At 45.0% G+C, this 59,837-nt stretch overlaps 12 protein-coding genes and 1 long non-coding RNA gene across 28 annotated transcripts in view; 7 read left to right on the top strand and 6 right to left on the bottom strand.

Moving 5' to 3' along the window:
• Nucleotides 1-456: 456 nt before the first annotated feature.
• LOC120657628 (heavy metal-associated isoprenylated plant protein 3-like) lies at nt 457-2,335 on the bottom strand. The gene is made up of 3 exons (XM_039936007.1): nt 1,894-2,335; nt 1,248-1,344; nt 457-1,119 (listed from the first exon to the last, which is right to left on the bottom strand). Exons 1-3 carry the CDS (start codon nt 2,323-2,325, stop codon nt 812-814), a joined length of 837 nt encoding a protein of 278 aa, XP_039791941.1. The 5' UTR covers nt 2,326-2,335; the 3' UTR covers nt 457-811.
• LOC120653778 (heavy metal-associated isoprenylated plant protein 7-like) lies at nt 2,335-3,561 on the bottom strand. The gene is made up of 2 exons (XM_039931449.1): nt 3,549-3,561; nt 2,335-2,691 (listed from the first exon to the last, which is right to left on the bottom strand). Exons 1-2 carry the CDS (start codon nt 3,559-3,561, stop codon nt 2,336-2,338), a joined length of 369 nt encoding a protein of 122 aa, XP_039787383.1. The 3' UTR covers nt 2,335.
• A 5,868-nt stretch (nt 3,562-9,429) lies between these two features.
• On the bottom strand, nt 9,430-10,640 carry LOC120657629. The gene is made up of 2 exons (XM_039936008.1): nt 10,541-10,640; nt 9,430-10,474 (listed from the first exon to the last, which is right to left on the bottom strand). Exon 2 carries the CDS (start codon nt 10,464-10,466, stop codon nt 9,837-9,839), a length of 630 nt encoding a protein of 209 aa, XP_039791942.1. The 5' UTR covers nt 10,467-10,474; nt 10,541-10,640; the 3' UTR covers nt 9,430-9,836.
• Nucleotides 10,641-13,381: 2,741 nt separating this feature from the next.
• LOC120657622 (pentatricopeptide repeat-containing protein At2g29760, chloroplastic-like) lies at nt 13,382-17,435 on the bottom strand. Of its 4 annotated transcripts, XM_039935997.1 has the most exons (6): nt 15,621-17,435; nt 15,427-15,508; nt 14,851-14,978; nt 14,644-14,764; nt 14,232-14,416; nt 13,382-13,821 (listed from the first exon to the last, which is right to left on the bottom strand). In XM_039935997.1, the coding sequence occupies exon 1, from the start codon at nt 17,349-17,351 to the stop codon at nt 15,636-15,638; it is 1,716 nt and encodes a 571-aa protein (XP_039791931.1). In that variant the 5' UTR covers nt 17,352-17,435; the 3' UTR covers nt 13,382-13,821; nt 14,232-14,416; nt 14,644-14,764; nt 14,851-14,978; nt 15,427-15,508; nt 15,621-15,635. The 4 variants fall into 4 exon arrangements, with proteins under 4 accessions (XP_039791931.1, XP_039791930.1, XP_039791932.1 ...); XM_039935996.1 differs by having other exon boundaries at nt 15,427-17,435; XM_039935998.1 differs by having other exon boundaries at nt 14,644-14,761; nt 15,427-17,435.
• Nucleotides 17,436-17,531: 96 nt separating this feature from the next.
• On the top strand, nt 17,532-20,268 carry LOC120657624 (protein N-lysine methyltransferase METTL21A). Of its 3 annotated transcripts, none has more exons than XM_039936003.1 (9): nt 17,532-17,684; nt 17,855-17,921; nt 18,123-18,188; nt 18,458-18,551; nt 18,641-18,757; nt 18,905-18,984; nt 19,442-19,516; nt 19,597-19,689; nt 19,787-20,219. In XM_039936003.1, exons 1-9 carry the CDS (start codon nt 17,671-17,673, stop codon nt 20,036-20,038), a joined length of 858 nt encoding a protein of 285 aa, XP_039791937.1. In that variant the 5' UTR covers nt 17,532-17,670; the 3' UTR covers nt 20,039-20,219. The 3 variants fall into 3 exon arrangements, with proteins under 3 accessions (XP_039791937.1, XP_039791934.1, XP_039791938.1); XM_039936000.1 differs by having other exon boundaries at nt 17,533-17,684; nt 18,884-18,984; XM_039936004.1 differs by lacking the exons at nt 17,532-17,684; nt 17,855-17,921 and adding an exon at nt 17,978-18,047 and having other exon boundaries at nt 18,884-18,984; nt 19,787-20,268.
• A 1,119-nt stretch (nt 20,269-21,387) lies between these two features.
• LOC120657621 (protein LUTEIN DEFICIENT 5, chloroplastic) lies at nt 21,388-27,226 on the top strand. 3 transcript variants are annotated; one of them, XR_005668248.1, is made up of 17 exons: nt 21,388-21,703; nt 22,301-22,862; nt 22,948-23,173; nt 23,262-23,333; nt 23,457-23,567; nt 23,642-23,833; nt 23,930-24,091; nt 24,184-24,279; nt 24,352-24,453; nt 24,596-24,628; nt 24,714-24,794; nt 24,873-24,955; nt 25,443-25,574; nt 26,098-26,158; nt 26,293-26,377; nt 26,448-26,684; nt 26,868-27,226. XR_005668248.1 is itself a non-coding variant. In XM_039935995.1 (17 exons), exons 2-16 carry the CDS (start codon nt 22,426-22,428, stop codon nt 26,646-26,648), a joined length of 2,055 nt encoding a protein of 684 aa, XP_039791929.1. In that variant the 5' UTR covers nt 21,390-21,703; nt 22,301-22,425; the 3' UTR covers nt 26,649-26,684; nt 26,887-27,226. The 3 variants fall into 3 exon arrangements, 2 of the variants coding, with proteins under 2 accessions (XP_039791929.1, XP_039791928.1); XM_039935995.1 differs by having other exon boundaries at nt 21,390-21,703; nt 26,312-26,377; nt 26,887-27,226; XM_039935994.1 differs by having other exon boundaries at nt 21,398-21,703; nt 26,312-26,377.
• LOC120657626 lies at nt 26,806-28,548 on the bottom strand. 2 transcript variants are annotated; one of them, XM_039936005.1, is made up of 5 exons: nt 27,951-28,548; nt 27,677-27,853; nt 27,409-27,478; nt 27,250-27,321; nt 26,806-27,129 (listed from the first exon to the last, which is right to left on the bottom strand). In XM_039936005.1, the coding sequence occupies exons 1-5, from the start codon at nt 28,332-28,334 to the stop codon at nt 27,074-27,076; spliced, it is 759 nt and encodes a 252-aa protein (XP_039791939.1). In that variant the 5' UTR covers nt 28,335-28,548; the 3' UTR covers nt 26,806-27,073. The 2 variants fall into 2 exon arrangements, with proteins under 2 accessions (XP_039791939.1, XP_039791940.1); XM_039936006.1 differs by having other exon boundaries at nt 27,677-27,850; nt 27,951-28,501.
• LOC120657627 lies at nt 28,264-29,035 on the top strand. Its single transcript, XR_005668249.1, has 2 exons — nt 28,264-28,373; nt 28,471-29,035. It is a non-coding gene; the product is annotated as an uncharacterized LOC120657627 (long non-coding RNA).
• Nucleotides 29,036-32,513: 3,478 nt separating this feature from the next.
• LOC120657619 (3-ketoacyl-CoA thiolase 2, peroxisomal-like) lies at nt 32,514-36,528 on the top strand. The gene is made up of 14 exons (XM_039935992.1): nt 32,514-32,786; nt 32,863-32,939; nt 33,387-33,471; nt 33,635-33,761; nt 33,857-33,955; nt 34,047-34,114; nt 34,188-34,295; nt 34,381-34,458; nt 35,000-35,132; nt 35,235-35,331; nt 35,467-35,590; nt 35,668-35,776; nt 35,892-35,975; nt 36,095-36,528. The coding sequence occupies exons 1-14, from the start codon at nt 32,706-32,708 to the stop codon at nt 36,202-36,204; spliced, it is 1,380 nt and encodes a 459-aa protein (XP_039791926.1). The 5' UTR covers nt 32,514-32,705; the 3' UTR covers nt 36,205-36,528.
• A 687-nt stretch (nt 36,529-37,215) lies between these two features.
• On the top strand, nt 37,216-41,777 carry LOC120657620 (GTPase-activating protein gyp1-like). The gene is made up of 10 exons (XM_039935993.1): nt 37,216-37,874; nt 38,251-38,383; nt 38,460-38,643; nt 39,224-39,294; nt 39,381-39,518; nt 39,608-39,699; nt 40,401-40,672; nt 40,955-41,040; nt 41,124-41,225; nt 41,315-41,777. Exons 1-10 carry the CDS (start codon nt 37,780-37,782, stop codon nt 41,474-41,476), a joined length of 1,335 nt encoding a protein of 444 aa, XP_039791927.1. The 5' UTR covers nt 37,216-37,779; the 3' UTR covers nt 41,477-41,777.
• A 4,582-nt stretch (nt 41,778-46,359) lies between these two features.
• Nucleotides 46,360-49,026, top strand: LOC120657618 (auxin-responsive protein IAA10-like). Of its 7 annotated transcripts, none has more exons than XM_039935987.1 (5): nt 46,360-46,816; nt 47,344-47,642; nt 48,122-48,224; nt 48,348-48,403; nt 48,583-49,026. In XM_039935987.1, exons 1-5 carry the CDS (start codon nt 46,482-46,484, stop codon nt 48,636-48,638), a joined length of 849 nt encoding a protein of 282 aa, XP_039791921.1. In that variant the 5' UTR covers nt 46,360-46,481; the 3' UTR covers nt 48,639-49,026. The 7 variants fall into 7 exon arrangements, with proteins under 7 accessions (XP_039791921.1, XP_039791924.1, XP_039791923.1 ...); XM_039935990.1 differs by having other exon boundaries at nt 48,348-48,442; XM_039935989.1 differs by having other exon boundaries at nt 48,348-48,462.
• A 318-nt stretch (nt 49,027-49,344) lies between these two features.
• Nucleotides 49,345-54,098, bottom strand: LOC120657616 (probable voltage-gated potassium channel subunit beta). The gene is made up of 4 exons (XM_039935984.1): nt 53,411-54,098; nt 51,016-51,159; nt 49,881-50,045; nt 49,345-49,784 (listed from the first exon to the last, which is right to left on the bottom strand). Exons 1-4 carry the CDS (start codon nt 53,972-53,974, stop codon nt 49,671-49,673), a joined length of 987 nt encoding a protein of 328 aa, XP_039791918.1. The 5' UTR covers nt 53,975-54,098; the 3' UTR covers nt 49,345-49,670.
• A 1,638-nt stretch (nt 54,099-55,736) lies between these two features.
• The window catches only part of LOC120657615 (actin-related protein 2/3 complex subunit 1B-like), a 5,819-nt gene continuing 1,718 nt past the window's right edge, over nt 55,737-59,837 (top strand). The window contains exons 1-11 of one of the 2 annotated variants that reach the window (XM_039935983.1): nt 55,737-55,906; nt 56,765-56,850; nt 56,950-57,026; nt 57,127-57,221; nt 57,655-57,724; nt 57,936-58,005; nt 58,211-58,284; nt 58,372-58,414; nt 59,213-59,294; nt 59,430-59,518; nt 59,609-59,694. In XM_039935983.1, coding sequence (XP_039791917.1) covers nt 55,828-55,906; nt 56,765-56,850; nt 56,950-57,026; nt 57,127-57,221; nt 57,655-57,724; nt 57,936-58,005; nt 58,211-58,284; nt 58,372-58,414; nt 59,213-59,294; nt 59,430-59,518; nt 59,609-59,694 — 851 coding nt within the window. In that variant the 5' untranslated portion in view covers nt 55,737-55,827. Of the gene's footprint in view, nt 55,907-56,764; nt 56,851-56,949; nt 57,222-57,654; nt 57,725-57,935; nt 58,006-58,210; nt 58,285-58,371; nt 58,415-59,212; nt 59,295-59,429; nt 59,523-59,608; nt 59,695-59,837 lie in introns of both variants that reach the window. The other variant, XR_005668247.1, reaches the window with a different exon arrangement.

The raw sequence follows: 59,837 nt of genomic DNA, 5'->3' as shown, positions 1-59,837 counted from the left end.
GCGGCAGCCTTCGTCTCTCTCTATCTCGTCTGGGCTGCTGCTGGTACGCCTGCAGGATTCTAATTTTCCAGCAGCGGCAGCAGCTCTGGCCTCTGGCCTCTCTCTTTTTCAGCTTGGCTGCTTCTCCCTTTGATGTGTTGTGAAGGACAGACCAAACCAAACAGTGCCCTGACCAAAAGAGCTGCTGCTTTTCTACTCTTCTTTCTCTGGCCCAATTGCAACACCACACTGTGCAAACTCATGTGCACCAAACAGTGCCCTGACCAAAAGAACACAACTGGAGCTTGCTGCAGACTAGCAGCTGCTGCACCTCACCTTTGTCACAACCCACAGCTGCAACCTCCTTTGCAGAAGCAACACCACCTCATCTTACACTTTCAATGCAGCATTGGTGTGCACAATACAGATACGCAAACTAAAATGTTTCGAGATCATCATATCAAAACCCAGATTTTTTTTCAGGCTACAAAGTTTTCTTCCCCTCGTCCATAACAAATCACTACCAGATCCCCCACAAAAGGATAAGCAGAAGATACTACAGTATCTTCCAAGACCACTCACTACACTATATGCATCAGCATCAGTCCCCAAAAGAGCAGTGATCAGCTCCAACTTCAGCTGAAATAGTCTACAAGTTTGCAACTTGCACTCTGCAATTCTGCATCTGTCTGTCTATGTAACTATCTATCACTAGTTTCTCAGCATCACTACTGTGATTATTTCACCAGCCCGTGACTGTGACCGTCAGTCCGGCTCAGTTCTCCGAATCCTAGCTACCTACAGAATCCATCGGATCAATCGAACAGAGCAATCACATGACCGCGCAGGCATTTGGGTTCTCGTCGCTGAGCATGAACTCGGCGTTGGTCAGGGACTGCTGGTCGTAGAAGGCGGCCTTCCACGCCTCCAGCTCCGCCGTCAGCTTCTTGGTCGCCGCGTCCTTGTCCTTGCCGCCGCCGTCCTGCTGCTTTCCGTCCTTGTCCTTGACCTCCTTGGCCGGCACCACGTCCACGGGGCGCCGCAGCTTCTTGTGGAGCTTCTCCGGCAGGGCCTTGGCGTCCATGGTCCCCGTCACCGTCACCTGGTTCTTGGCCACGTCCATCTTCACCTGCTCCACGCCTACACACCATCGTCGAGTGCAAACGGTTAATGCACATCGCATACGGCCGGTTCGCGATTGTCTCAATGCAGCAGTGATCCACCCTGATTTCAAGATGCATCAGACTTGGATAGATAAACTAATGTACCTTTGATCTTGAAGAGCTTGCTGCGGATGCGGTTCATGCAGCCTTCGCAGTGAAGCCCCGTGGAGCCGATCTTGAGAACCACCGTCCCGACCACCGGCTGCATCGTCATCATGCACTCAAATCAAACCCCAACTCGACCAGCACAACACTTCAGTCTGGAAAAAAATAGAGAAAAGAAATGCTGCTTGTACTGCTAACACTGAACAAGTTTGCTAGTATGGCATCTGCATTCTCATGCATGGCAGCAGTTGGAGGAGTAAAATAATCGAAGAACCCTGCAGGCCAGAAGTAAAACACACAAAATCATTCCCCAGAACATGATATGATCATGATTCTTTTTTTGGAGAATCGATATGATCATATACGATTCATGAGGAGGCACAACACAACACCCATTTCATTTTGTGTCTCTGTCAAACACAAGTGCTAGCTGCAGCACAGTACTAGTGCGCGTACGTCAAAGAAGGAACCTGATCACAACAGAAAATTCACTGATTTGATCGGTAGCATGCTACCAACATGGCTAATCATGCAAATTGTACTAGCTAGTCCGCCACGTTCAATTTCATGAGAAAACCGTGTGCTTCGGTTCATCCCAATCACAGAATTCAGAGAAGGAAAACAGACAAGTCGTATTAGTACGCACCACCGCGGGCTTCTTGTTGTCCTTGCCGCCGCCCTTTCCCTTCCCTCCTTCACCATTGCCGCCGCCGCCGCCGCCCTTGTTGTCCTTCCCCTTGTCCTCCTCCTTGTGATCACCCTTGCCCTTCCACTTGTCTTCCTTGTCGCCGTCGTGATCTTTCTCCGGCTTGCCGTCCTCTTCGCTGGCGGCGCCCTTCTGGTGGTTGCCGCCGCCGCCTCCTCCTCCCTTGTTGTTATTGCCGCCTCCTCCTCCCCCGCCCTTGTTGCCGGCATTGTTGTTGCCGACGAGGTCGACCTTCTTCCTGGTCTTGTTGGCGACGCGGTCCCGCAGCTTCTTGGTGTCGAAGCGGCCGACCACCGTCATGGTGCCCTTGTCCACCTCCATCGCCACGCCCTCCACACCTGGCAGGCGGCACCGATAGATGATGAGCAGCATATCACCTGGTTCAGAGGGAGGGAGGGAGGGAGGGAGAGGAAAGGGCGTGGCTTTGGGTGTTGCCTGGGTAGCGGTGGACGGAGCTGCGGATGCGCTTGGCGCAGCCGTCGCAGTGCATGTCGACCTTGAGCACGGCCGTCACCACGGGGAGCGGCGGCGGCGGCTTCTTCCCCTTATCCTTGTTGTCCTTGTTGTCGTGGTCCTGCTTCCCCTTGTCCTTGTCGTTGTCCTTTTTCTTGTTGTCCTCCGCCGCCGCCTCGTCGGACGCGTCGTTGTTGGCCGTGACGACAGCCTGCTCCTCGCCCTCCTCCGCAGTGGCCGCCGAGGCCTCCGCCGGCGGCTTCTGCTGCTGGCCGCCGCCGCCACCTCCGCCGCCTTCGCCGCCGCCACTGCGCTTCTTCTTCTGCAATCGACACCGATACAATACACAGGGCCGGGGGTTAATAACAAATAATTCACGAGACTATAAATTATTAGCAGGAACGCCGATCGCGGATAGATGGATCGGCGGCTGAGCTACCTTGGCCATGGCGGCGGCTGGGTCCTGGACGAGGGCTCGCTGGCTCAAGGGATCGCCTCGATCGCTTCCGGTGGGGTGGGTTGTGGCTGCCTGCTGCGTGTGCTCGAGTGATCTACTTGGTTTGGTTTGGTGATCCGTCTGAGTGGGCGGACTACCAGGGAGAGGGTTTTAGCTTTAGGAGCGCGAGCGAGCAGAGCACATGGGCCCGCTGGGCCGGGGTGGGTTTTTCTTTCTTTCGGGCCCACGGGTAGGGGTTAAGCTTGCGTGGGCTTATATTAGCGACCTGCGCACACATGTACAGGGAAGCAGGAGATCTTAGCCGTCCGTCCTGATGGCTGAGTTGAGAAGGTGGACGTGTCAGGTCATGCATGTTAGGATTTGTTGGAGCCCAACCTGATGATTTGCGGCGAGCTGAAAATCGCAGTTTGAGCCCATAACGAAACCAGGATTTGTCGGGTCCATCCTCTACTTCCATGAGGGAAGGATTACCTTTTGTTTTTTTGTTTTTTTTTGCGAAAGAGAGAGCTTTATTAATCATGAATAGAGGGGTTTACATCCTGAGCAACAACATGCTCAACACACACGGGAACACGCTCTCTCCGAACAGCGCTATGCCTAAGGCGCTTGGCCATCTGCGCTAACTCATGGGCCACTTGATTTTGCATTCTACTTGCATGGCGAAATTCAACACGGGGTAGTTTACCAGCTTCCTCCATCGCATCCTCAATGATGAAAGTGGACGACGAACGTTGGACAATTCAGGTATTTGATCACCACCGAGCAATCGGACTCAACGATGGCCGGGAGCGGTGCCCAGTCCGCAGCCAGTGCCAGGCCCTCGCGGCAAGCTAGCGCCTCCACCTGTTCTGCCGATCCCGCGCCATCAATAAATTTCCAACCAGATAGAATCACCTGGCCCCTGTGATTCCTGATGATTACTCCGATGCCGGCTTCTCCTGTTTCCTCTGAGAAGGCACCATCAGTGTCAACTTTGATCCAGTCGCTGCACGGGGGCTGCCAGGAGGTACTCGTGTTGGTTCTGTACTTCTTTCTATCGGCGCCTTGCCCTTTTCATCAGCCTCAACGTTAAGATGTAGAGAAGTCAAAGTGATTGACTTCTGTATGGGCGACCACCTTCCTTCATGTGTCAGTTCATTTCGTATAAACCAGGCTCTCCAGAAGATAAGTACCAGTTGTGCAGCTGCCTGTGTATCCAACCTATCTATGAGGAGCAATAGCCACTCTGGGCCATTGAAGGCCAGCATGCTCTCCGGTGGTAAATTCCAACTTTCCCTGATCATCGCCTCTCTCCGTGTTGCTGCCTGAGTGCATCTGACAACTGCATGGTGCTCAGTCTCTTCTGCCTGCCCGCATAAATCACAGATAGCATCATGAATAATTCTTCTTTTCTTCTTGTTGCATTTAGTGGCCAAACCCTCTTGTATCAACTTCCAGGCAAAAATCCTTCCACATTGGCCTGGCGCCGTCAGGGTTGGAGCTGCTCGAGATCGAACCCCCATCCACCTCTGTCACGCTCACACCAAGGCCGTGTTTAGTTACAAAAATCAAAATTCCAAATTTTTTTTCCGGCACCTGCATGGAGACTTAAATCTAGACGAAATAAAAAACGTATTACGACTGCTGCCTGTAAATCGCGAGACGAATCTAATGAACCTAATTAGGCCGTAATCAGAAGCTAAATTGCTACAGTAATGCTACAGTAAACAATCTCTAATGACGGATTAATTAGACTCATTAGATTCGTCTCGCGATTTACAGACGAGTTCTATAATTTATTTTGTGATTAGTTTATGTTTAGTACTTCAAATGTTGAAAGATGCTTTTTCAAAAATTTTACGGAGCGCAACTAAACGGGGCCCAAGGCGATACGCGCTCCGGACTGAGAACACTCCTGATTTCTCATAGTGCCATGCGATCAAGTCCTCGGAGCCTCGCTTATGGGTTGGGATTTTCAAAATTTCCTCCACATCAAACTGGTAGAAAAAACGCTGTAGGACATCTTCTTTCCAGCTGTGCGATTCCTCATCAATCAACTGGTGCACCCATTTTAATCTGCATGGATGTATACTCCTTGCCGGTTTAAGAGTTAGGGGTTTAGCTATCCATGTATGTCTCCAGATCTTGATTTTCCGACCATTGCCCACACGCCAGATGGTACCTTTTTTCAATAAATCCAACCCGAACATTATTGCCCTCCAGGTAGGAGAAACGACAGAAGGGAACGCAGTATCTAGTAAATCACCATTCGGGTAAATATTTTGCCTTTAGGAGCCGAGCACATAAACTCTCTGGGAAAGCCAGTAGCCTCCAAGCTTGTCTTGCTAGCAAAGCTTGGTTAAAGATTTTCAGATCTCTAAAGCCTAGACCACCCCTATGTTTAGACCGAGTGAATTTCTCCCAAGCTATCCAATGTGTTTTACGCCGGCCTTGTGCTGCACCCCACCAGAAGTTCCTGATGCCCCGTTCCAGCTCCTCGCATACCGCAGCTGAGAGCTGGAAGACGCTCATAATATATGTCGGGATCGCTTGTGCTACTGATTTGATCTGAACCTCCTTCCCTGCAGAGGATAATTGTTTCTCCGTCCAAGCATTCATCCGTTTCGCAAATCTTTCCTTTAGCGGCTGGAATCTTTCTTTTTTCTGGCGCCCATCCGGTGTAGGTAAGCCCAAGTATTTGGCTTCAAACTGGACTCTCTCTACACCAAGAATATTGCAGATCTCCTTTTTCTCCTCCATCGGCACATTCTCACGTGTTAGCGGAGAACACTTGGTAGGGCTTAACAACTGTCCCGTACCAATCTCAAAATTTCTAATTACCTCTTTAACACGCCTGGCTTGACTGACATCCGCTTTGAAAAATAACAGGGCATCATCCGCAAAAGAAGATGGGAGATGCCGGGTGCAGCACGGGTTATCTTCAGTTCCTCTAGATTACTTGAGTCTATTTCCTTCTGCAAAGTCATCGAGAGAGCATCAGCCACAAACAAAAATAAGTACGGAGAAAGAGGATCACCCTGGCGTAGACCACGTGTTGAAGCAATGGAGTCGCTGAGGACCCCATTGAAGCGAATAGAAAAACGTACAGAGGAGACACAAGACATGATTCACCGTACCCAGATGCTATGAAATCCAAGCTTCATCAGAGCTTTTTCCAGAAAAGCCCAATCCACACGATCATATGCTTTAGATAGATCCAATTTATAGGCACAAAAGTTTGTTCGAGCTGAGGAGGATTTTTGGATGGCATGCAGACATTCAAAAGCGATGATGGCATTATCAGTTATCATTCTACCCGGAACAAAGGCATTTTGGCTTGGTGAAATAATATCCTACAGTAGGGGTCGGAGACGATTTGCACTTGGTGAAAAACAAAAGCTTAAAGTTGCAAAGTATGCGGTGAGGTGCTTCATTGCTTCAGTTCATCTATAACCGCCCCTCGACTCCCAACTAACCTAGTGTAATCATATAACAATGCTGCTCAACGAATGTATTCATTTTAAACTATTCCTTTAGCACACGGTGATATTTCTACATATTATTTTACCTACCATCACATGTTCGATTGCCTTCAGAAGTACAGGCGCGCATTCAAGCAGTGATGTATGTTTATATCCTTTTTGGTAATGAAATCATGACAATACTGTGCAATGATGCTTTGCTTGCTAAACATAATTTTGTGTAAGAATCCTGTCTGAAGAAAAATGACTTACAGCTTGGACCATAACTTCTGACTGTTGTTCAGTGCTCCAATCATCCCGTCTTGTGTGTACACGTATTGCTCAAGTTGGTTATGAATTTGGATCAGATTTTAACAATCATTACCCAAGATTCACAAACTACGGAGTCAGCATATGGGGGCACGACATATCTCTTGTTGAAAAGAGCAAGGTAATCTTCTAGAATATTCTCTACCATGCAAGAAGGGGATATTTTTTGTAAAGCACTCTATAATTAGTAATAAGAAAAATTAGAGAATATTAGGATATTTACAAATTCTTTAGAAAAGGGACACTTGTCTTAATATTACGGTCCCCCTTGGCATATAAATAGAGACCCCCTCCCTTCTATGGCATTCATATATGAGCATTAGAGATGAAAGGTGGTAGTGATAGATAGAAAAAAGGAAGAGAGAAGGGTGAGTACTAGGCTACCACTAAAGAAAAGAGTGTTGTGTGCTCTTAAGTGTTTCAATAAAATTTTATTTTTGTAAATGTTAGTCTTCCAGTTAAGCCATGTATGTACATAGGTTGTATCTTCTTCTAAAGCAAACCCCTAAAAGAAAAAGTGTTGTATATATATTCAATGGCATCAAATGGTCAAACATTTAGGTATAGATGCTATCATGTCATTCTTCATTGACTTTCGCAAGTAATGGTAGCTCACCCCTCAAACAACATGTGCGGGAAATGCCAAAATCTAATGGCTGCAGCTTGCATTTCAAACAATAACCGTGATAATGTAGATCTGACAATCAATTGACAAGCGCAAATAACCGTGATAATGTAGATCTGACAACCATTTGACAAAAGCTGCATACTTGTGAGCTTCATTTGCTGATTTTTCATATATCATTCCGTCATGACCTAGGACATCCACAGTACTCACAAGTATCAGAGAGTTTGCATACTCGACCATGGACTCACGCCTTTCAATTGAAGGATGGAAGAAGAATATAACTCGAACGTCAGCCTATAATCACCAACCGTAGGAGAGGGGAACTATTAAGAATAGAACTCGAACGTCGGCCTACAATCACCGGAGAGGGGGACTATTACGAACAAAAAATACTTACAAGCAATTAAGCCGCCACAGGGATGTACTTGCGGAGGAATCAGGCAAGTCAAGCGCCAATAGCGCTGACCCTGCAGTTCTCAGCGAGCATTCTGGCTGCTGCTGCACTTTTTCTTGGGCGAATTTTGCAAGCCTATCTTGCCCTTGAGTAGATGTGAATAGGTTACTTTTATATTTTTGAAGGAAGATCCGTTTCATACATGGTCACTTGAGGTTAGTGTTAGTGGAGTTTCATGAGAGTTTTATGGATATTAAATTTTGCTGATGTGACAGGATATTTATGAAGAAAAAAAAGAGATAGTTTCATATAATATGAGAGGAGTTTCATCCATATTTTTCCAATTCGGTTAGTAATTTTTTATAACTGTGCAATAAAACTATCCATTAAGAATTTAAGATTGACATCAGAGGATAAGAAAAACAAATTAAAGGGGAACTGGAAAACGATCTGTCTAGTAGCAGCAGCCCAGTGCAATGCAAGGTGAGGAAGATCGCACCAGCCTTTCAGCCTTTGGGTGTGCAGTATGCAAAGAGAGGGAGGACGGCTGGACGGGAGATGGAGAGGAAGAAAAAAAGTGGAGAGCTGCGGTGCTGGTGGCCAGGGCACTGCTCTTGTGTTGTGCATGCCTCCTCCGGCCCTCGAGCCCTCTCCTGCTGTCTGCTGCTGCAGGATAGGAGGGTCAGCTGTGTCTGTGCCTGTTGTGCAGCGCGTACTACTAGTGTACTCCTCCGAATGCGAACAAGGAAGATGCATGCAACGCAGAGTGGACGTACTACTAGTGTACTCCTCCGAATGCGAACAAGGAAGATGCATGCAGCGCAGAGTGGACGAGCCAAGGCTTCCCAGGAGCCAGAGGCCCGCCGGCCCGGGCTGGCCGTGGCCGGGGCAACCAAATGCAAATTGCAGCTTAGGAGGTGTTTAGTTGATGAAAAAAATTTGAATTTGGCTACTGTAACACATTTTGTTGTTATTTGATAATTAATGTTTAATCATGGATTAATTAGCATCATTAGATTCATCTCGTAGGAATCGGTTAGACTATGTAATTAGTTATTTTTTCAACTATATTTAATATTCCATGCATATGTTCGAAAATTTCACGTGACGGATACTACGCAAACTTTTTTTTGGAACTAAACGCAGCCTTAGGAGGATCGTCGTGCCGGAGAGACGAGGAAAATCCTCGGCCGCCCAACCCCAAGACCGGTCAATCGCACATGGACGGGGAGGAGGGGGCTATCCCAGACTGGAAACCGGAGGAGAGCCCCGTTCTGAGCTACTAGTACGATTTTGATTGTGCGACAGCAAGGGCAAGGCACATGCGTGGGAGGAGAGCTCAAGCAAAAACGACCACAACAAAAGCGAAGCTAGTACTGCATTGTCCATTTGCCCTGGCAGGTTGCTGCCTGCCCGTGCCCGCCCTCTGCAGCACTGCGCCCTCATCCACAGCACAGGTTTGAACGACCAGACCAGACCAGACCCAACTAGCAGGAGCAGGGCCGGGTTCTGAATTCTGATGCTCATTTTCTTCGTCCGTCGTGATCGACCTCGTTTCCACTGAAAATGAAAGCAGAGCTCGACTGTTTCCACTTGCTATCAATTCTACTTGCTTCTACTCCAGCAGATAGATACGAGTACTCCTAATTAAACTGCCTGCACATCGAGGCTGGTCGCACAACGCAGCCGAGGGAAACAATAACACATTTGATCGAACTTAACCTGCTGCTGGTTAGTGGTTACCGGTCGACTTTGTTCTTTAAACAATAACACATTTGATCGAACAGTTTCTTGTCATATATTGCTGCAATAATATACTAATGTGGACATGCATGCTCAAACAAACTCCTAATACTTTTAACTTCACCACTCAAAGTGCAAAATATTACCGAGCAGCATGACATGACACCCCAGCGTACACTACTGATCACCCAACAAAAACACGCACCCACATCAAGCACAAGCAGTAGCAGACCTCTACTGCTCTTACGGATCCAGCACAAACTACCGCCGACAAACTCCATGACAACTGGTAGGTCTTCTAATCTAAGCTATTAGTAAAACCGCATTACAAACACACAAAGTACTAGCTAGTGTACTGCTGCAGCTAGCAGGATCGATAGCCGGTTCATCTCGATCAGCACTCTCTCTGCGTACGCGGGCTCAGTTGCTCTGCCTCCATCAGTAGGCGCCATGGCCGAGCCATCCGCCGCCGCCGTAGGCTCCCTGTGCCGCCACAGAGGGGTACGCGTACGCGCCCCAGGCGCCGGCCGCCGGGTAGTGGTAGGACGACGGGTAGGCCTCCGGCTGCGGCACCTGCATGCCCCACGGGTACGCCGCCGCGGCACCGTAGCCGTAGCCGTTGCCCCCTGGCTGCTGGAGCGCGCCCCAGGCGGCGGCGCCGCCGGGCAGGGGCAGCACCTGCTGCTGCTGCTGCAGGAGGCTGCGGCGGAGCAGCTCCTCCATGGCGGCCGCCTCCTTCTCTGCAGCGGCCTGCTTCTTGTCGGCGGCGGCCTGCTGCTTGGGGATGGCGATGAGGTCGACCTTCTTGCCGGTGGCCTTTTGCAGGCGGCGGAGGAGCTTCTCGGGGTCCGCCGCGGACAGCAGCCGCAGCTCGCCCTTGGTCCACAGCGCCGACTGGTCCAGCGCCTCGATGCCGTGGTGGAGGGTGAGGTCCTTGACGCCGGCGCGGATCTTGTCGTCGCAGCCTTTGCAGCGGCAGTGCATGGGCACCCTGAGCACGAAGGCCGTCGCCGCCGGCTTGCCGCCGTCGTCCTTGTCCCCGCCGTTGCGGCCACTCTTCTTGCCCATGATCGAAGTGGGTAGTGGTGGTGGCTACTAGTTACAGCGAGAAGGGACGGATAGGAGGGGAGATGGAGCTAAGGAGGCGAGCTTGCGTTCGTGTGTGTGAGCTGCTGCGCTTAAGCTTCGGTGGTGAGGTGACACAGGGATAGCGATGGGGATGGAGTGATTTTTATAGAGCGAGCGGAAGAGGAAGCGGAAGCGGCGCAGCAGGAGGAGCGGGCGGGGCGATGGATGCCGCGAGTGGGCCACGTGGCCGGCTTCCGGGAAGATTCGTTGGCGCATGCCGGAGCAGCCGCGTCGGAGTCGTTGCCTCTTTGGTCTTGGTCAGTCAACGCCAACACACACGGGATTGGGATGGCCCGTCCCGTTCCCGTATCGACGCCCGGCCAGGGACACGGGCAGCAGAAGAGAAGGATGAGGACGGCGACGCCGACTCGTTTTCACTCGGAAGATTTGATGGACGCGATGGCCATGGACTTGAACGATCAGGGTATCTTGCCTTACAAGGAAGAGCCCACGCTACTACGGGCCCGTTTAGTTATCAAAAATTTTCGCCTCCCATTTGAACACATGTACGAAGCACTAAATGTAATTAAATAATAAAATTAATTACACAGTTTGAATGTACACGACGAGACGAATCTTTTGAGCATAATTAGTACATGATTAGCCATAAGTGCTACAGTAACCCACATGTGCTAATGATGCGGTCAAAGGCCTCAAAAAATTCGTCTCGCGATTTCCAAGTGAGTTCTGAAATTAGTTTTTTAATTAGTGTTCGAAAAGACCTTCCGACATCTGGTCAAACATTGACGTGACACCCAAAATTTTTTGTGTTTGGGAACTAAACGCTGCCGTATACAATACCGTCTGTGCACCGCCGTACGCTGCTCGGTAGAGCGCTTCTGCTTCTGGGTGTGTTTAGATCCCAAAAACCCCCACAAAATCTAAACTTTCCATCACATCAAAATCATATCGAAACATTAAATATAGCAAATGACCCATGCATGGAGTACTAAATGTAGGTAAATAAAAAACTAATTGCATTATTTTGATGTACGTTGCGAGACGAATCTTTTGAGCCTAGTTAGGTCATGGTAGGACAATATTTACCACAAACAAACGAAAAGTGCTACAGTGTCTGATGTGACTTTTTCTCCCACCTTTTCGAGATCTAAACACACCCTCTGCTGGCTACGCTCACGGCTCACTCGAGTCCGTCGCGGACGGCCGTGTTTACCAAGGCCATGTTTAGTTTTTTACATGTAAAAATTTTGTGTTGGAATCTTGCTAATTTGAAGTACTAAATGAAGTCTATTTATAAATTTTTTTACATAGATTGGTTGTAAATCGCGAGACGAATCTAATGATGCTAATTAACCTATGATTAATCCATAATTATCAGATAGTTACTGTAGCATCACTGTTGCAAACCATAGATTAAGTAGGCTTATTAGATTCGTCTCGCGATTTACAGACCATCCATGCAAAAAATTTTGTAAATAGACTTTATTTAGTACTCCATGCATGTGTTCTAATATTCGATGTGATGTTTTTTTGCGTTTACAGATTTACGGGTAAAGATCTAATCAGGGCCCAAGACAAAAAAAAAAAATTCTCTCTTGTTCGTCTTGAGCATGCATGATCCATCATCCATCATCCAAGGGAAGTTCGCCTTCCCTTCTCCGGCTGTGTTTAGTTCCCAAAAACTTCCCCCCAAACTCCAAACTTTCCATCACATCTCCATCACATCAAAACATTAAATATAACAAATGACTCATGCATGGAGTACTAAATGTAGTTAAATAAAAAAACTAATTACATAGTTTTGATGTACGTTGCGAGACGAATCTTTTGAGCCTAGTTAGGTCATGTTAGGACAATATTTGCCACAAACAAACGAAACGTGCTACAGTGCGCTACAGTGACTGATGTGACTTTTCGCATCCACTTTTTACACTCTTTTTACACATCTAAACACACCCTCGGTTGCAAGGGAAATAAAGGAAGAGCGAGGGCCATGTTTGGTTTAGGTGTGTAAAAGTTTTGATGAGAGAGAAATGATGTTTTGACCACTAATTAGGGGTATTAAATAAAGTCTAATTACAAAATTACTTCCACAACTATGGTACTGTAGCAGTTGCTCTAGCTAATGAGGCCTTTGACCGCACGATTAGAAGATGATTGAGTGCAATTACTGTAGCATCACTGTAGCCAATTATGATGAAACTTGGCTCATTAGATTCGTCTCGAAAAGTTACGCCCATTCCTAAAAAGGTTTTGCAAATAAACTTCGTTTAGTACTTCATGCATGCATTTGTCTTTTTGTGAAAAAGTTTTGATGCATTCATCCAAACATGGCCGAGAATTCACAGATGCCTGCCTGGCAGCGCCCTTGCAACGAGGGAGGAGGGCACATCACATGGCGTTCCGTCTGGTCCGGAAGTCCAACCGCCCGCCTACATTTCATACTGCCATTGGCCATGGCACCGCGTGGGGAAATTACACGGACCTTGCAGGCACAAGTAACCCAGAGCAAACCACAACTGCCATTGGCCATGGCACCGCGTGGTCCATCGTCGCAAACATACTACTAGTACTAGTACATTACAGTACAGTATTGTTTTTTTTTGCGACTTGGGTACAGTATAGTATTGTTGGGGCGGCCAATGGGGGCGCGAGGTGCAGATCCATCCCATTCCAGCTGCACGTTCCGAGTTCCAACCTACCACTGTTTTAAAACAGCTTCAGCGTGTCCAGCCAACCACAGGCCAAGAGGACGGGACTGGACCAGCACCAGCACCAGCACCGCAATGCCATCAGATCATCGCCAGTCTACTGTCCAGGGAAGACTACAAATTGCCTTTGCGTGGTCGACGCGCCAGACCCGGCGGGCTTCCATGTCATTTCACACCACTTGATTCGTAGCGTCGCCCAGTGACATCACATCTCAATCCAAGGCAAAAGGGAGGCTTGTTGCTCAGCGATTAGACTACTACTAAGCCTCACTCATCCTTAAAAGAAAGAAAATTTAGATTCTAGTGCAGTTACAAATGCTGCGATGAAGCAAACAGAGCCATCCCGCATTCCCACATCTTTCAAAATTACAAACCCATCATCTACGGCTGATAGTCTAGGAGCAAGCAAGCAACTGGGGCATCTGCGGGTGCGGATATGCAGCTCAGAGCTCGTACATGGCCAGCATCGCTGTCATGTCCGATGCAGCCCACACGCCGTACGAGCTCGAGGGCGCCGACCAGCGGTACCAGCACCGTTCTGAAGCCACCGTCTCGCTCAATGCACCCTCCGGCAACGGCGGGGCTCTCGGGGTTACGGGGAAGGCCAACCATTCAGGAGCCGCCTGAAAGATTCATTCATCACTTCAGTTGGCAAATTCATTCACCTAATGCTTCTGAGATGGATACAACAAGTAGCAGGTGGTCGATCTACTAACCTACCACTTCTCTTGCAGGCAATGAGACAAAATTATCAAAGTAACCTGGATATGTCGTTTTACCACAACATTCATTCAACAAACCAGAGCCATTGGCAGCTTGTATCTAACTAATCCAGTGTTTTTAGAAGCATGAATGACCTATTCAATTTTCTTGTGAACAACAATCAAATAAAAGATAAAATGAAGGAACAAGTGCAATGCAACAGTACAAGCACTTTATTCACATCAGATATATCTATAGTATCTACTGTCACTACTAATTAGTTGCATCGTATGATATATATGCCATTTTTGCCAACAGAAAACCTTCATACCTGACCACATACGTTCTTGCTTTGCTGAAATGGTGCAGTGTGTCCTTCAGACAGGGTGCTTTGAGTAACTATTTCCACACACTTCTTTGTCACCGCATGCAACAGAGAACGTAGCTTCTCCGGGTCCATTCTCCCAGACACTTTCACCTCTCCTGTCTCTATTAAAAGATCAGCCCTCTCCACCCCTACAGCACAGGGTTAAATGAAGGGATAAATTCATGTAACTTAACATTCAGTCCTAAAAAAAGACATGCACCATGTTGTTGTTGTTGTTGTTGTTTTCATTTTGATGAAACTACATCAGATTTTATGTTCAGCCTGAACTACATATTAAGTAAGGAATCAAAAGGGAAAACATTTTTTGGCAGCCAAATATGTCACGCTAAAAAAAATGAAAGAAGAATTTGTGTACCTTCTGAAAGGTTAATTTCCTTTACCCCATCATTGATCCTCTTGATACAACCATGGCATTGGCAGTGCATGTCAAACTTCAAAACATAAGTCTTGGAACCATCAACCTTGCACTGTTCCTGCTACGGAATAAGAAGAACAAGTCAGCAAATATATGAAGAAATAATTGCACTGCACAAAAAAAATCAGATGCTTGAAGAGAGCATACCTTTCCCATGATCACTTATGCCCTATCTTGAGTTGGCCGTGATAGTTCACGTCTCCAGGAAGGTTGTGATCATAAGTAATACTGAGAGCAAGCTTTCCCTGTGGTTGGCTATCACCTTCTTTGAAAGCCTGTACGGATGGATGGAAAGCTTTCAATTAAAAATCAGACCAAATCATGTGTAATCTTACTTAGATGGCCAACAGTACCCAAAAAAGCTTTATGCATATAGGAACAAAGAAGTATGACAACTATTGCACCCAATTAGGTTTGAGTTTTTGTAGCTACTTTGATCACATGGGTTTGTTTCTTATGTATTATTTATAAATGCAATCAATAAAGAAAAGGAAGGAGTTTGCCAATGCAACTACCAACTTTAAGTTTGTTTCTGCTTTTATTTTTCTGCATGTTGTTCAACAGAACGTTGACTCCATACTGTTCAGATATTACTCTGAGTTTCTGAAAGGAGTTAGGTTTTCTGTCAGTATCACTCAACAGCATGCTACAAGTTTTGATTAACTAACTTTGGCAAGGTCAACATGAAGAACAATTTTTTCAATGTGTCCTCTGATCTCATACCTACTCAAGTTACTGCCTGAGAACAGTTATGCCTTCTTACTGGGGAACACCGACCTTAGGGTCCTGGGTCTTCAAACCTAACCTATAACCACACATACAAAGGGATTGGTAATGGCAAGGATTACAATAATGAATCACCTTTGCCTGAGATTGGATCTGGGAAGTATCAATAACTGCAATCAGATGAACATTACCATTCCACGCCACCTTTAGCGGGTTTGCCTGTGCTCAGATTTGCGCCTTATAACCTTTCTCACCCTTGCAGCTGCCTTCCTCTTCTCATCAGAAAATAAACCAGATAAAGATAGCTTTTCAGGCTTGTAGGTAGTATCTAACTTGAGAATTTGCTTCTCTGCAAGCTTTCTAATCTTGTTATTTCCATGGATCTTGCAAGCTGTCAGAAGAGATGACCATATTACATGATTTGCTTCACAAGGCATATTTTGGATAAAGCTGTAAGCATCGTCAAGCAGTCCAGCTCTTCCAAGGAGATCAACCATGCAAGCATAATGCTTGGCATCTGGTTTGACACCGTACTTGTCCAACATTGAATTGAACATCTCACGCCCTTGCATGACCAAGCAACTGCGACTGCATGCACACAAGACACCCACAAATGTGGTCGCATCAGGATGGAGCCCCAGTGGTTCTATTTCATCAAAAAGTGAAATAACTTTCTCCCCATAACCATGGTGAGCAAGTCCATGTATCATAGCATTAAACAACTCGACAGTCTTGAATTCATCAACAACTCCACGAAACACATCCATAGCTGTCTGTATGCACCCATGCTTTGCATATATGTGCACGAAACTGGTGGCTACTCTTGCATTTCTGCTAATCAATCCATTCTGGTTCATATGATGATGAAGCCTTTTTGCCAAACCAATTGCACCATGCTGGACACAAGCTGAAAGCACTGTGACAACTGTCACCTCATCAGCCTCAAGTCCTGTCGCTTCCATCTCCTCAAACAACCGAAGTGCCTCATTGTATCTACCTGCCTGCACATATCCACCAATCAAAACTGTCCATGCAACCAAATCCTTATTGGGCATCTCATCAAATAACCTTTGAGCCACGTCGATCTCCCCAGCCCTCGCATACCCTGACAACATTACACTCCAAATCCTCACACCCTTTGCTTTCTCCTCCGACAAATCAAACACCTTCCTGGCAAGCTGCACTGCCCCACACTTCACATACATGTTCACTAACCCAATCACTACCTGTTCAGAGTTGAACAATTTCAGCCTCAGTGCTCTCCTGGCAACCCCATGCACAGCTTTTGCCACCATCAAATCGCGTAACTCAGCACATGCGCCCAGCAACGCTGTGATGGTCCATCCATCCAGCCGGAACCCTCCCTGCACCATATTCCTGAACACCCCAAAAGCGCCATCAATACTTCCAGACTGCACGTACGAATCGATTAGAGTGTTGAACGACACGGTGTCCTTCGCCGGCATTTCGTCAAACAGCTTGCACGCTAGGGAGTGGAGACCGAACGAGGCGTAGAAATGGAGGAGCGAGTTCGTGGCGAAGATGTCGGAGGCGAATCCCGATTTGAGGAGGAAGGCGTGGATGCAGAAGCCGGGGGAAGGGGACTCGTGGCGGGAGCAGGCCGCGAGTGCTGCCGAGAGGGAGTGGGAGTTGGGGACGGTCTCCTGCTCCTGGGAGGCGGTGGCGCCGGTTGCGGAACGCTGATGGTCGCGGAGCATGCGGAGGAATAGGCGGAGGGAGGCGAGCGGGTGGCCGGCGCGGAGGTGCGGGCGGAGGAGGCGGGAGGCGGCGGCGGGCGGGAGCGGGAGGCCGAGGAGGAGGAGCTGCCCGTGCGCCTGGAGAGAAGGGCGGCGGCGGAGGGAGGCGAGGAGGGAAAGGTGGAGGAAGCCACCGGGCGCGGCGGCGATGGTGCGGCGGCGCATGGCAGGTGACGGGAGGCCTTGCGATGACGGTGGGCAGACGCGCGGTGGCGGGTTGGAGTTGGAGAGGACGGCATCGAAGTTGCCTTTCCGGCGTTTGAATCGGAGTCGTGAACGTGAGGAGAAGGCGTAATGGAGGAGTACGTATCTGTTCGCTTTTTTTTTTTTTGATCGAGAAGATGGGACAAGGCCCGGCCCATCGAGCAGTAGATGGGCTCCGCCGCCGACACCACAACACCACCACGACTCGTCGTCGCGCTCCTCCCAGAACCCTCGCCGCCGCCGCCCGCCGGAGCTCCGGTGACGCAGTTCTTCAGAGGCCATGGACCACGACAGGTGAGGGCGGGGACGCGGTTTCCTCCAGGATCACCTCTCCACCTCCTATTCTTCCGGCATAGTTTAAGCTGAAAGAGTTACCGCCAAAGAGCGAACGGCATGGTGAATTTGTGATTTGCAACTTTTTCTTGTTTATTTTAGTTTCAATGTACTGTTGCTGCTGATTACAGGTTGAATTCACCGAGCACATCGGCTATTTCGCTGGAAGTGATGGGCCACCGGCTACATATTTCACAGGTGAGGAGAACTGGAGAAGCACCAGATGGATCCGGCTTTATGATGTGATTAAAGATACTTGAAAAAAAACGTTGGGCATGGCACCAGAAGGGGGTTCATGTTCATCTTCTGTTCAAAGCTGTAGTGGTGAACTGCTGATACTGAATGGTATGCAATCTGAATTTTTCTTTTGCATCTGGACTCTTATTATATTATTGACAGGATCCAAACTCCAAGCACCTTGGAACCACAGTCTGGGATGCATCGATGGTGTTTGTCAAGTTCTTGGTAATTTCTTTGAGTTCTAGGCCCTCCTTTCATAAGTTGGTGTAGGAAAACATAATCAAGTGAACAAAAACAGTTTTCTTTTCTTTTCTTTTCTTTTTTTGACAAAGTACATCCACTGCACACATTCTTTGGGCTTTCTGCACCCCTTTTCAAAGATTATTTTCTGCACCAGATGTTAATACTAGGATTTGCTTCTCAAAAAAATATCAGCTAAATTTTTTGACCGTCATAATGTTTGCCATTTATGGGCCGTCTACCACTCTATACAGGAAAAGAATAGCAGAAAAGGTCGGTTTTGTCCATCCAAGATGAAAGGAAAAAGGGTGATTGAATTAGGAGCTGGCTGTGGTCTAGCTGGCTTTGGTAAGCTGAATTCAACTGCCCATCAGATGTATTATCTAGATGCTAGTCCTAGTGGTTCTCTCTTTTAAAATTGTTTGCTTCTCCTTTAGGAATGGCCTTGTTGGGTTGTGATGTTACAACAACTGACCAAGTCGAGGTGCTCCCACTGCTTATGAGAAATGTTGAACGTAACAGATCTTGGATTTCACAATCGAACTCTGACTCAGGTTTTGTTAAGAGAACCATTACTGTGCTACTCATAATTAGAGTTTTGGATATAGTCAGAGTAAATGTCTAGAGGTCATGTTTGGTAAATTTTTCTTCAATTCTGACAAAGATAGAATGGCAAACAGGTTCCATTGGCTCAATTACAGTTGCAGAATTGGACTGGGGGAACAAAGAACATATTAAGGCTGTGGAACCTCCATTTGACTACATCATTGGAACTGACGTTGTAAGTTTATGCAATGTCTTTGAATCTTCTGAACTTTGCCTCTCAAACAGCAGATCCGACTTTCTAGTAATGCAAACTTTCATGCGACGCGCCACCTCCTTTTTCTGTGATTCTTGGATACATGGTTCAGTGAGAGTTTACTTTCACTGCAAATACATAATTACAAGTGCAAACCTTGCTCTCAAACATTTCGTTTTATTTCAAATTTAATTTTATTATTGCCATTTTTTACACTCTTCAGATTCAATTATAATCTTGTCATCTTTATTACACAGCAGACAAAGCAGCAAACCATATCGTTTTCAAGATTTCATAAGTTAGATGTATGCCAAACAATTTGAAATGTAAATCCAGGGAGCAGATGTTTAGTAGAATAGCTTGTGGTTGATTCTAGCAGGATTGATGATCGAGTGATGACGAAGTGACTTACTTGATCCTTCATTTCTGCATATTCAAGGTTTATTCAGAGCATCTGCTGCAACCTCTAATGGAGACAATTACTGCATTATCTGGTCCTAAAACAAAAATATTGGTAGCTCCTGCCCTCCTTTTCAGAAGTTCTTTTTGTAAAACAGTGGCTTGAGAAGTACTGAAGTTTTGCTTGCTATCCAGTTAGGATACGAGATCCGTTCGACCACCGTCCATGAAAAGATGATGGAAATGTGGAAAAGCAATTTTGTTGTGAAAACCGTCTCTAAGTCAAAGGTATGGATCACTGAACCTAGCCAATGAGCTAACCTTATATCTTCTATTCATGATTGCACCAGTTGTAGAGATGCTTATCGTGTGTATTCTGAGACAGATGGATGCAAAATATCAACATCCTAGCATATATCTCTACATGATGGACCCCAAAGCCCCATTGTTGACTGAGGCTGGCGCTAGCGATAATGGCAACGAGGAGGAAGAGGATGTTTTGAATCCAGGGGAAGATGAAGATCCTGGAGTGAAGAGTGAACCTTGTTGTGGCTCACAAGAAGCTAGTCTTGATGACTGGGAAATCAGAAGATGCGGGGCTATGGCTGCAAGGCTTCTCAAGGATGTGAAATTGTAATGTGAATCTCGGATCTGAATTCTTGCGCAGATGATGTTGTTTCTTTACCTTGTATTAATAGGACAGCGGGTGTTGTACACTTGTACTTTCTCCTTGGAGCATGTTGATTTGTTTTTCCTTTATGTTTTTCATTTCAAATGAGGAGAAGAATTCTGCAGCTCCCTGATATTGTCCTTGATCATCTAGCTTTGACATTGACATATTATAGGTACCGGGCATGGCACACTATAGATTGTTAGTCCTTGTTCCGTCATCAGTAGGTATTGATACATCCTCTTGGAAAACAGTTGATTAAATCTTACTGGCATGGATAGAATTTCTGGTGTTTCTTCCTTACATGTGGGCCGACCATAGGCCCAAGCCTGATCCTCTCTTTTCCCTCCCCTCTCACAAGCCTCGCGACTCTTCTTCTTCAGTTCACGTTCGGCCGTTCTTCCCGCTCGCTCCATTCCAAATCGAAACCTCCCCCAAATTTCAAATCCGCGAGCGCAAGGGCTCGTCCATCCCATGGCGATCGCCGCCGGTGAAGCCCTAACCCCACCTGGAGGACGCCGCGGCAGAGAAATGGGGGCGCTCTTGCACGCACGACGCCCACATCGACCGACCACCGATCGATCGATCGATCGATCTCCATCTCCTCCTCCGACTCCTCAAGTTGGAGGTATACTTCCGTCTCCCTCGTCGCATCTGTTTAGCATCTGTTGCGATCGTTTCAATGGTATGGCAAATGCCCGCTGATTTCACCGCGTGCGTTAGTTGCGAGCTCGATCTGGCTGCGTTGTAAATCCTGCTTGTTTTGAGCGTGCCTCCCTATTGAGTTGCGTGGTAGGCGATCAGGTGAGCTTGCCTGCATTTTTTTTTTTGTGATGTACAACAAGCAAAGGTTGCTGAATGTGTAGTTGGGCGCGTCGTGCTCTGCAGATTTTGCTGCCCTTGACACCTGACCCTGTGTTGTCACTCGCTTCAGTGTCCTGTGATATCTTCCCATCATCTACCCTGTGGGATGCTTTGTTTTTGCCTGGCCTGTAGGCGCTTCAGTGTCTGTGGTTCCTGTAAATGCATAGGGGTCAAAGATCAAAGTTAAACAAAATTCATATTATTCGGTCAGACAAAGGATACAGTGGCAAACAGGTTCCATCGGCTCAATCGCTGTTGCGGAATTGGTCATGCATGGGGAACAAAGAGCATATCAAGGCCGTTGAGCCTCCATTTGGTTTGATCACAGGAACTGATTGATGCTGTAAGTTTTCTTAATGCAGCATCTTGATTTTTTTCCCTTCTATTCTGAAAAAAAAACTTCGCCTCTTTTCTGACCATGCAAGCTTTCATGTGACGATGTGTAATTTTAGCTATGCAAAAGAGGCAGGCATCTATATCTTATCCTATGCCTCTTGCACCGGTGGGAAGAAGTCGTCTTATCTACTATTACCATGTACGAAAAAACAAGGTAGCAAGTGAAAACCCAAGGTAAGACAGAAGGCTTTGTTTTGTCCGTGACAGTTGGCCCTCTGCGCTTCGTTTTTTCAGGAACAATGCAAAACGGGATTGAACGACATGGACATTTCAGCGGTTGCCGAGTTGAAATGTACAGGAAACTGATGAGGATTGGCTGCCAAATCAAGAGTAACATGACGATGCCTTCGGTATCTTCATAGTAGCACACAGGTATTCCATCTTGGTTTGCCACCCGTCAGCAGTGGTTCAGCTATAAACTAGTATACTGCTAGTGCCGGAGCCTCCCTCGCTCCACACGTTTAGAAAGTACTCAGCACGTATCCATACGCGTGTAGAGAAACGCATCGTTTCCTCCACAAAAGGTTGAATAGGACGGTCACCGTAATAGGTCAAGGCTATCTGGAATTCTGGCCACCACTCACACGTGCACCAATAGCAATTGCATTTAAACTTGGAAAAAAAATGCCAAATGAAACACCCCCAATATCATCATGTTACAATGAAAATTTGTAGCAAAACACGATAATGTAGCGGATCATTTTGCATTGGTGGAATGCCAAAAAAAAAAGTATCTCGATAAATACAGGCTCGGAATTAATAAAAGATCTTGCTGAACCAACAAAAGCAAGAGTTCTTTTTTTTTTGCCAACAAAATCAAAAGTTCTTTTTTTTAGCATCAACAAAATCAAGAGTTTGGACTGGGAGGTTTGCAATAAAAAGAAGGGAAATCTCCAAATGAGATATAAGGTTGTTTTTTCCTCGCGAAAAAAAAGATATAAGGTTGTTTTTACTATGGATTTTCGTTAGACTTTGGACAGGAGGCTTGGGGTCTGACGCCATAAGATACCGTTGCCTGGAGCCAACAGATTCCGTCAGACAAGCCAAATGCACGCTGGACATCCCCCCTCTCCGGCTCTCCCGCCGCCCGGAAGATGCCAGTGGCCGTCCTGCTCGCTCGGAAGGCAGCAACGCAACAACAAAGGGTCGGAGCACCCAACCCCACGTCCTCCCCCGCCTCCTCCACCCTCATCCCCCCACTTCCTTTCCTCCTCCCTCCTCCGCTTGTTCCCGCACTTTCCATGTCACTGCACCACTGCTCCGCCGCCACCACGACGCCCGCCATGGCCGCCGCCCCGGCCAGCGCCGGCCTCTCGTCCGCTCCCCCGTTCCGCCTCCTCGGCTCCGGCCCGTCCCAGCTCCGACTCCCTCAAGCTGCTGCCTGCCGCCGTCGTTCGCTACTCCGCTGCGCCGCCTCTGGCGGCGGTGATGGCGGCGCCGGTTCCGATCCGACCCTTGAGGAGCAGAGGCGGCGTCAGGCCGAGCTGGCCGCGCGCATTGCGTCCGGCGAGTTCACCGTCCAAGGCCCTGGGTCAGCACCCCCTGTTCCACATCATTTTTCCCTCGTTTATTTGTTTTTCTCCAGGAGTAATTTGGTTTCAAATTTGGGGTTTCAGATGGATTGCTCCTCTCGTGGGGAGGCTGTCCAAGCTGGGGCCGCCGGGGGAGCTCGCCGCCGCGCTGCTCACGAGGCTGGCCGGCGCTGGTGCCGCGCGCGGCGGCCCGGAGATTCCGCAGGCGGTGGGATCGATCAACGCGGTCGTGGGCCAGGCGTTCTTCGTCCCCCTGTACGATCTCTTCCTCACCTACGGCGGCATCTTCCGCCTCAACTTTGGGCCTAAGGTGACGCGCAATTTACTAGAATTTGCTTCAGAAACCCAGTTGGGGGCGTTACCGCGTTGCTGATGATTTCAGGCTTGTGTTCTTCCAGTCATTTCTTATAGTATCTGATCCGGCTATAGCTAAGCACATTCTGAGAGAGAACTCCAAAGCTTATTCCAAGGTTTGGCTATCAATCCGGATGCATACAGCTCGACTGTTGCTACCAAAGCTTCTTTCCATCACTCGGGAAGATGTTCTGTTCATTCCCTGCGTTGAGCATGCTATTTGATTGTGGCTGATGCAGGGAATTCTTGCGGAAATATTGGAGTTTGTCATGGGTACAGGTTTGATCCCAGCTGATGGGGAGATTTGGCGTGTTCGGAGGCGTGCTATTGTTCCCGCATTGCATCAGAAGGTACTAGCTATCTAGCTATTCGTAAGGTTTAGTGTATCAACTTCTTTGTTACTCACCTGAATGTTGCTCTGCAGTTTGTCACTGCAATGATAGGTCTCTTTGGAGAAGCTTCAGATCGGCTCTGCCAGAAATTGGACAAGGCAGCATCCGATGGGGAGGATGTGGAGATGGAATCTTTGTTCTCTCGACTAACGTTAGATGTCATTGGGAAGGCAGTATTCAATTATGACTTTGACTCACTATCTTATGACAATGGGATTGTCGAGGTTATTATTCGGATTTTGCTCTATTTTTATTTCCATTTCTCTATGCTTCTTATCTGAAACATTTACCCTTTTTCTTTATTCTGGGATGGTGATCAGGCAGTGTATGTAACACTAAGGGAAGCGGAAATGCGTAGCACTTCTCCTATACCAACTTGGGAAATACCCATATGGAAGGACATCTCCCCAAGGCAGAAGAAGGTCAATGAAGCTCTCAAGTTGATAAATACTACTCTCGATGAACTAATTGCCGTATGCAAGGTACATCTTTTTGGTACTTGGATCTTACTGTCTTACGTATTTAAAAAATCATGAGTTCATGACAGCAATATTGCCTATTGTTGCTAATGCAGAGACTGGTGGAGCAAGAAGATCTTCAGTTTCACGAAGAATACATGAATGAGCAAGATCCTAGTATTCTTCACTTTCTCTTGGCATCTGGAGATGATGTACGATGCAAAATGTGAATTTTTCTATATCATCTTCCTCATCTTCACATAGCTGCAATCCATCTATCGTAGGTCTCCAGTAAGCAACTCCGTGATGATCTAATGACAATGCTCATAGCTGGTCATGAGACCTCTGCAGCGGTCTTGACATGGACATTTTATCTTCTGTCTAAGGTACACTGCTGAAAACTCAATGCTTTATTGACATAGATATATCAAATGCATTGGTGTTTTTTTTATTGTCTTCATATCTCATTTGTATTAATAAACCAATATTAAGCTACTTACCTTTTTTTATCTGATTGCTACACTGCAGTATCCAAAAGTAATGGCCAAGCTCCAAGATGAGGTAGGCCTTTGTTTTTTTTTTTTTACTTTTAAGATGTTTTCCACTCCTTCCAAAATTTCACGATTAGTATTACTCAATGCTGCAGGTTGATAGTGTTCTAGGTGATGGTTTGCCAACAATTGAGGATGTGAAGAAACTAAAGTACACTACTCGAGTGATTAATGAAGTAAGAAACTAACAATTCTATCTCAGAGAATATGATTGATCATTGAATAAGAATGTCACCAAATCATTTTTGCTGCAGTCGTTGAGATTATATCCGCAGCCACCGGTTTTAATTCGTCGGTCGCTTGAGGATGATATGCTGGGAGGGTACCCAATAGGCCGGTAATCTTTTTCTAGCAGAATTTTAAAAACATTTAAACCACCAATGCCAGCAAATATTCAGTTAGCTCTAGTAGTTAACCTTAAGTTTAGGGAATTCCTTCTGTTGTTGGAGTTATATAAAGAAGGTAGTTTTAGTTTTAAGACAATTGTGAGGACTAATCAGCACTATAGAAGTAAATTAATAACACTAGATTTCTTCTATTTTGGGGGGGTTTATTTACTATATATTTCGAATTCCATTGATTGTATAAGAGATACACACTTGGTAGTAATATTAATTTAAACATGTAAAAAGATGCAAGCCTACAATCCGTCCCAATGTTGTGCCGTCTGTTTATGGCACAATATTTTATTTTTTCTGCTTTCAAAATACTATTGCTGTCAAAGTAACTTGATTTGATAGCTGCTCGAGGATATTTGGATATATGATACCGTTCATTCCTTTGGTGTTACTGTCTGAAATGTTTTTGTTTCTTTTTTGTTTAAGTGGAGAAGACATTTTTATTTCTGTCTGGAATCTTCACCACTGCCCAAAGCACTGGGATGATGCAGAAGTTTTCAACCCAGAAAGATGGCCTTTGGAAGGACCAAATCCAAATGAGATAAACCAAAATTTCAGGTTCCCTCTCTATCACTGTACTGAAATGCACTTATAGTATAGAGTTGGCTTCTGGTACGCTGTTTTTTTCAGTCTAGTTATCCATATTTGAATGTGCTTATCCTCTGCTTGTTCTCTGAATAAATTTTGATTCTTTTGGATACTGAGTTACATAGTGATTTGGTCATCAGCTCACAACTAAGTACTATTTTCAATTTTTTTTGCATGCATTGAACTTTTCATAAGCGATTTTGTGGTACTAGTTCAGTAGTTCTGAGTTATTACATAGTACGTAGGGTTTTTAATGATGCAGCAGATTGTATGGGCTTAACTGATTCCAGTGACTGAGATTCTATGTCTCACTATTTTATTAGCTTAGGGGAACAAGGTGGGAATACTTAAATTTCCTTTTAAGAGCATATATTTCAAATAAACAACAAAAATAAAGGTTGGCTTATTATACTTGTTGCCTACAACCATGTTGATTAATTCCTGAAGAATTGTTTAGTCACAGTGGGATTCACACAATCTCTTGGATTTTCAGTTACTTACCATTTGGTGGTGGACCAAGGAAATGTGTTGGTGACATGTTTGCCACTTTTGAGGTAACTTTTTTAGAATTTTATACCTGTTTTTTTAAAAAAATCAAGCTTTTACAAGCCCAATATCCCATTTTACTACACTAGCAACAAAACGATCACAACAGAGCATGCACATTTTGAACTCAAAATAAACATAGGCATACTGGGTCAATGCAGACTGTGGTCGCAACAGCAATGCTTGTCAAGCGATTTGACTTTCAGATGGCTCCAGGAGCACCTCCGGTATGCTTCTACCAGTTTCTGGTTTGTTATAGTTAATAACCGTACCCATTATTTATGAGCAATATGATAGGTTGATATGACAACTGGAGCAACAATTCACACAACTGAGGGGTTGAAAATGACTGTTACTCGGAGGACAAAGCCACCAGTAATTCCAAACCTGGAGATGAAAGTTGTTTCTGATTCACAAGAACCCAGACTTTCTACTCCAACAATGGTTGTTAGTGCTGCTACTGTTGCTTCGGGAGAAGATCAAAGGGAACTCTCCTGATTTAGCTGTTTCAAGTTGCAATGACATACAGAATGAGTATGTTTTTTGCATTCTCCTCGGAGTTATAATTCATTCACTTATTTCTCTAAATTATTTTGATTCGGCATGTGCATTTGCTCACATTTTCTCATGTTTCTTCCATTCTTTGGCATATTTCTTCTGAAAGATTATTTAGGCACGTCTATTTATATTGCTCTGGAAATATTTGACTTGTTACAGCATTTGGTTGTGCGAGCAGTACAATACAGAGAAGAAGTTTCCTGGTGTGCTACTTTTACGAGGACAAGATCTCAAACTCTTCCTGGCTTATTTTCACCGATTCTACAGCGCACTCCTACAGATTATAGATCTGCTTGCTACCACTCAAAAACACCATGGACATATTTACAACAAGTTCTGACTTCCGAGCATGGAATGCTGCCCTTCTAAATCTTCAGCAGTCCTTCCAACTCGCGAAGAACATCAGCACGGGTAACTATACCTGTTGATAGTGTTTAGAACCTCATTAAGCTTGCAAACTCATCAATGTTAAATAATACAAATCAAGTATATATACATTCAGTCCTTTTGTCTCTTAACTGTTTGCCATTCTGATACTCACCTATCACTTGTTTATCCTGATTTACAATTGGTAGTCTGTGAATTTTCTTCTTGAGCATCAGAACTGCAGCATCTGTAGACATTACACATGTACTCTTAGATTTAACTCACTAAAAGCATACATAAAAAGAAAAGGAGGTGAGATGGAAACAACGATTACCCATCACTGTTTTATCTGATGATATTGTGATGGCTGGAGAGGTCATTACTTCTTCAATCTTTGTTTTTGGCTGTTACAAGCAGCAGTAGATCAGTAAACAAAATTGATGTTCTCCTTTACCCTTGAAAGAAACTAGCCACTTGTTATGTGCAAGCTTGCGTACAAGTTGTGTGTGTGCGTGCGGGTGCGTGTGTGTGACAGGGAGGGAGGGAGGGAGGGAGGGAGGGAGGGTGTGTGTGTGTAACAGGGAGGGAGGGAGGGAGATGACCCCGTGCGAAGCTTTGTTCCGGTCATTCTTGACGACCACCCCAACACATCTGAGGCTGCTGTCTACAACTGGAAGCCCTGAGACAGCCTCAAAGTGGCATTCCACCTCCTCCAGCGTCTGCTCTGCTGTGGCCACTAGCACAGGTGTTGACATGGTCTCACTCAAGAGAGCTACCTGCTGTATTCACCAAAAAAAAAACGTTCAGAGTTCAGCTAGAGCTGAAGGAGATCAGGAGAGCTAACACTAAAAATATCAAGAATTCCAGTTCAAGTACCTGATTGCCTTCTTGGACGGTCTCCTGTGACTGAAGGTAGGCACGGAGATCATCGTAGCTGAGAAGGGAGAAGTTCTCAGGCCACTCGCCTGAGATGATTGCCTCAGGGTTCTCGTCGAGCCCAAGCCGTAGGCTGGCGTCAACGAAAGTGGACGCCCTGCACTGAAAGGTTGGTGATCCCTTTCCAGCACTGCCCCTAGCTCTTGTGTTGATCTTTGCCCCTCTGGCAATGGAGCAACTCTGGAAGGTGTTGATGCATGCCATGGATGGAAGGAAACTATTGGTGGGTGGCTCACTGGTTTCTGTATGTTCTTCTGCAGATTCTTGCAGGGGAGTGGGGTTTATAAAAAGACTGTCAGGGAGCTGAGGTGGATAGGAATTCATGGAAGGCCTGGTCCAACAATGACTGGTACTGCTGACAAGGTACTAGTGATGGACTTTGACTTGATGGCCCTGCATCTCATTATCATGTAGGATTACCATCTGTTGAGAAGGTTAAGAGTTGGACTGCTCACTGCAGGTTGATACTTGATACATGGAGTAACCAACGGTGACTGTTCTCTGAGTAGCTGTGGTTGCAGTGAGCTAAATCGACGAAGAATTACTCGAGGTGCCTGTGTGATGATAGTGCATTTTTATTTAATTTACCCTGGGACAAGTAAGTGTTGGATCTGGATATGTGCCCAACTCTGAAGGCGACACCATATGCTGCATTCAGCGAAGGAGGCTGGATTCAGTCTGTTGTCGCTCTGAATCTGGCCCCGTTTCGGATATGGATGGATTGACGTGGAATTTGGACGGGCCGCCTGCTGGAAGTTGGGCTTCCCGTGCAATGATGGGTTCTTGTACAGGGACGGGACGGCCGACGTGGCGCGCGGTGACTGGTGGCCGAGATTCCCGTGGGCCCCTATCGCGTGGCAGAGGATAAGGTGACTGATGAGTGAGCGCCTGTGGAAGTGTGGGTTGATGCCTTGATGGATCTGAATGGAGTTGCAATTTTTCCTCTAGTTTCGTGGTCGATGGCCTGTGAATTTGTCCAGTATGGTTGGCCTCTGTTTTGGGTACTAGTGCTGACACTTGCTCTAGTTGCTCCGGCGAGCTCACGGTATCGACTGAACCCCCACGCGGGCACGGTATCTATCCTCTGGTTTTGGTGCGCACAATGGAACGCCAGTGATAGCTGCTTCCTGTCCTAGCGTTTCGCAGTGTGCTTTTGCAGTTTTGTTGTCCGTGCAAAGATATTTTCTAAAAGCGCGTCAGGATCGAATGGATTTCATGCGAATTTTCTGCAAAAATCTCCACATGCTTTTGCTGCATGCGTAGAGCTTCGGTGGAGCTTCCTAGTGGTGCAAATGGGTGCTTTTATGGTATCCATTGCCCTCTTTAATTCAAAAATTCGTACTAGTTTCATTTTGAAAAATTAGTACAAACTTAAGTTAAAAAAGGGGCGGTAGATACCTTTTTTTTGTGACTTGGGGCGGTAGATACCTTTAGGTGCGCCTATTTGCACCCTATACCTTCTCCTTGGCTGGTTGCGATCGAGGTTTTTTCTTTTTCTTTTTCTTTTTTTTGGAAAACGCGATCGATCTACTCCTACTTGCTACAGCCTAGGCCGTTGAAAGGCCGTTACGCAGCCCAACGTGATGCTGAAGCTCCCGAAGCATCATGTTGGGATCGGGCGGTAGTGGGCCCCTATGGAGCCCTACGTGCATTACTGTTAGAAGCAAACAAGATAGGCAGACCGTTATCATGAAATCAAAGCTAAAAGTACTTTATTTCAGGAAGTTTTATTTAAGCACGAGGTTGGAGACACTAATAACGAGGTTTATGTTCTCGCTAAAAGTATCTGTAAGCTGGCACGGCACGTGGGAGATATGTGTGGCTCCTTGGTTGTCCAGAAATATTGCATACCTCAAAACATTGTGAATCATTGAGAGCAAAGGTGCACGTGAGTATCTAATAGTGTTTTTTTGAACCATCTAATTAATTATGATAGAATGTTGCTCTAGTTTATTTTTTCTTCCAAATTATTTATGCATGTCGGTACTCTGTAGCAGGGGTACCCACTCTTACCGCAGCAAGACAGGACCCTCGTAGTTATCCGTAATTACGCGTAAGGACGGAGTAGCCAGGCCCCACCGGTCAGGCTCTTCCCTCACCAGGCCAACGGCCCGGACCCGTTCCCCGCCTGGGGATGGGTCCGGAGACGCCACGTGTCTCTAAGGGATGGAAGCTCCGAGCTGACAGCCAGGCCTCGGACCCCCCATAGGGGTCCGGGACCTCCTGCGCCGTCCGGACCCCCTACCGTGCGGGGGTCCGGAGACGCCACGTGTCCCGGGGGCACGGGCGCGGGCTCGTGCGCGAGTCCTCCGCAAGGGGGACTCGCCCACCCACCACATTTAATGCGGATGGTTGACGCATGCTCTGCCGCCGCAGCACGCGGGACAGCCTTTGACAGGCCCCGCTGTGCACCGCGTATTACCAAGGTGCACAGTGCAGCCGCCTGTGCCGCGCCCGCGCAGAGCTCGTCAGCCGCATTAAATGGATACGACGGCACGGCACTTTTCCATCATGCCGCCTACGCCGCTCCCTACACAGCCGTTCAGCTACGTGGCAGGCGACGCCACTGGCTACGACGGGCGCCGTTCCGACAAGACAGCGCCTAGACACGCTGAACGGGAGACTCCAAGAGCAGGCAAAGATATCCAGAGAAAGATCTCCTTTGCCTGCAGCACCATAATGATGAACAGTACTATATTTTATACCGCATCACTGGGCCCACTTGTCGGGGTCCCGGCAGCCATGTATGCGCCTCCCTTGGGATATAAAAGGGAGGCACTCGCTGTGCACAGGACAGTTTTTTCAGACGGACACAAGCTCTCGCAGCTCTCACGCTCTCGTGGGGGTGGGAATACAATACACAGTGGACGTAGGGTATTACGCTCCGGCGGCCCGAACCACTCTAAATCTTGCTGTGTTCATCGTGTTCTGGAGGGAGATCGTTCTGAGACTAGCTAACCCCCGAGTACACACCCTCTGAGCTAGGGCGGGTGTCTTCCGCCACCCGGCCGTGGTTGCAGCTCCACGACAATGCATAATGCTACTCTAGTTTATTTTATCCATTTGTGTCGATTCAATAACGAAAAATATATTTAACTTGCATCCCTAATTGAGAGCCTATTTTTTATAGACAGGCCGTTACGGGCCCCTGTCCTAACTAACCAAAGCCAGCCAAGCCCCTTCTGCGTCAGCGGTGACGCCAGCCGCGTGGAGTTGGAGCCCGACAAATTCACGAGTCATGGCACGTTCCGTTCCATGCGGAGATGAGTATATCCTCCGCAAACCAACCAGGGCTAGGGATATAACCTCTGACCATATTTCATGGGGCATACGGCTATTTCCATGTGGACAACTAGAGATAGATACTCTTTATTACTATTTCTCTGTTCCAAATTATAGATGATTTTAGCAAATTTAAATATATATATATATATTAGTCGTTCATTGATTTTACTATGCACCTAGACATGATGATATATATCTAGATGCATAGCGAAAATTATATATCTAGAAAAATCAAAACGACTAATAATTTGAAACGGAGGGAGAAGTTTTGTTGGTACCTAGATATGAGTGTATATCTAGATACATAACAAAAATTATGTATCTAGAATTCTAGATTTGCTAAAATGATATATAATTTGGAACGGAGGGAGTAGTATAGAATTAAAAGATGTTGGCTTATGCCATGGTGCTGCCTATTTTTCTTCTTCTAATAATGTTTCAAGTAGACCCAAAAGAACTCGGCAGGAGCCATTTAGAACAAGATGAAAACAAACGAAGACTAAAGGATATGAAATGGTACCGGATAGTAATTTGTATTTTTTTTATAAAAAAAGTTAGCACGAGCGCTTCCATATTATTTAAGAAGGAGAAGCAGGTTCAATTCTTACAAAGCGGATATTACATATATAACCTGTAACTTTTTTCATAACTGTACACTATATTTCCTCCATTTCACAATATGTGTATGTTCCGCTTACGTAGACCTTATGGTAGTTTTTTTTACTATGTGTGTAATGTTTAAAAATGACTATTTAGCTTTTGAGCCTCTAATCTAAGTATACGGACCAGGTTAGCACAGTAGCACTGTGAGATAGAGGCAGCAGAAACACAAAAAATATGGATAGAGGTACTCTAACTAAATGCGCTTAGGATGTTGCAAATTGGTGACCGGAAAAAAAAAGAGCAGATAGATCAATAGAAACCAGGCTTAAGGACAAAATGCAATTTGTTTTCCTTAAGAGGCAACGATCAGTCACAGGAACCGGATACAAAATCGGCGTTCAGGAAATGCAATTTTTTTGGCACAAAATACATGCAGTTGACCAGAAACAAAAAAAAAAACAAGGGCTAGAAATATTTCAACTTAAACGTGCAAGCAAAAGCTTCTAGAGGTGGCAACGCAAGTATGTTCTGGTCGGCATGGCCCGGTGCGATCCTGATTTCCTGATCCCAATCCGTGCCATGCCGATGCCGATGCCCATGCCCATGCCGTACGCCGGATAAACACCGGTCGCTTGCTTGCTTGCTTGCCGCCTGCTTTTTCCTGCCGCTACGTGCCGGCGCCGCGCCATAATAACAGAGCAACAGCGAGCAACCAGCAATTCAATTCTCCTCCGCAACCTCCCACCTCCCCTCCGCCTCCTTCCCCTTGGACGACAACCCCAACGCAAGCGAGCGAGCCAGCCAGCCATGGAGAAGGCGATCGACCGGCAGCGGGTCCTCCTCGCCCACCTCGTCCCCTCCTCCTCGTCCTCGCGGCCGCAGCTGGAGGTGAGCTCCTTCCCTCATCTGCTGCTTGCTTTTCGTTTGGTTTGGCTGACTGATTTGGCGGGTGTTCGCTGTTCAGGCGTCGGCGTGCGCGGCCGGGGACAGCGCCGCGTACCAGAGGACCTCCTCCTTCGGAGATGATGTTGTCGTCGTCGCGTAAGCCTTCTTCCTACAGTTTTTGTTTCTTCTCTCCTCCCCCCCTCTTTCTTAGGGAGTACTCCTATTTCAGTATTGCCTTGTTTAGGACAACAACTCTTCGACGTGCTGACTGATGGGAAGTTAGAAACTGAAATTGCGCCCCATCGGATCGCGTCGATTAACCTCAGTTAGTCATGAGGAGAACTCACCTCAGCAATTCAGCCCACTAACCATGTCCTGCTATTTACCAACGAGAATGCGTAGTCTAGTCAGCTAATTCACAGGAATAAGTACAGATAAGGATACCGCTATGCAGAGACAGACGAGCTCAATTAATCAAAATGTTCGAAAAAGAAAACTTAGCAACCCAAGGATAGCTGCTTTGGCCCTTTAAGTATCAATCATTATGCTGCATATGTGTATCCATTGACGGATGCCTCTTCCTTGTGTCCTGTCTCACTGCAGTGCATACCGGACGCCGATATGCAAGGCCAAGCGAGGGGGTTTCAAGGACACGTACCCAGAGGACCTCCTTACTGTTGTTCTCAAGGTTTGATTTTGTTATCTTACTTCTCTGCTTGTTTTTGCTACAACGGGAACTTGTTGGCCGTGCTTAAACGTAAGAGTTTTCATTACATTTGATTAACTGTGCTTAAACAAAAGTTTGACGTGCTCATTGTCCATGTTCTGTTACTTTTGTTTCCCACCTGTAGGCTGTTCTGGACAACACTAAAATCAATCCAGGTGACATTGGTGACATTGTGGTTGGGACGGTGCTAGGTCCAGGTTCGCAGCGAGCAAATGAGTGCAGAATGGCTGCTTTCTATGCTGGATTCCCTGGTAAACCCCTATGTTTGCAACCATGGCACCCTTGTATGAAGAAGAGGATTCTACCTTCTGGGCAAAATTTTCACTATCCCATTTTGTTGTTGTAGAAACTGTTCCTGTGAGAACTGTCAACCGACAATGCTCATCTGGGTTACAGGCAGTAGCTGATGTCGCCGCCGCTATAAAGGCTGGTTTCTATGACATAGGTAATTGCAGTATGCTGAATATACACGCTAGCTTTGCTGCTGTTATTTTGTTTCAGTGCTGAGTATGACTGCTTTCCCCCCCTCCAAACAGGGATTGGTGCTGGTTTGGAATCCATGTCGATAAATTCCATTGCTTGGGAAGGACAAGTAAACCCAAAAGTAAGGATTAGTAATCACATTGTATATTGATATAGATGTTATTGTTATTTCTATAACACATTTTTCTCTACAGATAAGTGCATTCCAGAAAGCACAGGATTGTCTTCTGCCCATGGGAATTACTTCTGAAAATGTTGCTCATCGATATGGTGTCACCAGGCAAGAGCAAGATCAGGCTGCTGTGAGTTCCCTAGGAACAAACTGTTTCAATTTAATAATTTCTTTGTTTCGATTAATATGGTAATTAAAGCTTCACGTTTTATCAGGCCGAGTCTCATAGAAGAGCTGCTGCAGCCACGGCTTCTGGAAAATTTAAGGATGAGATCGTCCCTGTGCCAACAAAGGTAAGAGGCATTGAAATTTCGTTTCCTAGCCCTCAGATCCTGTCATGGTCGGACTCCACTATAGGAGGCGCAACAAGTCAGTTTAAAGAGTCCTAGTCGGTTTAGATTGGATAAGATTGAGTCGGTTAGTTGTTTCGGGAGTCTGTCTTTAGGCTTGGCGCATATAAGCCTTGACCTGTGATTTCTTTTGCATCTAAGATTGTATCTGATACTTGGCTAGGGCGCCTGCCTTCCTGGTGCACGGTGAGCTTCAACCATTGCTCCTGCGCGCCGGCGAGGTCCAGGGCCACAGCCTCCTACCTCATTTGAATACAATCTTCGTCAAGTTCCTTCCACAAACTCCCATCCATCCCTAGCCCGTGACAGATCCTTTCAAGTAGACACTAGCAACAGTTAATCTAGTGTTTTTAACTGTCTTAACTTAGCAGTAACTAATATGCTTGTTGTCGGACCAATGTTTCAGTCTAGTTATCTAGAAAAACAGAAACTCTTTTAATGATCATTATTGTAAGTGTTCGCTGACGCTTTCCATATTGTGCAGATCGTTGATCCTAAAACTGGAGAGGAGAAGAAAGTTGTGATATCTGTTGATGATGGAATTAGGCCAGGCACCACAGCATCTGGATTGGGGAAGCTTAAACCAGTTTTCAAAAAGGATGGGACTACAACTGCAGGTATTGCAGAAGAGAACAATTTTCGTTAACACCCTCCTTTGCATCCAGAGTTTTTTCACTCGCTGCTGAAACAACATCTGATAAATGATTCAAACTGTGTAGGCAATTCTAGTCAAGTGAGTGATGGTGCTGGAGCTGTTCTCCTAATGAAGAGATCTGTAGCTCTGAAGAAAGGACTTCCTATTCTTGGTGTTTTCAGGTACCTCATGCGCCCTTCCATATATACATACATACAACATCTTCATTAGTTCAAATTGTGTTTATCATCATTGTTTTGACCTATTTTTCCTCAATTCATAGTTACACTAAAATGTTTCTTGACATAATCTATTAGGAGCTTTGCTGCTGTTGGAGTGGACCCAGCTGTTATGGGTGTTGGTCCTGCTGTTGCCATTCCTGCTGCAGTGAAGTCTGCTGGCCTTCAGATTGAAGACATTGATCTCTTTGAACTGAATGAGGTCTGTCTATCTCTCATAATCAACACATTTTCTCTCATCTATTAACAATATCTGATTACCGAATTATCCGCTTGCAGGCATTTGCCTCTCAATTTGTCTATTGTTGCAATAAGCTGGGACTAGACCGTTCCAAAGTAAATGTGAATGGAGGTGCGATTGCCCTTGGACACCCTCTGGGTGCAACAGGTAACCTAACAACTACTTGTATGCGAGATTGTCAGGAAATGGACTGACATTAATACCTGTTACCAGATCATCTGAGCGAAGTCATCTAAGCTGGTAATTCCATTTTGTTATTCAGGTGCGCGGTGTGTGGCTACTCTTCTGAACGAAATGAAGCGCCGAGGAAGAGACTGCCGATTTGGTGTTGTAACCATGTGCATCGGTTAGAACTATTATCTCCATCATGCTCGTCGTTAGATACTCATATTTGGATAAGTACAAAGGCAGAGAATGTGTAATGAGTAAACTCAATTTAACCATGGTGCACTGTGGTGCATGCAGGATCTGGGATGGGTGCAGCAGCTGTGTTTGAGCGGGGAGACACGGTGGATGAACTCTCCAACGTCCGGGACATCCAGTCACACAGTTTTCTATCAAGGGATGCAAAGTAGAATTGCATAAACATTATTATCTATCTCAAGGCATCGATCAGAGTATCATCCTAAAGCATAAGCCTTCTATGTTAGCAATACAGAAAACCAATTTTTTTTCCACATAAACTATGTATACAAGGAATAAAGGGCATCATATGGTATCTTGTTGTAGCCACCCTTAGATGAAAAAGGGAAAGAAAAGGGTGTTGCAACCAAACAGCTCAATGTTCGGAGCTTGTTCTCTTGTTGGTTTGTTTCCGGATCTGAAGAGAAATGAATTCCACCTTATTGCCTTATGTACTTGGAGCTAAAGGATAAATAGAGTACCTTTGTTCAACGGGATGATTGGGAATTGCAAATCTGTTAAGATGCATGCTGATAGTTACCTCTTGTTCATCGGGCGGGAAGCTGGATGAACTGGTACCCCGTGTTCCGGGGATACAGCTTTCCGATGGGGTCATTCACGGTTAGGCCATGCCTGAAATGGTCCCATCTTTAACTGCAAATTTTGATGGGTTCATGGCATCGCCTTGTGAGTTGTGAGCAAGGATTTGAAGCCTGCTGCAAGATTGCAGGGGGTACAATTATTGATAATTCAATTTTTTTCGTTTTGAACTGAGGTGAGGGTTATTAGCTCTACAAGGGGTAGTACAATTTAGCAAGAATCCTTTTATAGACTTTCTTTCCTAATCTTCCATACTTGAAGCCTCTTAATTGATACTCCACTTCCTAATCCTAACTTCCTAAATCAAACATTTTTATCTTTGACCAACAATCATTCTAAAAATAATTTATTTTAAATAGAGAAAGTTAAATATGAACTTGTTAGCATCATTTACATATCAAAGTTTAAAATATTAATTTAGGATAAATATAAATGTAGCTACTATAGTTTAGAACTAGGAGAGTAGATCGTTATCCAAATACTCCATGATCCAAGATAACAAAATTCTGCATGTAGGCCCCAAAGCTAACCACACGTCCACACTACGATTACGAACGAGAGAAGCGTAAAGCAGGAAGTACGCTTTCGTTGCTGCGATGTGAGGATTCCAGGCAAGGCGCTTTCAGTTGCATTCCCAAGGATCCCCAATTCCTTCTGCTCCTCCACAACTAGACCGGCAAGGCGGATCCGCGACGGGCCGCGGACGACGAGTCGACGACGGCGAGGTGGATCTGCGACGGGGCGCGGCCGGCGAGGCGGATCAACGTCAGGGAGCAGCCGGCGCGGCTAGGACGGGCCGCGGCCGGCGAGGCGGATCCGCGTCAGGGAGCCGCCGGCGCGGCGTGGGGACCTCGGGCGACGCGGGGAGGAGCGGGCGGCGTTTGCGTCGGCTGTTTGAGAAGCGACTGTTTGGGTCCGTGACCCTTTCCTTTCGCGCGGGCTCCGTTTGTTGGAGATAGTCTGAGCAGCAGGATCGAGCGGACAGCGGGGCAGCCAGGCGGCAGGCGCGCACGGGCAGCAACGCCGCGGGTCTCGGCGATGCTTTGCGGGCGGGCGTGAAGGGCGTGCGCAAACGAGCTGAGGCGTCCAATTCCCTGCGCCTGGGCGTGAGCTCGGTTGCCGGAGCCAGGCAGCGCGGACCGGCGGCGATGAGCGGCAGCGGTGGAGGAGTCGGCGGCGGTGCCGGCGGGAGCCCCAACAACACGGAGTGGCGCTTCAACCAGACTCTCCGCAACGTGCAAGGGTAAGCCGATCTTTCCTCCCTCGCGCGATCTTCGATCTGATTGTGTCCAAATGGGACGGCTGTAGCTTTGCTTAGTGTCAGTACACTAGTGCCGTTTCTAGGCTGCATATTCCGCTGAAATGTTCATGATCTGTTTCTTTGTTATCTATACATCAAAACACCATGGACATTAGAATTTGTTAACTCTGTTATTCAGAAATAACGAAATGGCACTTTTACAACCTGTATACTCGCAATCTTTGTTTCTTCCATCAAGGTGCCATAGGGATGTTTTGATTAAACATATATATTACTGTTTCTAGACATCGTGTACCCTATCTGCTTGTATATAACCTTAAAATGATCTATGGCTGTTATTGTCCAAACTCTTTGTCAGCATGCTTAAAGGACGCAGCTTTCCCGGAAAGGTTTTGCTAACTCGGCGATCTGAGCCTCTTTCCCCTCCTGATTATTCTCCAAGATTTGAGAGTGAGCATGATGAAGATGAGCACAAGGGAGGTTCTCAGGAGGTAATGTGATATTACTTTGATTGCTTTTGACATGTAAAGAAGATGTATTGTAACTGATGGAGTTGGCATTGTGCAGGGAGAAGGCCAGGCACCTGGAAACTCATTTGACAGTGCAAGTGCAAAGAAATCAAATATTCTGTCAACAAGTAGCTCAAATTCATTACCAGATGCCCAAGGGCTAGTTTCTGGGGCTAGAGCTACAGATTCTGCAAGAATTGATAAATTCACAAAGGAACTCTCTAGGCCAGCTGTTATATTAGGTATGCAGACTATTCTTTGTAGTATATTATTTTGAATTCATCATCAATTTTGCATGAGGTAGTTTGATCTCAGAAGTAAACATTACAGTAACATTCTTATATTAGGCATGGCTGATCATCTCTAATTTTCTATTCGGATGCTTTTGCATTGTTTTGGTCAGGAGGGCAAACATCAAAAATATTAAAATTTCTGTACAGTGATAATCTGATGAGTTGTTATTCCTTGTATTTTATGGAAGCTATGTTTTTCGCTTCAGTTTATCAATTAAGCTTTGCTTTTGTTGATGATATAAACTTACTTGTAATACAAGGAAAACTAGCATTTCATAGTATCTGATTCTTCTTATACCCATAAACCATGAAGTCGTGATGTGGCCATCTATACATTGTTTTTATTAGTAAATATTATTTTCTATCTCGGGTCAGAGCTGATAAATCATAAATCAAGAACTCTTGCATATAAATGTAAACCTTTTTGAGCTTTTTTCCTTTTAAAAATACTTTATCTTTTAATATATTTTGGTTCTTCAAGATAATGTAGAATTCAGTTGACATCTGCAATCTGTCCTCCATTATGTAGACAATTTGCGTGAATTATCTTGGAGTGGTGTGCCGCCATATATGCGACCTAATGTATGGAGGCTTCTTTTGGTGAGTAGAGATGCTTACTGTGAAGATCGCAGAACTTGTTTTGAATATTGTTTCCCAATTTTTGAATTTAATATAGCTTGCTGCAGGGTTATGCACCACCTAATAAAGATAGACGAGAAGGTGTTCTAACAAGAAAAAGACTAGAGTATGTGGAATGTGTTTCTCAATACTATGATATCCAGGATAGTGAACGCGCGGATGAAGAAATTACTATGCTTCGCCAGGTAACATTTTGGGCTTATAATTTATTGACTCATCCCCTCACCCTATTTTCTCAAAATCAATCATCTTACGGTCACCTGTTGGCCTGCAGGTTGCAGTTGATTGCCCAAGAACTGTACCTGATGTTACCTTTTTTCAGAATCCTCAAATTCAGAAATCTCTCGAGCGCATTTTATATACATGGTAAGGTGTGAGCTTGGGTGGCTTGTTTTCTTTCGCTTTGGGTTGTGGTGGTGGGTTCATTAACTGAAAAATATGTCTCTTTTCCAATTTTGATTCACTATTTTCCTCCTGATGTCAGCCTGCTGTATGCAAATATGCTTGTTTCCATTGTGGATAATACTAATTTGCAAAGTTATTCTTTATACGTTGCAAGACAATTTCTTATGTGGGAAAACTTGGTTAAGTGGATGTATTTTGCACTGAACTTGCTCTTGTATTAATTCCTTTAGTTTGTTTGCATGGATTGAGTCTGCTTTATCTTGACATCTTAATGCTTAACGCTTTCCTTCCTCTTGCACTAGCCTGGTTGTTTGTTTCCTTTTAAATAGATTCAGTCTCACCTCACCCAGATGTAGACCGATTCTCTCAGGATCAGTGACTTCTCCATCTTTTGTACTTTCATATTTTTGGTCCCTGTGCTAGTACATCTCCCATATTCAGTGCACTTTCTCTTAACACATATGTATTTTTTTTAATTTGAAGTTTTTTTTTTTGAAGTAACATGGTTCTTGTAGCCAAATTATCATCCGCACGCAGACCTGTTCTGTTGGTGCAAACATGACTTTTACTAATATTTTGACCTTTGGCGTTGTTATTTGTATTTAATATGACTGGGGTTGTATTTATTTGCTTTCTCCATTGTTCTGATGTGGGGATTTCAGGGCTATTCGTCACCCAGCAAGCGGCTACGTCCAAGGAATAAATGACCTTGTCACACCGTTCTTGGTCGTGTTCTTATCTGAGCACCTAGAGGGCAACATGGACAGTTGGTCTATGGACAATCTTTCAGGACAGGACATTTCTAACATAGAAGCAGACTGCTATTGGTGTCTCTCGAAGTTTCTTGATGGAATGCAGGATCATTACACATTTGCACAACCAGGAATTCAGCGTCTTGTTTTTAGATTGAAAGAACTAGTTCGTCGTATAGATGGTAATGTTCCACTGATTCTCATGTATTGCCACTTCTTGTTCCACTTTCTAGTAATTGTTTATCCATTCTTGAACTCCCATATATAATAATTGTGGTGGCATTAAGGATTTCTAGGACCCTTCTGTGTAGATAAATAGTTTATATACTTGTAGAACCATCAATTTGAAAGTGTCTAGCCATTTATTGTTTATGAACATGATTTGCTTGTAATTTAGTAGGACTTTTTCCCCTTATACTGGAAAAACACTTGTTCTTTACCTCATATTTTTGGGTTATATGCAGAACCTGTATCCAAGCATATTGAAGAACAAGGACTAGAGTTTCTTCAATTTGCCTTCCGTTGGTTCAACTGCCTTCTGATACGGGAGGTTTGCCCTGTTACACTAGATGACTTGATTATATATTTCATGTACACGTAAAAGAGTTGCCAACCTGTCTCATATCCCTGTAGATACCTTTTCATCTTGTCACACGCCTGTGGGATACATATCTTGCTGAAGGAGATTATCTGCCAGATTTTCTCGTGTACATCTCGGCTAGTTTTCTGTTAACTGTAAGTCCTGTTTGCAATATGTTAATGTGTTTTTATTACACCGATAGCATTTCGAGTTCCTGATAGTTTGAAACCATCTCCCCCATCAGTGGTCGGACAAGCTGCAGAAACTGGATTTTCAGGAAATGGTGATGTTCCTTCAGCACCTTCCCACAAGGACCTGGGCACACCACGAGCTTGAGATGGTCCTCTCCAGGGCTTACATGTGGCACACGATGTTCAAAAGCTCTCCCAGCCACCTTGCCAGCTAGGAACCTGTTCGATGCCTGTAAGAAGCAACAGGCCTCGTGTTCCTGCCTTGGAGTTGTTATATATCACCCTGCTAGGGCTTTTCTGGGTCTATTTTTGTCAAGCTCATGATATTGGTTGTATCCCTCCGATTTGTATATTTTACCGAGGAATCGAGATCTGCGATGGAAATCGAAGAAGAATATTGTTTGCCATTGTATGGTAGCTTGAGGCATATCAAATTCTCTTTCCTCTTTGTACCTGATAGGCTGATACACACACAGTTACTCCAATCCAACACCATGAGAGTTTTTTTTTGTTTTTTTTTTCTGACCACCTACTTGTAGCTTCTGGGACGCTGTATCCTTTCTTTCTTGTGCTGGTATCAGATTGTGGTCGAGCTGAATCAGGATGCTTGAGTGTATTTGGAGATTGTGTTTTTTCACCTTTCAGTACCCAACCCAAGGATTCGTGGAAGCTGCTTGTCGACTGCCTCTGCTATGCAAACATGGGGTTTTGAATGTTGATGCAGTGAAGGTGAAGTGGTGGCTGCTAGCTCTGCCTCCGCTAGTCTGCTGGTCGAAAAGGAGGCGCACTAGTGGTTTGCAGAGACATGAATGATACTAGTACAGGTGACTTTTCGTCGGGGCGCATAAATAACCTAGGAAATTACAGAGAGGGAGATGATTAGCCAGGATGCAGGGCGCATTTGCATTTCCACTTGCAATTTGTAGAGAGGGAGCTGGATCCGGGCCCGGCTGAGTGAGTATTGGTTGGTGGGCCTGCTCCCTTGCAGCGAGACAAACATACACTCTATTCGCTGGGCTGGAGCTGGAGTGGTGTGAGAAAAAATATTGTTGGCTGGAAGCTGGTGCTGGAACAGTGTGAGAGGAAAATATTGTTGGGCTGGAGGCTGTTAGAGCTGCCGAAGTGATACATCTCCGCCTGGTACGGTCCGCACGCACGCAGCCGTGTTCCGGTACTCGTCGTCTCGTCTAGAGCATGAGCAATGATGGAATTCCCATCTCAAACCCGGATTGTCCTTTCCAAAGTTGAATTACATTTCAAAAGAGATAGTACAGGAGAATGGAGCTGTAAACATGACTGGAACTAAAGCCCTTTTTCCTTGTTTCTTTTTTCTTCTTTCACAAATATCGGTTATTTTTCTATTGAGAAGAAAATACTCCGTAAAAGGAATCGTCCAGCAAGTATCTGTGTATGCAATGCGCACGTACGGGATTTGGTTGGTTGGGTGGACACGTGTGGTACGGAGCAGATGGGTAGGAATGGATTGGCGATGGTGATTACTCCATTGCGTTAAAGGCAACAGAGAGGAGAGGAGAGAGAAATGAAATGGGTGCGGTGGTGGGGACACAACACACAAGCTGGTTGTCGGGGCGGGCACGGGGTCAACAGTTGCCGCGCCCGCCTTTGTCGGCTTGTCGGGGCCTCGCTTGCTTTGCTTGCTTCCCTTGCGTCCTTGCTTTTCCTCTTCGTCCGTCCTCCGTCCTCCCCTCCCGGCCGGCTGGCCCCACGCACTCTCTCTCCGCTACCGCTACACGCACGCAGCTGCAGCACACCCGTAGTATCCTCTATCTATCTACGGAGTAGTCTCAGTCCTAGACTCGTAGGTCTAAATATTTATCCACACAAGTAGAAATTGTGAAATACTAGAATAGCAGCTCTAGCACATCCTCATATTTTTTACACCATCAAACTATCATAAAAATCTAATTTTTCCCTTTAATTACAAAATCGGATAATAAAAACCAATTAACCATTGAAACCGGACAATTTTGGCCCGTTTCGAAGGTGCATTCCATTTTGTGAGAATTAAAATATTTAAATTTAAACTAAAAAATTCATATGTAATTCATTTTAGATAAAAAATACGAAAGGGTTATCAAAAATTTTATAAAAAATTAGCCTACCTATTGGCATGATACTTTTCAGTTATTCATATCAATTTTTTATTTTCATAATATTTGGTTATTTGTAGTTATGCCCATTATGTTTTAAATAACTAAGCTTCAAATAGAGCAATAATAGGTAGGTTAACTTTGATACTAGTTTCATATTTTTCTAATTTAAAATGAATTAGATTTGATTTTTGAGATCTAATTAGAAGCTTTAATTTTTTTAAAAAAACTCAAAACCACCTTGAAAACCACCCCAAGGGTCAAATTTACCCGGTTTTGATTGTTGGATGGACAATGTTATCCAGATTTCTACTTGAATGTTGAAAATCCGACTTCTGCGATAATTTGAGGTTGTGATTCAAATATTTTCCTATTTTTTATAAGATGGAATTGTGTCAACTGTAAAGCTGGTGGAAGTCAAACATTTATCTTGTTAGCCGCCAGTCAAATATAAAGATGCACCGTGGAATCTTTGTAAGACGACTGTGGCTCCTTGTGATTATTTGGAAACCCTTAAACTTGTTTGCAGTTTTTTTTCCTAAAGTGAAAGTGCATGCTCTTTAATTTTTTTCCCTTTTAGGACTCCTCTTCCACCATTCAGCGTAGACAGTGCTCGTATTAGTTGGTTCAGGTTCAGGGGGATTTCATTTCAGCCCTTGTTTAGATGCATAAAATTTTGGTTGTAAGGCATTGTAGCACTTTTATTTATATTTGGTAATTATTGTCCCGCTATGGGTTAATTAGACTCAAAAGATTCGTCTAGAAAATTATAGACAAACTGAGTAATTAATTATTTTATTTACCTACATTTAATATTTTATGTGTGTGTTTAAAGATTTGATGTGATGAGAAACCTTGTAAAGTTTTGGAATTTCGAAGGCACGGGCTTATTCTTGGGCGCCCGGCCCCTACGGCCGGCCGGCCGGCAATGTGATGGGTAGGGGCGCCACCGTATGTACTACCACCAGTAGCTAGTACCAGCCGGGGCCCTTTCCGTCGTCTTCAGTCTTGATGGAGGAGCGAGGCTCTGCTGCTTGCTTCTTGGCAACCTAACCGAGAGACAAAGTGGCAGGTTAACCGGCCAGGGTGGCCTTGGAATGATTAACCTAGCTGCTAACTCATCTACCCACGGGTGCCAACAAAATTGCCTTTGTCGCCCACGTCTATATACGCATCATTGACATCAACATCAACGTACTATTCGTGCTGCCCATCTGTTCATTTTATACGCCTTTAACCGGTCATCGATATATATAGGGTGTAAAATAGTATCACCTAGTACATATTCCCTCCGTTTAAGATTGCAAATCATTCCAACTTTCTTTGCCGGTCAACGAATATATATAGAGCCTACAATAGTAATAGTATTGTCTAGTACATACTCCATCCGCTTCAATAAGTCATTCTAATTTTTCGGAGAGTTAAAATATTTCAAATTTGACCGAATTTCTATAATAAAATACTAATATTTATGATACAAAATAAGTATCATTTACTTTCATAGTATATATATTAGGTTTTACATTTTTTTGTAATCTTTTCTATAATTTTGGTCAAACATAAAAATAGTTTGACTCTTCAAGAAAGTTGGAATAATTTACAATTTGAAACAAAGGGAGTAACAAATATTATTATTTGTGTATATATACTTGGATTGAAAAGTATAATAATCCAAATTGGGGTATTCTTCTAACAAGATTAAAGTGGAAGAATTAAAGCTAATGAAAGGTCTCTATTTGTGATACCTATAAATCAATACCATTCCTTCCAGTTTTTTATACAGTTCCTGCAGCATTTAGCTTGCCTGCCAACTTAATCTCTTCCCGAAATAGCGGGCACCAAGCTTCAACAATGCTTGCCATAGGCTCATAGTCATAGCTGTACAAATTCTAGTACTGGTCCGGATGGACACGTGAGACGAGTAGACGATATAGGGGGCTCACGTGATCGACCTTTCCCGGCCTTTTGTCCATCCCTCCCATTTCCGCGGTGTTTAGCCTTTTTCTCGTCCTTGTCTTTTGCATTTTGTAAACCCTACAAAAGCTACCCTGGGCCCACCACTCAACGGGCAAGTATCAAAGGAGAAGGCTAAAATGCTTTGCATACCCCATCCTTCTCCCCTACTAGCATTGGACTATCTTTTAGTTAGTCTTGTAGATTTTGGACTATCTTTAGTTAGTCTTGTAGATTAAAGTTGCTACCGCTCACGTTATTGTCCAAACCTAGCATAAGAAATCACGCTGTAATATATACGTTTATAACCTCAAGTGTCAAGTGTGACAAATATTTTTACGAATCTCTGTAATCGATATAGGAGTAGATTGTTTTCTCCTTAAGAAAAAAAGAAAAATGGCTCATCGATTAATATGTGGTGCCATTCAACGTCATATGACTTGTTATCTTTATCTAAATAGCTGTAGTAAATTCATGCGCTATTGTAGTAAATCATGCGCTATTGTAGTAAATCCTTGCAGTTTTCCTATAACTTCCTCCCCCAACATATGCAACAATTCTCATCAGCAACATTAGCAGGAAATCGCTTTCTACATGCTTGTTGATAGTTCCTCTTGAATCCCAACATCCTTTTGCTTCGATCACAATGCCTTTCCCTGCCCATTGTCGAGATTTGCACAAGATAAATATATGTAAAAGGATGATCGAAGCAAGAACAAAACATGTAAACCTCGAAGAATAAAACCATTAATATGGTTGTATTTTTATTCTACAGATAATATGCTTCCATAAGAAAACAAGCTCTACGATTTCGAGCTTAGCTAGAAGCCGAGAACCATACCCATATGCCGGCCATTTATTAGGCAAGAAACATTATTATTATTTTATTAATTAATACCAAAGTCATACCCTAGAATATAGAATGTGGCTGCTGGTGCCCCTAACAATTAGGTGCCATCCCGGCATTGCAGGGCCCACACGTCAGGATTGCAGGAGGCGAAAGCTTCATACTGCCCTGCACGCACAGTCGCACACCCAGAGCTCAGCTCAGATAATAGTAACATGCTCCTTTCCTCCCTCTCGAGGTGTCTCTCCCAAAACACACCCCCTCCCTCGCCGCAGACCCGCAGTCACTGAGCCAAGAACGAGCAGCGCGATGAGAGGAGGAGCGGGGCCCACGGTGGCGTTTATCGCCGGCGACCCGCCTCCGGATGCGGCGGCGGAGGAGGAGGTGGAGGACGACGAGCTGGAGCTGGGGCTCTGCCTAGGCTCCAAGAAGCAGCAGCAGCAGCAGCAGCAGCCCCCATCGCCAGCGCCGTGCCGGATCCTGACGGCCAGGGACCTGCAGCCGGGGGCCCTGTCTCCGGACTCCTCCGTGTCCTCCTCCTCCCCCGCAGCAGGGGCAGCGGCGGCCAGCAAGAGGGCCAAGGCGGATACAGCGCCCAACGCCACCATCTCGCCGGGGACGGTCGCTTCTGGCCACCCACAGAGGTGAGCAGCAAGAACAACTATGTGCACGCTTCTCCTGCATCTACGCAGAACATCTGCAAGCATCCACTTTATTTTTCAAGGAAAAAAGTTAGAATCTCTGTAAGTGCCTATTTGTTCTGCTTGCTGTCAGGATCGTAGGATGATGGGTTACCGTGCATTAAAACATATTTTTCCCCAAAAAATAAGCCTTCTTTCTTGTTTATGCGCACAACTCCCTAAGGGGTTAAGGCTAATTATTTTTGCCAAAGCTACCTAATTTGCAACCCTTCTATAATTGAAAGTTTTTTTTTTACCCTGAACATCCTGCAAAACTCGGAGAGAGAATAAAAATGAGTCTTTTCTTGGTTGCATTGCCCTGCAGATCTGCAATCTCCAATATTTTCTTGACAGGAAAACAGTATCATGATATTATGTCTGAAATACTGAATGTGGCATCATTTTCTTAGTTAAAAAAACATCATTTCCTTGCTTGACGAGCTACGCAAATCAACTTCAACTAATCTCGATGGCATTTTCCGGTTTGGTAGCAGCTTTGGAGTGGTGGGATGGCCACCCATAAGAACTTTCAGGATGAACAGCCTATTCAACCAGGCCAAAGACAATGCTTCAGAGGCTAGCACCAAGAAGGCCGCTGATGAATCTGACATGCAGAAAGACAAGGAGGAGAGCGAGAAGAAAGGGCGGGTTGTCGGTTGGGTGAAGGTGAACATGGATGGAGATATCATTGGAAGGAAGGTCGATCTTAACGCCCATCGTTCGTATAAGACTCTTGCCTCAGCACTTGAGCTGATGTTCATGAAGCCATCCATCAGTCTTTACACTTCTAGTAAGTCATACTCCGATCCTTTACTTCAACTAGTGTAATGTAGTGCATATTCTGATCATGCCAACCTATATGGTGTAGAGGTTTAGAGTTCTTTTCTTTTTCTCACAACCGTCACTCCGAAATGTAGTATTGCTGCTAATGGTAATGTTGGAATGGGTCGGAAATGCTATGGATCATTCATTTGATTAAACAATTCAGTGATCTTCTGAGTCTATTTTTTTCCAATAAGGAAGCTTTATTAAGTTTCAGGAGCATTACTTCGATTTGATATAAAGTCTTAAAATACACTTCCAACCTCTGTAACGGAACGCACACACGCATCAGGGTCTATGATGCCATAGTTGTGGCAGTGGGGCTGTATAATAAAAAAACTATACTTAAGAGATGATGCTATTCTAAATATAGTTTCTTAAGCTTCCGAGAATGCTTTCTCTGCACTTATTCCTGAACCTGATTTGTATTGATCATGACATTGTCAGGTAGTGCAAAGTCTCTGAATCTATTGGACAGCTCATCGGAATATCAGCTCACCTATGAGGACAGGGATGGGGATTGGATGCTCGTCGGAGATGTTCCATGGGAGTAAGTCTCCTACACTATGTTAGCAATTAGAAGCTGAAGTGCTGAACATTAGATCTTATCGTTGACTGTTTTCGAAGTGTCTTGGAATATCTATTTCAGATGGCTTATTGTCTTTCTCTTCAGGATGTTTGTAGGTTCAGTGAAGAGGCTCAAGATCATGAGGGCATCAGATGCTAATGGTCTGGGTTAGATTCTTCGCTCTCTCTTCTTCAACCCAGGCATAGTAAAACATTTGAAGGTTTACTGCATGCTGGTTATCTACTGAGTAGCTAGCTTTATAGCGATGTAATTAGCAAACACTTATGCATTTTGGTTGTACCCTTGTCTTGATGCCAAAATTCCAAACTTTGTACTGCAGGTCTGCGATTCCAAGGGGTTCACAGAGCTGCAGCTTTCACAAGAGCTAGAACTTGAGAAGCACTGATGGCGTTCGATCTAGAGAGCTATACCACTGGTGAAGCTTGAAATTTGTTTCATATCACATAACAGCAGTCCGTATCTTTGGCATAGTTGTGAGATTACTTGTGTCTAGTGGAAATAGTAGAAGCGCTGTGAAGGAGCCACACCACCGTGTTCTATTCTATTCTTTTTACTTGCCCTTCGGTGCCCTCTTTCAGGGCTCTTCTCATGGCTATGAGCATCCTCCCCGTCTCTTCTGTCCACACTGTTTTTATCTGAGGCATGGTCGCCCAAAGTGTCGGTTTTTCTTTTTTTTTCCCCTTTTGTGCTGTGGCAATAGTATTTGTTCCACTTGTTTCATATTCATGTTTATATCTGAATGGATGTGCAAATTGTTGCGGTCTCTGATGCCAACCACCGAAGGAGACAAAATGTCAAGTGGAAAGCGCCATTTGCACGCCCCTTGAAAGCTGCTCCGTGGCTGCTGCTGATAGCTCACTTTGCTGGTTGTTCATGGCGGATCCCTGTGGCCGATCGTGCCTCTGAACCTACCTCGCGAATGAATGCGATCGCGCGTTGAACAGCAGCCCGAAAGCTACGTTGCCTTTGCCGTGAAGACATGGAGCACGCCGATGGTAACCGGTTTATCTGTTCAGAGGACTGGACTTGAAATTCCTACAACCAACAGAACATAGCTGACACAGCACAGGATAGAAATCTTGCAGCAGAACCAGTAGGATCATATCATCCAGGGTCCTCAATAATTCTTCTTGTTGAAAGACGGATCCTCCACAAATTTCACAATGCAAGCAGGACGGAATACCAGGAATCGGAATAGATGCCATCGGGAAATGCAGAATACACAAGGACAAACTACTGTTCGTGACCACATGGGAAATGTTTTGAACACAGCACCACGACTGGACACCCAGAATACACAAGAGCATGCATATAGTTCCATGATATCAAACGCTGGTGAGGTAGCATGGCCTAAACTCTGATCAGATGAAAGCCGAATCTCTCCCTGGCACTCATTCTGCACCCACTTCACCTGTATGACTCAGTGCGTTTCGGCCTGCTTTGGACTACCGCCTCGATCTTGTCGAGGACCTCCGGAGTCAGCAGAGGAATGGCATCAAGAGCCTTCATGTTCTCCACAATCTGTTCATGCAGTTGCCAAATGGGGCGGAAGTTAACATTACCAGTTTAGCAATGCTTGCCTAACAAAGCAAAAATTCTCTACAGAGCAAAATGTACCTGGCTTTCTTTAGTGGCTCCTGTGATCACAGATGAGACATTGGGGTTTGATGCACACCAAGCAATTGAAAGTTGAGCTAATGAGACACCAAGTTCAGCGGCAATGGGTTTTAGCCCATTCACTTTACGGAGCGTCTCGTCGACCAGGGATCTGTTAGCCAAGTTCTGGAAACCCGAGGTACACGAAACAAATCAACTAGAAAATACTCAGAAGGTATAACAACAGATTTACTGAGTACATATTAGTAAACTTAAAGATAAAAGCAGAACCAAACTAGTAGCTGCTAACGAAAAGGTTAATTCCTACGAAGTTGTGTCACATTCTTCTTATACATTGATTCTGCAGCTGTGACATCAAGCAACTATAAGCTAACATCAAATGATTAGCATAACTTATACAGCAATTGCGAGTTTTATGCCATCATTATTTTTTCCCCTCAAATCGAGGCGAACCCCATTTCCATTACCAGAATGGAAATACCCAGCGTCCTTGCACACAGAGAGAAGAAAGGAGGCAGAAGAGGGGGTAAGAGGAGCAGGAATGGTTCGGTAAGCAGGGGGGGGGGGGTACCCACCACAGGTTTGACCTTCAAACCAATGGAGCTCCCCAACCGAGCCACCCACAGCCTTGGGATTCCCAAGACCGCCTCCAGATTAAACTACCTTATTACAAGTCCGAGAAGAACAACAGACACCAGTGGTAAAATAAAAAACCTAGTTCAGAGAGGAAACAAGACTATGGTTGAACACACAAGAGGGCACAGAGGCTGTCAATGGGAGCTTCCAAATACTATGCCATGATTAAATAGCGGTGTAGCTGAACAATGTTGGTCAGCAGAAATTAGTATCTCCTCCGTTTCAAATTGTAGGTCGTTCTGGCAAATCTATATACATAATTTTACTATGTATCTAGGTGCATAGCAAAATCGATATATCTAGAAATCTCAAAACAACCTATAATTGGGAACAGAGGGAATAGTTAGCTATTTTAATCGCTAGCACTATAGTAGCAATGTAATGTACTCACAGAGATAATGATATGAGGATGGGGAAGTAAACCTTAAGTTTTGGTAATCGGTATTCTAAATCACTAGAAGTTAAGAACAAAAGTACTGGCCTGATGTAAAATAATTACCTTGTAATTGTCTAGGGCAAACCTGCTATCAGCAGGTATGTTCCCTTTGCCATATTTTCCAGTTAGTACTCCTGAAGCTAGAGGACTCCAAGTAGTTAAACCAATACCATAGGTGCTGTAAAGAGGTACAAACTCGGACTCAACCTGCAGAAAAGAAGTGTTCTTGTAAGACAAACTGCATGCATAAGCTGATCTGTTTCAAACAAAAAAAAATGGAAATCATTCAAGAGTAAATGGTGTTTACTATTGAACCATGGAATCTCAAAAAGATATGTCCACAAAAAGGAGAACAAATATCAGAGACACAAAATAATGCAAAGTGCAAAATAGCAAGTCCATATCAGAGTTTCATACTGAACTGATAGGCCAAACCAGCTTGATTAGGCATGCAACAAATTGTATCTGATTCACTACATAGATTAAAAATGAACTAACAGGCACGCAAAAAATTGTATATGATCTACTACATAGACTAAAAATGAAAAAAAAATATTTACAACACTGGATGACAAACCTGTTACTACCTGAAGCTAACAAATTTTTTTTATTATTATGCTCACTGAATTTTTGATGTAAAATGGACATGGAAATGAGAAATCCTAGCAAAGTTGCAAAATAATGTAACTGAAGGATGAGTCGTTGAGAAGTATCAGACGTATCACTAGTCAGATGTGTCTAAATAGCATGTACCCTAGATTCTCAAGATGCAGTTTAGAAGTTCCTCTAAAAGGTACTACATTCCAAATTGTAGGTCATTTTGGCAAATCAAAGATACATAGCTTTTGATAGATAAACATAATGTCTGGATACATAGCAAAAATTATGTATCTAAATTTACCAAAATGACTTATAATTTGGAACGGAGGGAGTAGACTGTGTAATTTGCTGTTTCAGTTTCAGTAAAAAAAATTCTGTTTCATTTGGAACAAAGTAGGTAATGCAGTTAACATCCCAGGCTTCCATAATTGTTCTGGTATCAAGCATGGAAGATCCTTACAGTAAAAGGTTCCTAGTAGCTTCTGAGTCCTCCAGTTCCATTTTGAAAGAATAACGAATGAGCTGAGTATAGTTCCTCTTTTTTTAATCTCTGGTTACAACCCTACCCCATTGACCAAACATAAATTTTTGTTTATGTAATTATGCTCTTGTTGCTGTAACCTGAACCAAGGTCTGCTCCTGAACTTTATAAAAGATCTACATCCCAGCTGCAGCACTTAAATATAGCAAGAATTTAAAATCGAACCTACAACTTGCACAGGCGATTTTCATGGATCATATAGTTTTGTTTAGTTAGCACCCAACCTGGAATGAGTAGTAACCACTACCAATTAATTTAAATGCAACATTGACAGGGATAGGTTGGTGGCTTCTTCTGTTTGATGGTGAGTTTAAACCAAATACTAAATGGACTCCTTACTAAAACTAATTGACCGCTTGACTAAAACTAAGCATCAAACTGAGTATGTGTTGCTAGCATAAAAACATATTCCTTTTTGTCTAGCTCTAAATTGTCCATACCACGTGGCATATTGTTACACAAAAGCTTTCATTTCATTATCAGCATTGAGCTGTCTTGTGCCTGGCATCCTAAATGGACCAAAAGCATACACAACTATGCAAGGTTGGTATTGCTGTCTAGCAGCATTTCTAGAGCTGTGCGGAGCTGTGGGTTACATCAAGAAAGATTATATTTTTAGGAGTCGCCCTCCTGGAGGCAGTCAGGCAGATTGATAATTATCATACTAGCCGCCTATCTGGTGGGTGAAGAAGAGGATCTGTCATCTTCATCTCAACAAACCAATGCTCTCAGGAGGAAACCAAGCAGCTTGCCCATGGAGAGAACGTACTCGTGACCATGCGTGCCTACAAAACAGAATCTATAGCAGCAACTATCTACTTTGCCTCATCAAAGAGCGAATAAATGCCAAGAAGAACCGTTACCTAATCCAAGTATCCTACCCACAGAGCACTGTACCATGGTGACCTACTTTCCCAGCAGCAGCAATTGTACTGAATTCCAATTAAATCAACCAAATACCCCCTTCCCATTTTAACAGTCCTGTGTTCCGAGACATGAAAAACACACACACACACACCCAGAGGAGAGTACTGCAGCTCCCAAGTCAAAGATCCATCCAGCGTCAGTGAGTACGGTTAACTGAGTACGGCTAACTGAATACTATCCATTGAATTGGAGGAAGTTATCATGTAGGTAGGATAGGATCCCCATCCCCGACGAACCCGCAAGTACGGCTGAAGAGCGCGCGACAAGTACGAATCCATGGCGTGAAATCCACCTTGGGATTGTACGAAATCCATGGCATGAAATCCGCATTATTATTAATGGGATCGAGTTTTTGAGGGAATTGGATCGGAAGATTGGACTGACGCTGACCTTGTGTCGCGAGAAGAGGTTGTACTCTGGCTGCTCGACGATGGGCCCGACGAGGTCGAGGCGGTTGGCGACCGCCCATGCCTCGGTGATCTGCTGCGCGGACCACTCGGACGTGCCCCAGCAGAAGGCCCATCCCTGGTCGATGACCCAGTTCATGGCGCGCACGGTCTCCTCGATGGGCGTGGAGGCGTCGGGGCGGTGGCAGTAGACGATGTCGACGTAGTCCATGTCGAGGCGCTTGAGCGAGCCCTTGAGGCCCTCGACGATGTGCTTGCGGGAGAGGCCCTTGTCGTTGGGCCCCTGGCCGCCCCAGAAGAGCTTGGTGGAGATGACGACGTCGGAGCGGCGCCAGCCGAGGTCGCGGATGGCCTGGCCCATGATCTCCTCGGCGCGGCCGTTGGCGTAGACCTCGGCGTTGTCGAAGAAGTTGACGCCGGCGTCGCGGCACGCCTGCAGCAGCGCCTTGGCCTCCTTGACGTCGAGCTGGTTGCCGAAGGTGACCCAGGCCCCGTACGAGAGCTGGCTGACGCGCAGCCCCGAGCGGCCCAGGTTCTTGTACTGCATCTTGCTTGCCTGGATCGTCGGCTCTCCCCTCCTTCCTCCTTGGCTCGCCCGCTCTCCGATCTGCGCGGCGAGGTGGGGAGGAAGACGAAGCGCAACTGAACAAGGCAGGCAAATGGAACTGGAGGGTGGCTGCTGGATGTGGCTTATTTCTAGGACTCGGCTGCTCGCAACTGGCGCCACCCGCCACGGACAGGTGGACCGGGCTGTGCGGGACCCACCTGCAGTGGCAGCGGAAGGAGCCGTGTCACGTGGGACGTGTGGTAATCTTTCCTTGCTGTCTTCGAGGGTGGCTTGTGGTGGTCCCGGGTCACCGGCCGGCCTGCTGCTGACTGACAGTGGGGCCAGACGCTGCTGGACAGGTGAATGCCTGGAGTGCAGGCTCTCCTGCCCCCTCAATCCAGTAGTTTCCGAGTTAAAAGAATTGACTAAATGTCAGTAAAAGAATTTTTTTATGTCTATGACATGTGAGGATAATGGTAATTATTGACTAAAATTTTAATGACATTGAAGGAATTGGCTCGTAGTTTCCGGTGCGTGCGCCACTGCCACGCGGGCCACGAGGAGATGGACGAGCCGGACAAGGGAAGGCGACGCTGCGCCCAACGACGCTGGCCTGGTGTTTTCTGTGTGCACGTAGCATTCTTCGATGCAAGTGACCTGGATTAGAAAATGCATGGGCCAGGAGTTGGTCTTGTTCCAAAGACGCACCCCGGCCCATGCATGGTTGTTGTGGGCCTGTTGTACATAAATTGGGCCTTTCATCTCGGCCCAGAATGGATCGTTGTCAGCCCGTGCGGCATGTAGGTAGGCTTGTCTCAGTCTCATTCCTGTCTGTTATCTTCCTTTTCTACTACCTGCGGCTGCGGTCCGTCATCTTTTGCGAGGAGTTGAGAGAATCTGAAAAATGCAGAAAAGAAAAGGCGTTCAGAGAATAATAATAGACTAGACCCCCGAGCGATGATGGAGGAGCTGCCATCAATCTACCACCTTAGCTAGAGGGACAATGATTGCAGCTATATTCCGATGGTCGGAGTGCATCGAGCACAAAACAAAAGCGTACCAAGAAAAAGAAGGGGTTCCTCTTCATCTCACACCTTTCTTTTTTGGCGACTTGAAATGAGCCGGGCCTAAAGCTAAGGACGATGAGCAATCTGTGACTGCTGGCTACCCGGCCTCAATGATGATGAAAACGAGATGAATGAGCAAGCACTGAGAGAAAGTCAATTCAATGGCAGGCACCATTGAATCGAAGGCAGGTGCCTGTACGATGCCAATATGGCCTAGTTTGGTTACTTTGTGAAAAAGTTTTGAGGAAAACTTTTTAATACTTTGACCACTAATTAAGGGTATTAAATAAAGTCTAATTACAAAATTACCTCCACAATTACGGTACTGTAGCAGTTGCTCTAGCTAATGAGGCATTTGAACGCACGATCAGGGGATGATTGAGCGCGGTCGCTGTAGCATCACTGTAGCCAATCATGATGAAATTTGGCTCATTAGATTCGTCTCGAAAAGTTATACCCATCCCTGAAAAAGTTTTGCAAATAGACTTCATTTAGTACTTCATGCGGACATTTGTCTTTTTGTGAAATTTTGATGGGACATGAGCAGAGCAGGCAGGTGAGCAGACGGGCCCTCGCTGCTGGTATTGTTAGGTGGGCCGGTGAGGGCTCCGCGGGCCGTGCGCCCATCCTACCTAGTCTTGGCCCACTTGCAAACCAAGTTTGTCATGTAGGCCTACTAGTGGCCCTTCCCTTCGCCTCCACTCTCTGCCTCTGCCTTCCCTGCGTCGACCATTTCGTCCCAGCCCCGAGCTCCCCTCTCGCCTTTCCGCTGGCCTCGCGTCCCCGATGGCGGCGACGGCGGCGGTGGCGATCCACCAGTTCGCCGAGTGCATCACCTGCCACGCCTGGAGCCCCGACCAGTCGAGTAACGCCCTCCCCCTCCTCTCCCCCCGCTCTAGATCTCGCTCCTTCCTACGCGCCCGTCCCTGCCGATTCTGAATCGCCGCGGCTGGTTTCCGCCGGTGGTTGACCAGGCGCGGGGGCTCCGGATTACTAGGCGTGGGTTCCAGGATCGGATTTCTTAGGGTTTCGGTTCGTGCGTCGAGTGTCTCTGTCATCCGTAGGGATCAAACGCTAATTGCCACGTCTAAAGGTTATTCCATGGACCATGTTGGCAAACAGACATGGTTATAAGGTGAATTGGACCACTCTTTGCACTTTGCAGTAGCCACCTTCTGAAAACACCTTTTTGCTTATTTTTGCCCTTATTATATAACAACATTTTTGCTGTGTTACTACTTACTGCTGATAGAGGAGCATGTGAAAATTATACTAGTACTGAAATATGCATTATATTTACTGTAATGCCTGGCAAGTTGCTTGGAATGGGTGAATGAACCATTCGATTCCTGATTGTGTTGAACATTTTCCTTATGACCACAATAGTCTGTAGGAAAAATAGATCATGAAAATTCATTTTTGCATTGAATATTTACCTTGAATTGGGTGAATAAATGACGGCTCTCCTCTACTATCGAGTTGATTATGGTGTATGCCATCATTTGAGTTGTTTGTAGGAAAAATGCTGCAAAGTAGATGATGTGTTTGCTTGCAATGACAAACAGCCTAGTGCAATTTAAGAAGAAGAAGAAAGAAAGCATTGCTTTCCTTCTTATAGGGCTAAATATATATGACATTTTACTCTCTTTTTTTCTATTTTGCAATTGCACCTATCATGGAGTTTGATCCTTAATTTGACTGGAAACCTTGTCCTCTTGTGCAGTGATTGCCTTTTGTCCAAACAACAATGAAGTGCATATTTATAAGTTTTTCACAGACAAGTGGGAGAAACTTCATGTTCTGTCAAAGGTAGTGGTCCTGTTTGTCTCACAAAGAATCTTTTTGTACTTTCTAATAAGATAAGAATGCAATTCATTACCTTATTTCTGTTTATATTTAATCTTGCAGCATGATCAAATAGTTTCGGGAATAGATTGGAGTAGATCATCCAACAAAATTGTAACAGTTTCACATGATAGAAATTCGTAAGTACACGTCAAACTGCAGATTCCTAGAAGATGTGTCTTTCTTCTTATTGAAACAGTTAATCAATGCATTTTCCCTTTTCCCTTGTACTGTCTGCAGATATGTTTGGACACAAGAAGGATCTGATTGGATACCTACCCTTGTTATTCTAAAGTTAAACCGTGCAGCTTTATGTGTTCAATGGAGCCCGAAAGGTTAGTTAATGATCTTCCCTTCATATTCTCTTTTACAAAGTGGACATTTTCTCACGCTATTGGCTAAATGAATAGATTATCCAAGTGTAATGCTCTCCTCTTTCTCCGTTCCACACACGTGGGAACTTTGAAGTTCGATATTTTTTCTTTGCTGCTTCTGATCACCTGGTTACTTACTAGATGTTAGCTCAAAATTAATTGATAAACAACTGATTACTGACCATAGTTGAATTCTGTAATGCTAACATATATCTGTCCTGTGATGCTAACATATTAATTAATTAGTTGCCTTAGGTAGTCATATTATCCTAACCTTGCTTCCTTATTTTGTTGCAACACCGTGCTGAACATGAGAAAGAAAACCTTTTACGGTATTTTTTTTCCAAATAATTATGATCTATTTCCTTAAACACTCTTTATGTATTATTTGCAGAAAACAAGTTCGCCGTGGGAAGTGGTGCCAAATCTGTGTGTATTTGCTACTATGAACAAGAAAACAACTGGTATTGATTCTCAGTTCCCAACCCTTTCCATTCATTGACAACTGTTTTCTAGATGACCTTAGTTTTCCACTATCTTTTGTTGTACGTCCCAATTGGTGACTGATGAGCCATTGAACATGTTTTGTACTGATCTATTTCTGGCAATTAGCAAGGTTGATGTGACACTATTGATACGTGTCTTTAACTGTCTGTATCCTGCGCTGGGCTACAGGTGGATTAGCAAGGTTATCAGGAAAAGGCATGAATCTTCTGTCACTAGTCTAGCATGGCATCCAAACAATGTGAGTTTATTATTGTTACCCCCTTTAACGTATTTGAGAACCTCCATCAATGCCATAATAAATATTGGATAACATGATGCAGTTTCTTTTGCTGTAATTTTTCTGTACATGCAAGTTATTATGTAGATACTGGTTTTGTCATGTAGATGCAAGGCCTGGTCCCATTGAATGTAATGCTGGTTTGACTGCTATTGTTTTTCTTCAGATATACCTTGCAACAACGTCTACTGATGGTAAATGCAGAGTATTCTCTACTTTTATCAAGGGTGTGGATACAAGGTGGAACATGCTAGCCTTACATCTACTAGGAATCTAGGTCTTCAAAATGCTTTATTGGTCTCACACCCTTTTTTCATTTCTGACCAGGGGATCACAATCAAGCACTTCAACTGATTCAAAATTTGGAGAGGTATTTTTTAAATCCTTCAGTTTGATATCATGCCACCTGTTGAATGCAGGGGTGGATCTGCAGGGGGTGCTGCAGATCCACCCCCTTCTGCTCTGAAGTTCACATGTAGAACTAGCCCTTTAGCTCTGAAGTTCACATATAAAGTATGAAATTAGCTTAATTAAAAGAGGTTCAGCACATAGTCACAAAGATTCGGGGTCGATGGGGTCGAGGAGCGGGATACAGTCCTTGTGAGAGGTTTTTACAAGGCAGGGATGAAAATGACCCCGCATTCTGGGACGGGATCGGTGTTTCCGGGTCGAGGAAGGGTACCCTCGACCCCGATTTCTGTGACTATGGTGCAGCACCCCCTTTAGGTTTATTCTGGTTCCACCCTTGGTTGAATGTAACTATATTTCTCATAGTTTGTACCTTGACAAGATTCAGATATTTTTCCATGTTCATTTGTTGCATCACTTACTAGGCTAATGACCGCAACTGAACATCTATAACTTTTGTCGGTAACTAGAAATTCAAGTATACCAACATTTTTTTATCACCCTGCTTACTGTTGAAAATAACACTTCATCTGTTTATGAGCTAAGCTTAACTTAGCTTTGTGCTTAGTTTTCTTTGTGTGCGAAATGTTTGCCCAAATCATTCCGTTTGTCATAGACTTAGGATAAATTATTATTTTTTCATGATGAGAACAATGCTTCGTATTAAGTCTATTATTTTGTATGGAAGACTGGAAGTGAGTGTATAGGCCTATGATTGTATATCTTTTTAACATTATTCTCCTGTTTTATGTGGATGCAGCAAATTGCTCAACTTGATCTCTCATCTACCTGGGTATTTGGTGTAAGGTGGTCAGCTAGTGGAAAAACATTGGCATATGCAGGTTATTTCTCCACTACAGTTTTTTTTAATTGAGAGTTTGCCAAATGCGCATATTTTTCACGACACCATTGTGCTGTTGTGCTGTTATCAACGCATAATAATTGTGCTGTTGTGCTGACATGTACTTTGATTCCAGGGCACAACTCCATGATTTATTTCGTTGATGAAGTTGAATCGGCTCCTGCTGCACAAAATTTGGCGCTGCGTGATCTGCCTCTCCGTGATGTGGGTCAGCATTTTCCCTTCTGATATTATTTAGTCGCATGTGGTGATTTCTGAATTTCATAATGTTGAAACGACTCTTCAAACTCTCAGGTTCTTTTTGTCTCTGAGCGCACGGTAATTGGTGTCGGATTTGACTGCAATCCTATGATCTTTGCTGCTGATGAGACTGGACTTTGGTAAGCAAAGGTCTATGTAACAGCTCTTATTTATATTGCTTGTATTTCCTTTCCCTTTTATTCTTGATGCGCTATAAACTGAGTTAGTGCTTCCTGTACTAAGAACCCTGTAAATTTTTATGGATACCTCAAGTCTGTTAACT

Source organism: Panicum virgatum, chromosome 1N, assembly GCF_016808335.1.
Source record: "Panicum virgatum strain AP13 chromosome 1N, P.virgatum_v5, whole genome shotgun sequence".
Lineage (NCBI taxonomy): Eukaryota > Viridiplantae > Streptophyta > Magnoliopsida > Poales > Poaceae > Panicum > Panicum virgatum.
The sequence above is the reverse complement of the archived record's forward strand: the minus strand, read 5'-3'. Positions and strand labels throughout refer to the sequence as shown.

Bases quoted from the DNA above. Each gene is read 5' to 3' on its own strand.
- LOC120657619 (XM_039935992.1), top strand. From the start codon at position 32,706: ATGGAGAAGGCGATCGACCGGCAGCGGGTCCTCCTCGCCCACCTCGTC. The intron at 33,762-33,856 runs GTAAACCCCTAT...TTGTTGTTGTAG, and splicing joins TTTCTATGCTGGATTCCCTG to AAACTGTTCCTGTGAGAACT. The intron at 34,115-34,187 runs GTAAGGATTAGT...TTTTCTCTACAG, and splicing joins AAGGACAAGTAAACCCAAAA to ATAAGTGCATTCCAGAAAGC.
- LOC120657622 (XM_039935996.1), bottom strand. From the start codon at position 17,351: ATGCGCCGCCGCACCATCGCCGCCGCGCCCGGTGGCTTCCTCCACCTT.
- LOC120657628 (XM_039936007.1), bottom strand. From the start codon at position 2,325: ATGCTGCTCATCATCTATCGGTGCCGCCTGCCAGGTGTGGAGGGCGTG. The intron at 1,345-1,893 runs GTGCGTACTAAT...ATGACGATGCAG, and splicing joins ACAACAAGAAGCCCGCGGTG to CCGGTGGTCGGGACGGTGGT. The intron at 1,120-1,247 runs GTACATTAGTTT...GATGGTGTGTAG, and splicing joins CAAGCTCTTCAAGATCAAAG to GCGTGGAGCAGGTGAAGATG.
- LOC120657618 (XM_039935985.1), top strand. From the start codon at position 46,482: ATGAGAGGAGGAGCGGGGCCCACGGTGGCGTTTATCGCCGGCGACCCG. The intron at 46,817-47,343 runs GTGAGCAGCAAG...CCGGTTTGGTAG, and splicing joins GCTTCTGGCCACCCACAGAG to CAGCTTTGGAGTGGTGGGAT. The intron at 48,225-48,347 runs GTAAGTCTCCTA...CTTTCTCTTCAG, and splicing joins GTCGGAGATGTTCCATGGGA to GATGTTTGTAGGTTCAGTGA.
- LOC120657626 (XM_039936005.1), bottom strand. From the start codon at position 28,334: ATGAATTCCTATCCACCTCAGCTCCCTGACAGTCTTTTTATAAACCCC. The intron at 27,854-27,950 runs GTACTTGAACTG...TGGTGAATACAG, and splicing joins CCGTCCAAGAAGGCAATCAG to CAGGTAGCTCTCTTGAGTGA. The intron at 27,130-27,249 runs GTGAGTATCAGA...CACTATCAACAG, and splicing joins TCAGGATAAACAAGTGATAG to GTATAGTTACCCGTGCTGAT.
- LOC120657620 (XM_039935993.1), top strand. From the start codon at position 37,780: ATGAGCGGCAGCGGTGGAGGAGTCGGCGGCGGTGCCGGCGGGAGCCCC. The intron at 37,875-38,250 runs GTAAGCCGATCT...ACTCTTTGTCAG, and splicing joins ACTCTCCGCAACGTGCAAGG to CATGCTTAAAGGACGCAGCT. The intron at 41,041-41,123 runs GTTTGCCCTGTT...ATATCCCTGTAG, and splicing joins ACTGCCTTCTGATACGGGAG to ATACCTTTTCATCTTGTCAC.
- LOC120657621 (XM_039935995.1), top strand. From the start codon at position 22,426: ATGCCAGTGGCCGTCCTGCTCGCTCGGAAGGCAGCAACGCAACAACAA. The intron at 23,568-23,641 runs GTACTAGCTATC...GTTGCTCTGCAG, and splicing joins TTCCCGCATTGCATCAGAAG to TTTGTCACTGCAATGATAGG. The intron at 24,795-24,872 runs GTAAGAAACTAA...TTTTTGCTGCAG, and splicing joins CTACTCGAGTGATTAATGAA to TCGTTGAGATTATATCCGCA.
- LOC120657616 (XM_039935984.1), bottom strand. From the start codon at position 53,974: ATGCAGTACAAGAACCTGGGCCGCTCGGGGCTGCGCGTCAGCCAGCTC. The intron at 51,160-53,410 runs GTCAGCGTCAGT...TCTTTTCTGCAG, and splicing joins ACCTCTTCTCGCGACACAAG to GTTGAGTCCGAGTTTGTACC. The intron at 50,046-51,015 runs GTAATTATTTTA...TCGGGTTTCCAG, and splicing joins TTGCCCTAGACAATTACAAG to AACTTGGCTAACAGATCCCT.
- LOC120657624 (XM_039936000.1), top strand. The intron at 18,189-18,457 runs GTAATTTCTTTG...CACTCTATACAG, and splicing joins TGGTGTTTGTCAAGTTCTTG to GAAAAGAATAGCAGAAAAGG. The intron at 19,690-19,786 runs GTATGGATCACT...ATTCTGAGACAG, and splicing joins AAACCGTCTCTAAGTCAAAG to ATGGATGCAAAATATCAACA.
- LOC120657629 (XM_039936008.1), bottom strand. From the start codon at position 10,466: ATGGGCAAGAAGAGTGGCCGCAACGGCGGGGACAAGGACGACGGCGGC.